Here is a 72,089-nt window from a genome sequence, read left to right as displayed (position 1 = left end):
AGTCCTTAAAGAAGGGTGCAAACCAAAGGTGCAGAAGCTAAGGAGGTTAGGGGAGATTCAAAAGGAGACTATGTGGCAAGAGATGAACCAATTGTTAGATGCAAATAATATATACCCGTGAAGGAGTTGGAGTGGGTTTCTTCGACGGTTATCACCCCTAAGAAGAATGGGAAATGGCGGGTGTGCGTTGACTACAAGCCATTAAATGCGGCGACCAAGAGAAACCACTACCCACTACCGGTCCAAGATGAAATCTTCAATCAGGTGGCAGGTCATGAGAGGTACTCTATTATGGATTGATTTCAGGATACTTTCAGATAGGGATTTCTCTTGGAGACCAACTGAAGATGATGTTTATCTCTCCATGGGGATGCTTTGCCTATCGCAAAATTTTGTTTGGTTTGGTGAATGCCTATGACACCTTCCAAGACTCGATGAATATGGTGTTTGGTCCCTACTTGGGCAAGTTCATTAGTGTTTTCATGGATGACATTGGATGTTATATCTCAAGGGCGGATCATTTGTCAAAGCTGTGGCCATGTTTTCAAAGACTTGACGAAGAACGAGGTCAATTGCCCAAGAAGTGCAAGTTAGCCAACGGTGTGCCCTCCAAGCCAAGAGGACAATTTCTACATGGCGATGATGGTAGGTACCATGGCTATTGGGGTGGTGTTATTGCAAAAGGTAGGAAGGAGCTATAAGCCTATCTACTTTGAAATCAGGGTGATAAGTTTTGGAGAGGTGACTTACACTAAAGCGGAGCAGTGGGTCATGGCATTGGTTTTTGCTTGCAGGAAGTTCAAAGTGCACCTCATTGTGCGTAAGTTTTATGTGTTGACGGCTAATACTTTGTTGCCTGAAGTGGTGTTACACTTGAATCTAGGGAAGCAAATCATGAAGTGGGTGATAGAGAGTTCGAGTTTGAATTCAAAATTGACTATACAATTCAATCCCATTTGGCAGATATTTTGGTCAGCAAGGCCATAGATTTGCCAATTTATCCAAGAGTGGTACGAGTTGAAGCTAGAGAGGAGCCAGACCTGATGGGAGCTTTTACCATGTGGTTTGATGGTGCATATAGGAGGGTGATAAAGAAAGCACGTGGAAGTGTGGTGATACACAATCCACGTGCAAGGTAACCTTCTCAAAAGCCTATGATTTGGAGGATGTCCATACCAACAATGAAGTGGAATATCTCCTCCTCCATCTAGGTTTGAAACAATGCATCGAGTTTGAAATTTCTAGGTTGGTGGTCAAAGGTGATGCGTTATTGGTCATCAAGAAATTGTTGGGCCCAATGGCAGGTAAAGTGTGATTCCAAAGCATTGGTTCTTTTCCATCAAAAAGCTAAAAATTTTCTTTAGGGAGATCCAGTTCAAGCATGTGTAGAGAGAGCGGAACCAAGAGGCAGACCAGCTAGATAGACTAGGATCCAGCCATTTCAATAAATGCGCAAGGAAACCGAACCGCTACGCTAATCCCAAGTCAAACTGCTACAAGCAAGAGGCAAAACAGCAGTTGCCTTACTTATTTTTTATTGTAAGTATAGTATATAAAGACTAAGAAGTATGTCTTAACTCAGTACATATACAGAATCGCCCTACGTGGGGCAAGGGGTAATAAATTCTTATGAAAAAACCTTACCTCACATCAAGGAACAAGCTTCAATCTAAGCTTCAAAAGAGAAAGGCAGACAAGCCATCTAATCTCCTAAAGATTTGTGCCTCCCACAAATCAATGGATGCAAACAAATGGTGCATCCTTCTATTAAGATGGGCTGAAACAAAAGCCTGTATACTCAACCTATGCGAAGTAGGTACAATATGGGATGATTTTGCATAACTTTGAACTTTCCATACCATATGATAGGGTCTCTCTTTCGTATTATGCTTTTAGCATCTCTACAATTACAAGCTATTACAGTGTCATTTAGTCAAGTTACCTTTTGCTTAGTTCAATTGACATTTATCAATCCACATTTATGTAATAAAAGAAATGAACCTACGATAATAATAAAACGACCATTGCAACCGACCCTTTTAATTCAAAATCATATGTCCCTTCTTGCTTGCCCTAAGAAAATGACTTATAGAGCCTGGAATGTTATTATTATCTCTCATAATGCTTATACCACTATCAATAAAAGCATCTATAGCTTCTTAAATAATGATTCCAACATTAATTAACTTTTAATTTTCTTGTTTCCATGCCATGTAGAGGTCATTACTTTTACGTGTACATTTTCCTAACCCACCAGATATAGATACACCTTTATGCCATGAGCTTTCACAATATTATTGATCGATTCCATGATAAGATCCATCTTCTTAACTCCAAATAAACCAATTTTTCTAGCTTGACGATACGACGAGTTAACGACTAATCGACACTCCCAGGGAAGCCAACTGGTTACTTCACAAACGTAGGGCTGGCAAAATAATTCAACTAATTCATTACGTTATTCATACTAATGCCACTTTTGCTTTCACTATTACTAGATTCACTACTGTTGTTATCTACATCTTTTACTTTACTTATTAGGAAATATTGTTAATGGAAACAAGCTACATGCTCTACTTGGAGGGCAAAGGTAATCACGCTTCCTTTCCATCAATATCATCAACTCTGACTTTAAAAAAAACCTAGCTAATATAATGCTAACAGGGAAAACTTTGAACCCTAATAGAAAAAAAGAGCCAATACTTGAATGTTCATAGCGTGCCACGCCACCCCTATTTATTCTTGGATATGACGCTTTCTTGATAGTGGTTAGATAGTCTTTCTTAACTTGCATATGATGCTTTCTTTGTGATTGTGACATGTCCCTTTGTTTTTGTTCACTCTGTCTTGTATTTTCTTTGGAATTGTAAGTTTTATTGGGTTTACTCATGGGTTGGTAATATTCCCATTATATACTTGCTAGATCATCATGTCCTAGATTTTAGGATCTTGTAGTGAACTTGCTAAGCATTGTGTCATAGTAATCGTAGATACTGAGAAGTGCTTGCAAACCCGATACACCTTACATACAAGAGCCTTTAAGAAAGTTCACAAGGCCCTAATACAGCTTGATGTATCAACCTCGAGGTAGTACGAGCATGTTGCAACTTGATAGATGTATTGTCAAAAGCTTATGAATTTGAGGAGGCCCAACATTCACCATAGGACGTGTAAGAGCTTCATGAAACAAAGTGTCACTATAATCCCAGCGTGCTATATGGTCTGCATAAAAAATGCAAGGCACAACCATTAAAGCGCCTTTGCAAGATCGCAAGCATACAGGTTATGGCTGGTGAGTTGTGAGAGGAAGGGCTCTTGTAGCCAATGCCGCTAACTGTGGACTAATTATCAAGAATGGTTATGAGATAGATTCATTTCTATTCATTTCAGTCATTGGCATGACTATCTACATGTTTTTTTAATACTTGTGATTCAAGGGAGGAAACCCTTGCTTGCTGGGAGTAGATGCACTCAAAGGGACTGCTGGCAATGAGCACTTGCTTTTTGTATGAGAATGCGTAGGGGTTGAATCGAGAGGTAGCTGATTACATGTTGAGGATCTCTTTCTCTCTCTCTCTCTCTCTCTCTCTCTCTCTCTCTCTCTCTCTCTCTCTCTCTCTCTCTCTCTCTCTCTCTCAATGAATCTGTGTCGACAGTCTTGAAGGAACTTCACGAAGTAACCCATGGTATCACGAAGAAAATTGACATCGAGCTACAGGCGGCTCTTCAAGAACACCAGCTACAAGAATCCCTTGGTCTCAAAGTTAGAATTGGGGGGCTCCCATCACCAGGGTGTATTGTCGAGGATACTCTTGAAGAAGCGATCTTCAAGCTCAATGATTTACTTCAACTAGTCACTATCGAACCCAGCACAGTCTCTTGGATCAACGACACAAACAGACACTGACCACCCGTGCAATGCATCCTTACTTTCAAGGGCAAAGACGAGCGGTTGAGGTTGGTACGTCAATCTCGTCTCCTCAAGGGAAAGAAGCTTTGGATTGCCGAGGAATTGATGACAAACCAACTCAAACTCAAAGCAAGCGAACTCAAAAAGATGCACGACGCTCACAAACAAGGCAAATGGGCAGTCTATCGAAATGGACGGGCTATCATCTAGGATTTTCGAACTCCGAAGAAGACCTCACCGCAATTGGCTGAAGATATCTCTTAGGTTTATCTTTTAAATTTCTTTCTAGTCCCCCCTTATTCTCGTCTTATGTCAACCGGCTAGTGCATCCCTAAATATTATTTCCCAAAAGCTAGAATTCCCCATCCAATCTATGTCCTACCCAAACAAGTTGTATCAATCATATGAGGGACCCACTTTGTAATGTTTTATTTGGTCCTATAGGTCATATTTGACCTCAAAGGAAAATAATCAAATCTCTCTCTCTCTCTCTCTCTCTCTCTCTCTCTCTCTCTCTCTCTCTCTCTCTCTCTCTCTCTCTCTCTCTCTCTCTCTATCTATCTATCTATCTATCTTAGGTAGTGTCACCGTTGGCATCTTAGTGCAAGCCTTGTTCAAGGGTATATACCAAAGTACCGCCAAGCACGACGCCTAAATAGCAACCGCCTCATAAGTCCTCTTATCAATGTCAACATCTTGGGTAACAACACATCTTCAAAGTGAGCATTCTAGAGAAAGGCCTTCTTTTGGCAGACAAAAAGAGAGATATGTGGTGCATCAATTAGGTGGCCATGGTGATGCCTACCCATGGCACTTGCCCGATGGTACACGGCCCTTATCCGACCATGTTTCATGGCTAATATTTGGGAGGGATAAGCACCTCCCCTCGTGTGGCCTCTGGTGTGTTGAAAATAGAGTAAAGTAGGGCTAAAAATGCAAATCTCAATGATGGTGATGATGGGTATCTATGTGAGCACTTGATGCCAACGAGGGAATGGCCGAGGGAAAGCTCGATGGGTTGTTGTAGTAATGGACCGCAACAAGAAGCACGCAAAGGCAGTTCCAAGACGTGTTTCAACGATGGAGCACATTGAAGACTGAAAATGTTGAACTGATCTACATAGATGGGCAATGCAAGGGTTGGTCTGGCAATGGAATCGTAGTGCTATAACATCTGTCAAAACCTGTGTACAACCGAATGGCCACAAAGGGGTAGATCTCGGGCTAAATTGCAACAATGCAGATCTAAGGCGTAAAACACACATCTAAGGCATAAAACACAACCAAAGTACCGAATCACAAAGGGAAGCACGCGAAGGCAATTTCAAGCTATGTTTCGGTGATGGAACGAACTGAAGACTGAAAACATTGAACTGATCTACAGGGATGGGCAATGCAAGGGCTGATCTAGCGAGGAAACCTTAGTGCTATAACATCTATCAAAATGCTCATACAATCAGATGGTCACCAAGGGGTAGATCTAGGGCTGAATTGCGCTCCCAATGCGAGAGGAAGGAAGGGTTGAAAGTTGGCTCTGCAAAAACGTAGATCTAAGGCGTAAGACATGGCAAATCTCTTACATAAAGCAAGACTAAAAACGTAGATCTCGATGATGGTGATGATGGGTAGCAATGTGAGCACTCGATGTCGGTGAGGGAATGGTCGGGGGGAAGCTCGATGGGTTGCCGAAGTACCGGACCGCAATGAGAAGCACACGAAGGGAGTTCCAAGCCATGTTTCGGTGATGGAACGGACTGAAGACTAAAATCGCTAAAGTGATTTGTACGTATGGGCAACGCAAGGGCTGATCTGGTGATGACATCATAGTGTTATAACATCTGTCAAAATGCATGTACAACCAGATGGTTACGAAGGGATAGATCTAGGGCTGAATTGCACTCTTGATGTGAGAGGACTCAAGGGCTAAAATCTGGCTACAAAAACACATATCTAAGGTGTAAAACATAGCAGATCTCTTGCGCAAAGCAAGGCTGAAAATGAAAATCTCGATGATGGTGATGATGGGTAGCTATGTGAGCACTCGATGCCGACGAGGGAATGGTCGAGGGGAAGTTCAATGGGTTGTTGAAGTATTGGACCGCAACGAGAAGCATGCAATGGTAGTTCCAAGTCGTGTTTCGGCGATGGAGCACACTGAAGAGAAAAATTTGGGGTTTGACTTGGTTCTTGAAACAATTGAGGACTACAAGGTGCTCTCTAAGTTCTTCATCAAGTGCAAGCTTGATGGCAAATGGATCCCCTTGTTTCCAAAGACATGATCTCTCAAGTAGTGTATGATCGAACATGTCAAATCAAAGAGCCACATCCAAGCGTTTGGTTCAACTTTTGAAGGAGTGTGCAAAAAAGGCGGTTGTCCAAGCAAGTCAGCTATGCCTGAAGAGAGACAAAGGAGCCTAACTAGTTTTTTCAAACCAAGTCCATGTAATTTTAACACACATCTCTGTTCTATGTTTTTAGATCTCTTTAAGGGCTAAATTATGGCTTCATTGGCATTCAAGTCTTGATAAATCAAGCAACACATCATCAATGCAAAATAATGAAGGTATCTATTTTGCTCCTTTTTTTGTACTCTCTTTGATATTGTACATCTATATAAGGTGAGTTGAACATTGTCTTTTTTAACACTTGTAATGCTATTTACACAGAGAAAAACTCTCTACTATCTCTATGTTGGGGGTTTTGGCAAGAAACATATACATTTAGACAAAAACATGTTGACTTGAAGCCATTTTTAGATGATAGTTGAGGTAGTGCTTTGTGGTTTTGCGAGCCGGCCACTAGAGTGACATTTATGATGGGTTCAGTCTTGGTGGATATTAGTGGTACATTTCATAAAAATTGCCAAAGATTGAATCCATTGGGGGATTCATTTGAAGCATTGATGTGTAAGGAGTGTGCCTCTATTCCGAAGGAGCGAGATTTTTTCATGCGTGTGTATCAAGAGTCTCAAGCATCAACCTCTAGAGGTTGGAGAGACACTGGTGCTGGCCGACGTTTGGATTACATGACCAATATAGTGAGGATGATGAGGTAATTGTTTCCGAGTGTGAGTTATGTCATGTCTTGGACTTTGTTGTTGATGAAGAGGAAAAGGTCCATAGCTCAATATCACCTTTTGTAGAGGTTGATGGAAAAATGATATGCAAGGTACTCTTGTGAGTCAATTGTATGGAAATCCCACTTATCCAAGAATAGACTCACAAGGGTAAAAAGTGGGGTGTATTATTCATTTGATACAAAGGTCAAGTTTCAAACAAGAACTTGTCTTGTTATAGGCTCTGATTGTGCTGTTCTATTTGAAAGCTCATCTTTCAAGGAGAACTCAAGGTGTAAGAGGAAAGGAAAGTTGGGCAGCACTAACAAAGGTGTGGCTAAAGGTACTTGGTACTTAGGAAGAGTTACTTGTATGAGAATAGTTGGGGTCCGCAAGGAAAGAGACGAGAGGACCTATTGATCTTCTTGATCGTCCTCCTAATGTAGAGATACATCTAGCATGGTACCAAAAGGCAAAGGGAACACGTTGCTACACATACGATCTTGGGGAAAACCAATGTGTACCCTTGGAATCCATAATCTCCCTTGCAAATTTAACATACAATTTGGAGATAAAAAATTATCAACTTGATGCTGACGATTACAAAGTCTTTAATGTGTATGTGAAAAGTAACCTAATTATATCATACATCTGTTTCGTCAATTTGAACGTTCAATTATAATGGTTGTATCTTTATTACGTAAGAATGAAGTAATTATGAGTCAAAATAATAGTCAAAGATAGATCAAACTATTCTATTTAGAGATGAGTTTTTTGCTAATTTTGACTTAAACTGTTGCATCTTGCAGGTTGACAAACTTTCTAAATTTGGAGCTTTTTATGAATATGTATTTTGCAAGCATGGGAGGATGTTGCAGATGTTTAACATTAGAAAGATTGATCACGTTTGGTTTGTGTGATCTAAATTGATTTTTGAAAATTGTACTATGAAGTTCAGAACTCATTTTAGTATGTAACTTTCACATGTATGGTTTACTTATGGTTGTTGTTTAGTTGAAACTTGAAATTTAAAGTGGTTATATGTTATGTTTGTTTATTTCTTCATTTTAAATCAAAGAGCTTTCAATCTTGTAAAGTATTTCAGTCCAAAGATATTGGGTATACTCTTTGATTACAAAGCTTTAAATCGAGTGTGGGAATCCTACAAAGTATGTGGCACACGTAAATTTAAAATTTTGGTTTTTATACAAAGGAAACTCTTGCAAAAAAAAATTATGGAGTTCTTCGTTGTTTATACATATAAAGTAGGGGGGAGCGTGTTAATACTACAAAGATCGTATTTTGGGGTCTATATTAGCGCTTCAATCTCCGTAGATAGGGGACTAGGCTACTATGTAAGGGATCGTATATAGGATGGGATGCACGCAGGTGCCATCGCCTTCCCAATATTAGTGAATCCCCCTTGGAGGAGACATTTAGGTACCCACCTTTGCATTCTATCATGTTGAGGATAGTTGTGGGCCTTGGAAGGAACTCTAGTCAAGACTTTTGTTGCTTCCACTTAGGTTTGTGCGATATATGTTAAAGGTTAGACCTTTGTCGGCGCCTTGCTTTGTCATTTCTTGGATGTACTTTGTCATTTTTTCTTACGAAAGTGGTAGCCACAATTCTCTTTGTCCATTGTAGAAGCCTTGTGATGTGTCCCTAGAAGGAACTTGTGTTGTGCTCTTCCTTGCTGTTGTAGAGATGCCGCTTAGATTCTTTGATGTGGAAGCATACCATGTCTCTAAATTGGACTTGTTGTTGCTTGATCTACTTTAGCCTTGCCTCAATTTAGCTTGGCTTGGTACTAGAAGATGTTGGCATTGTGTATTATATTGGAGATTTCTCCGAGGGAAAGACATGGTCTACTAAGAGTATTTGTACAAGTTTCTCACTATTATTTGGAATGGATAGTAAGAATACAATACACCCTTTGTAGCCTTGGAGGTGTGCTTTTTCCATCACCTCAAAATGGACCCACTTTTAAATAATTATTTAAACCAATGGTGAGGTCAATGACTCCTTTGCTTGTGCCATAATACTTTGTTGTAATTTTGAGTATCTTGGCTATTGTTGGCGGTTGACCAAGTAGATGCCAAATGCTTTTGGACACCATGTTGCATTTTGCATCTTTGTCAAATAGTGCAATACACTTAAACTAAATCCATTTTCACAATAAAGCACTATTCCAATCTTCATTGAAGGTTTTGCTTGGGCATTGGGTGCATCCTTTGTAGAAGCCTTTGTGGAAGAAAATGAATTTCCTTTAAGAATGTGCATCCCTCAAACTTGTTGGGTACATTGGCTTCATTCATTCTCAATTGCCTTGAGCTTACAAGTTGTGGATTGTTACGTTGATTTGCTTGTGCCTCATGGGATGTACTTCCTTCACCTATCAAGTCGGTCTTAGCCAACTGCAAGCAAGCTACAAACTTATTTTCAATGAACTCAAGTTTGGATTGCTCCTCCTCTTATTTTTCAACAACTTATGTGGAAATAACTTAAAAAGCCTTCTTACACTTGATAGTACTAGATGGAACGTTTTAGCTCAAAAAATTGTCGTCTAGAGTAAATTGGCTCTTTGAATTCTCTTGAGCCTCTTGAGATGTACTTGTCTCATGCTTCTCTTTATTAGTGGTAGTTTGAGAGGCTAAATGCACACATATGTGCTCCACCTTTGGTATTTATTATGAGCGAGCTGCACATTTTAACACATCAGCATTAGGTATGGGTACTTTTTAGCTTGTCATTATTCTCCTTTTACTCCGGGACTTGGGTTAGTAGCTTGAGGCAATATTTTCTTCTTTATCCGTAATTTGGGAGATGACCTAAGAGGTGATGACTTAGGCAAAGCTCTAGGCTTTGGCACGGGCTCATTGGTTTGGTTGGAGCTTGATTGCTCATATTATTTAAGGTCATGACCGAGGACGTGTATTGTCTTAGGACCACTCCCCGATATAGAAGATGGGCCCCTACTGTTAACCACATTAGGCTCTACTTTCAAGGCACATAGCAGATGGTAAAGCTCATATGCATTACCCTGGGCATCCTTGTACTTGTAACTTGTGATTGTGTCACATGCAAATACTTGAACGCATTAGGACCATTGGGGATGGTGTCTTCGCTCATCGACCTGAACCACTATCGACACAGATAAGCTTGAAGTATTGTACCTTCTCATATTTATATAGACACAAAACATTATGTGAAAAAGGAAGCGGCTTCAATTGGAATTGGTCTACCAACTTGTGCTCATGTATTTGTGGTCGAGCAGTATTTAGACCTAATTTTGAGGCACTATGCTTTGGCTTTGTTGGTATTTGGTCAGAGGCTTGAACAATGGGGGGGGCTCTGACCTGGATAGTACAATGTCAGTTTAGGAGGAGACCTTCTTGGAGAAGTCTGCGACAAAACTCCCCCCTTCTTATTTTGCCCCACATCTGAATCAAATGTTGATGTCAACCTAGGGATTAAGACCTTAGCTAGAGTTTGCTTCCACAATGAGGTATTGTGCGGAATGACACCGCCCTTCTTAGTTTTATCCATAGCTAGCTCAATTTGTGAAGTCTTTATCCTCAATCAGAGGTTCCTCCCAGGGAGGGATAATTTGCTGAATGACATTCCCCTTCCCAACTCTCTAAAGAATTACACTAAATTTTGGCTCTTGGTGAAATTCAACAGAAGATTATAGTCGACATGTGTATCAACACAAAAGATATTTCAACTAGCAAGCACAACATGTGGATTTGGCCCTTGGCAATCTTGGGAGATACATCTGTATAAAACACGGAAAAATTCAGATGCATTCAATGGCCACTTTAAAAAGCCTTTATTAAATATGATGAGTTAATAATCTTGACAAAATTATGGACTCGTTTTCCAATATGGGTTACAATTCCTGCCTTGTGAATGTATTTCTATACTTTCTACTTTTCCAATATGGAATTAAGTTCCTCTCTTGTGAATGTATTTCTATATTTTCTACTTTATTTTATTCAATTTTAAAAGCCGTTTAAAAATACATAATTATTTGATGGCCCCCTGCTGCTGGTCTTGCATTGAAAACTCTCTTCAAGGGTGAAAAGTACTCCAAGTGATGAGAAGCTGTGTGTGTTGGGTTTGAGGGCTATGCACATCTTAGACAATTTTACCAAGGCAATACGCAGCTTGTGGCTTCCTTCCAAAAATGAAGACACTAGTATTTTGGTTGCTACAATAGAACAATGTCACAATTTATCTTCAACGCATCTATGGGATTCATGTTATGTTGGGACTGTGTTTTATATCAAGCTTGCATTTGCTTATGCACCTAAGGCATTAACCTTTGTGAGGTCATTCTCTTTTTGTGTTTGGGCCTCGAAGAAGCATCAAAAACTGAATTAATAGAGCACCGAGATAAATGTTAAAATAATCTCAACCATGTTTAATTCATCTTTTCATGGCGCACCTGATGCAATTTTCACATTGGAAAAATAATTAAATTTGCAAAATTATTTTCAAGGTTACTGGTATTTCAATTAAAATGTAATGTATATGGCTCCTTTTACCCCTATGGGCTAGGGAAAGCTCTTGAGCTGACCATTCCCCATAATATGTGCGACCCATGGCGACCGGCCGGAGCTGAGAGCCATGTTGGGCATATTATGGGGTAGGGAATGGTCAGTGACCATTCCCTGTAATTTGTGCGACCCCTTGGCGACCAGCGGAGTCTGGGAGCCAATGGGGGGAGCTCTGGGAACCATTGGAGGGAGCACAAATTACGAAGGGAATGGTCACTGACGGACCATTCCCGACCATTAAGTGTCGGGGGGAGGGGGGCCTGCAGTCAAACCAAGTCCACTGAGAGCAGGCGACTCACAGACGAGGCCAGTGCACTAGAGAAGGGGACTACAGTGGCTCAGCTGATCACTGCACTGCACTATGACTGCAGGCTACGTGGAGGTTCTCTGCTCATCCAAAGGTCACCATCAACCATTCCGAGGGCTGATGTGGAGACTTGTCATTCATGCAAAGGTTGCTATCAACCATTCCATGCGCTGACTTGTCAGCACACAGAGTTGCGCTCAGCTTATTCCATGTGCTGACCTGTCAGAAGCAGCATGATTTGCAGGCTGTTGTGATTGGAAAATCGAAGCTGAATTCTGACTGCTGATCTGGCATGCATCCAACAGTGATCCTCATGATTACGGCAAGGAATGGAGTGGGGATGGACAGCTGAGATATTCAGCCTCCGATTCCCGACCTTGACGGTTAGGGAATTTAATCAGGGTGACCGACAAGTCCTGATTTAAACAGGGCATGGTCACTGTAAAACCATTCCCAGTCGTCAAATGTCTAGGGCGAGGGGGGCCAGATAGCGATGTGCCATGGAATCTGTGTATCGAAAGTGATGTCTTGGCGATTACACACAAAGACAGCGACATGTCCTTATTACGCGCGATGATGTGCTTGCGAATGGTTGGCTTGAGAGCTAATCATTATGCATGCTGATCTGTCGCTTATCGAGCGGCTGCAATGCTGAATTCCGCAGTAGAATGCAGAGCAGATGAGCGGCCCAGATTGGCTGCCCCCCTCCCCTGGACTTTGATCGGAATGGTCAGCTCAGGACCATTCCCTCCCATCACACTTGGGGGGAGAGGGGCCAAGAGAGGTGACAGTCTGCACAGTCTACAATTCTTCTGCTTGCTGATGTGTCACTCTCTGGCGTGCTACAGTTTTTCCTGGATAGTCAGAACAGTCAGGCAATTACAGCCGCAGAAATTACAGCACTGATGTGGCTGGCAAGGAGCGCATCAACCTGCAGGAGATTCTGGCAGCTGATGTGTCGAGCGCTGGAAGCATTCTGCCTGCTGATATGTTGCCATCTGCGTTCAAGCCTGTTTCATTCCCTGCCGTTAGCTAAGCTGGCAACCATCTGGCAGCTGCAGTGCCTCATTCCACATAGGAAGGGCCAGGGGATGGAGGGCTGAGATCCACTGCCACCCGACCCCTGACTATGACGGTGGTTGTTCACTATCCTATCCTTGTGGTCCTTCGAAATTGTGGCTAGGTCATGGTACAGATAAATCCAAAATGCTGCACGGAGTGCAAAGGTGTCATGGTACTATCAAAAACCATGGCTACGTTTCGGCCTACCATGCTTGGCCTATGCAATGCATCTTAAAGGCAAGAATAGAGCCATCTAACTCTTGTAGGATTAAAAAATCTTCATTCCAAAGGCACTCCAAATATCACAGTCATATGCAAATGACAGTATGTAAGAAGGCAACATTGTTTCTCCATTAGGAAAGCTTAGGAACAGAACCATCCCTGAATAAACTCCCAAAACAAATGTCAGCCAGTCAAAAAACAAGAAAGACCCCATCTGGCACAAGGACTAAAAATCACGAAGGAGCAGATTGAGTTGCCCATTCAGCACTAAATCAATCTCCTTTGGAAAACAATTGTGGTGCAGCACCTAAAGACTCTTAAACTGAATCAATCACCAAAATGCAAAGGCCCATATAGTGTCAAGGGTTCAAAACACTGGCATTCCCATGGACAATGCACAAGAGACGACCCCTCCCTCTCTTCCAAACAAGAAGGGTCTAAAAACACGTACATAATCTATGACTTACAATCCCAAACAATGAGGAGGTTTCTGCTCCACATAACGTAACAAATTTCTGTACATCCACTACAAGCAACCGGTGCTCTTCGAAGCACTCAAATTTCCTGCTTGCAAGTTTATAAATGTGGTCGCACCTCTCTTGGTGAATATTTGATTGTCATAAGGCAATGCTATGTACAAGAAATCCAATAGCTAAGAGCTTTACAATACCAACCATTTGGCAATGTGCAGGTTTTGATGTAATTCGCAAGTATCAAAGTTGTTGAGTCTTCAGCTCATCTTCTGTGTCGAGTTTCAAAGTCCGCAGCAACTTAGGCCACGTTTGAGGTATGCCACCACCCACATCAAAATCTAGCAGCTTATTCTGCTGCTTGTAATAATCCTCAACTGGTTTGCTCTACAATAACACCAATATCCCATCAATACATCAAGCTTGCGACTACTTTATGTCACAAAGCACGGACAGAAAAACCTTAGAAAATACCTCTTGGGCATATATGCGAAGCCTCTCTCTTATGACATCCTCTGTGTCATCTTCACGGATGGTTAGCTTAGAAGCGCAGGTAGGGGGAGGAAGCATAGCTGGCATGAGAATCCTAGGATGCCCGTTCTCTGCTTGTACATCTATATCCGCAAGATTGAAATTGTTTCCACATCCACTGCAAATCCTCCTTCCTAAGCATTTTAAGATCAATACATCCTCTCTTAATTTCAAGTTTACCACTAAGTCAATCTCTGTGAGCTGATCCAAGATTTCCTGCAGAAGAAAAAAAAACATTATCAAGTTACTAATCCAGTAACAATACATGAAAAGACATTAATATGCATCAATGAATTAATATCCGTACAAGTAAATTGATTTATATAAGTAAATTGATTTATATACATACTAAGTCTTACTTCGATATATAACTACCGAAGTACAAATACACGCATATGATGTGTACATCCGATTACAAGAACGCTTTTATAAACCTCAACATCACTGCAGAACTTTCCAGGCCAAAATATATCACCTTTAAAACATGTTCTCTCACTATGAAATTTTGTGAGATCAGAGGGAGGGCAATACCTCCATGCCCTCAGCTCTCAAGTCACAGGTGGATCTGCACACTAAAGCCCCACCCAGCCAAACTCCTTATACAGCCAGGCCCTGCCCCCTACATATAGGACCCCTAACCATTTGTGCATCCCTCGAGATAGCAATCATTATCCTCCTAGGATAGGCCCTAGCCTAGCTCAAGCTTTAGCCATCGTAGGTGACACTCTAGGACCCGTGTCCTGACAAAACTTTTCAATCTAATGATAGAGCTCAATGAAATGAAGGACCAGAACATTCATAGATGGATTTTGGAAAGCCTTGAAATTGGTGAAAGAACAGAATGGATAGTGAATAGAATAGCATTGAAGCATTTCACCCTAAAAACTTCCCATCGTCCCAAAATGTGTGGTTGAGACAGATTCATAAGAGGAAATAGGAGATTGACCCTTCCATGGCTTCTCTCTTTGAGTTTCCATCCAGGTGGATGTCTACGACTCTCACAAGATTAGCTTCTCCGAGGATGCTCCAATGTGCAAGCAATTCACACCAACTACTTTATGTTCTTTAGTGCCTACCGTGAACCCCCAGTGGTTGCTTTTATAGCTTCTAGGGGCTGCCCCAAATAGGGGAGACCTTGTGATCAAAGGAACACCCACACATGCACAAACGCCCAAATACAGATATATGTGCAGAAATCAGTCTGAGGCAACAAAACAGTTTCCCCCCTTTTATTTGTGTTTGAGACTGTTAGGAGGTAAGGTGGGGGACTTTTGCTTTTCTTTTGTGGATGTGTGTATGCGCGTGCGCGCGCCAGAGAGAGAGAGAGAGAGAGAGAGAGAGAGAGAGAGAGAGAGAGAGAGAGAGAGAGAGAGAGAGAGAGTTGTGACGAAGCCCATCTATGCTGAAACCCTACCAGTGTCGCGACCCAGAACTGCGCAGCCCGCTAACGCTACCTCAGCTTGAGCCTAAGCGAAACCCTACTCGTGCTGCCTGCTCAGTTCCAGTCAGATCTGCTGCCTGGGATCAGAATGTTCGCGACCTGCTGGAGCGTCGCAATGCCTGCTTGCTGGCTTGCTTGCGCGCTCCCACCTGCCCACCCCAGCCCACCTGAACGCTACTTACCCGCCCCTGCCCGACCCCCTGCCCGCCTGCCAGTCACCTGCCCTCTTGCCACCCCTACCCGACCCTAGCCACCGGCCCACCACCTGCCAGACCCCCTGCCCGCCTCCCAGCCCCTGCACTCCAGCCCACCCGTGCCCGTCTGCCTACCCCTTGCCCCCCAGCCCACCCACTACCCGCGGGCCACCATCCTGCCCTCCCCTGCCCGTAATCTCATTCCATCATCTCCCACCGCACAGCCTTCCTCCTTTGGGCTCAAGATGGGTAATATTCATTGGGAGAGGACCTTGGGACACAAACTCCATCTATGGATACAACCACACCCCCAGGACCACGTCCATCGAGGCCTAGAGGAGTCCGTCTTGATCAGGCCACTGCACGGGGTCGTACTCGCCGTCCTCGACCACCCGGGCCTCGACCCAGACCCCGCCATTTGCACCAAATCAGAGGCATCAACGCTCGACATCGGAGACGAGTGCCACCTTTCAGCGGCCTCTCTATACTGGATCTACCCATCTGGGATATCCTGGGATAGAGGACAGGGAGATAGAAGTTGATGGTCAGATTTGGATGGGATCAGTCATGTATTTGTACATATTCTCAGATTTAGCTTAGTTTTAGCTTTGTAGACTCAAACATCACTATGATGTTGAGTAGATCTTTTTTTTTTTGTTTCAGTAGACGAGAGATGTATTACCACATGTATAGTTTCTTGTCTCATGGGCCATTTTGGCTCTTTCGAGACGTTAATATATCTCTCTCTCTCTCTCTCTCTCTCTCTCTCTCTCTCTCTCTCTCTCTCTCTCTCTCTTATTATGGCACCTCCCATGGTTATTTCAAAAGATCTACGTCGCAAGATTGGGTACCGTATTGAGGTTCTCTCAAAAGAGGATCTGTTGTCTGCGTGGTGGGATGTTCCTATGCTCGTGTCAACATCCGGCAGTGGCTCTCATGCACTCTAACTGGTTTGGATGAAGGCAACGTAGAGAAAATCATCTTGCTCGGCAGAGGTACTTTCATTGCTATGTTTTCATCTAAGGAACTGGCCTCAAGGGTCATCAGCCGCATTCCTCTCGGCGTCGGGGACACATTGGTCTTTCTGCATCCATGGTACGAGGATTTTTCATTAGCTGCTTTTGAGGACAGATGTCAAGTTCCGAAGTATCAAGAACTACCAACAAAGTTTTGGTTGCCAGACATGATGAGGAAAATGGGTTCTATCTTTGGCACACCAATCATGCCCTCAATGCAGACCCAAACATTTATGCCATGATGATCCATCTATAAAGGTGGCCACTATCCCTTCCACAGTCTTTCCAGATACCATCACTTTCGAAGTTTCAAGTGGAAAGGGGTGTTGTACTCGCAGAAGATTGTGGTTACTGGCAAACCGAACTACAGACTAGATGTCATGAGATGGGGTACTTGGTGAGGGATTGTCCTAGAGGGCGACAGCAAAGACAGACTGGTCGGAGGAGGAGCCAACCCTCACAACCACAGCAGCGTTCTGTACAGCAGCAGGACTCCACCCAAAGTCAGCAGCAACAAAGTGTTGAGCAACAGCACAGTGTAGAGCAGACACAGAGACAGAGTCAAGTAGGTAGACAGGGACAGGCAAAACCTATCCTTGTTTACGAAAGGGTAGTGAGACAGAGGTTAGTAGAGATAGAGCAACCCACAAGCAGAACTCTGAAGGAGAGATTACTAGACCAGAATCAAGAGCAGGTACCAGAGCGGTCGGACAAAGAGATAGAGGAGGACAAGCAATCGATGGCAGTTCAGGAGCAGCCTCAGCTGCCCACGATAGACTAGTTCAGCAGGCTTTGAATCTCTTCGAGATGCAGTCACAAGTGCCTCTCACACTAGGCTTTGTTCAAGGGGGACAGGAGAGTGAGTCTTCGTAGTTTGCAGAGCATTTTGACTATTCAGCGGGCTTTGTGAAACCGGCCCGTAGAGCGGTAAACTTTAGCTTTCACCCGATTCTTTACTCTGTTTAACTTTACGACACGAAGGAACTTCACGAATAAGCCTATGATCGGAATTCAACACTTCAAAACAAAACACGGCTTGGCAGCTACAGTGCTTCCAAGCAAACAGCGACACCCTGTTGGCCCCAAAGACTAGTGCCTCTTTCGGTATTTCTTTAATATTATTACACTTGAGAAAATCTTGTAAATTTCTACAAGCTGTCCCACTTTTATCGGGCTGCAATTCCCCTACTCTTGACCCAATTTCGGCAATATAACCACAGTAGAAGTCTCTACGGATACAATCCCAAGTAAACAATGACTTTCCACGCATTTTAGAGCACTTTAAAAAACCTGGTGAGAAATTACAGCATGCTGAATTCTCTGTTTTTGGCTTCCCAAATGCACCAAAACACCTTTTCGATGATTCCCTAGGTTCCCCGAGGCTCCTAGGACATGTAAGCATCAAACCTGACCAAAACCCTAAACTTGCAAAAAAATTACAGCAAACTGTAATTCTCTGTTTTGCGCTCCAATTCGTGTGCCGATCACTCCTGTGGATAGCCCTCCAGCTCCAGTATCTGTAGGGTCACTTGTCCTTTGAATTAAACGAGATTTTTCATGGGGAATCTCTCTAAATTGTCATGTACAAGCACCCAAGGCTTTCTCGAGGCTCCCCTGGCGTTACCTTGCAGTTTAGGTGCGAAACCCTAAACCTGCAGAAAAACACAGCAAGGTGTTATTTTCTGTTTCGCATCATTTTGAGCAAAGCAAACATGTCTACGCATGTCTCAAAATCTCCTGCACGCAATGGGATAGTTCCCCTATAAATCGGACGAGTTTTTAGAAAAGTCTTATTTGCATCAGCATACAAACCTCTCTCTCTTAAAGCTTGAACGACTACACACAAATGTGGTTCATGTTCTTGCAATTTTCCTACAATAAACAAAGACACCATCTATGAAATCAACAACAAAACGACCCATAAATGGCATCAACACATCATTCATTAGCATCATGAAGTTGCAAAAGGCATCATTAGCACCAAAAGGTATCACTAAATACTCATAATGACCAAATCTGGTCCTAAAAGTTGTCTTACATACATCTTCTTCTATTACCCTAATCTGATGGTAGCCACTCTTTAAATCTATTTTACTAAAGATAATGGCTCCATGTAGGGATCTAAGAGATCGTCTATCCTGGGCTAGGATATCTCTGCTTTATCTTATTTAATGCATTCTAAATAGATACACATTCTGAATGATCAATCTTTCTTTTTTTCAAGTAAAACTGGTGAAGCAAATGGAGAAAAACTAGATAGGATGAAGCCCTTCTCCAAATACTCATCAATCACTTTCCGGACTGCTATACCTGTCACAAACGAGAGCACACACGAATAATCAATAAGCTGAAAATAAATAGAATTTTTGACCAAAAGAGACGAGGGAGAAGATCGACCGCTATTGGCGACCAGAAGATGGACTGATTTCTCCCCCTTAAAGTGAATCTTTTTTGAGAGAGAATCTTTTTACAAGCACAAGAACCGAAGAAACCCCTCCATTCTAAATCTCAGACTCAATGGTTGTTTTCTTCCTGTTAAAGAAATTCTAGAGGCGAGCTCTTAATTCTTTTCCTGTCTGATCTTGAAGCAAAAAGTTCCGCAATGTCAAGTGCAGTGGAAGTGTTTAAGGATTTAGCTCGAATCTAGTACTCCGCACAAACACAAGGTTACTTTACTTCACTTCAAAAGAGAAATTGAACTGAACACAATGAAGGGGAGAAAGGCAGAGAGAGAGAGAGAGAGAGAGAGAGAGAGAGAGAGAGAGAGAGACAGCACATCGGGTCGCAACCATCCTCAAGGGTCCCTTGCTCTCTTTCCAGAGCAAGTACTTGCTTTATTGACTTGCACAATGCTGTTACAATGATCCTAGATGCTGAGATGCTGATGGGTACTTGCTAGAGATGCTTGGTACTACTGAGATGCTAATGGGTACTTGGTGTAGATGCTTGGTATTGCTGATATATTGATGGGTTCTTGCTATCGATGCTTGGTACTGCGAGGCTAAGTCTGAATGCTAAAAACGCTGATGATTCCGAGTCCAACTTCTGCAACTTAGTAGCGATACGAAGCGGGAATCTTCATGCTGAAAACACTGATTTGCTGGCTGAATTTGCTGATGTTTCATGCTGAAATGCTAATGCTTCATGCTGAAAAAACATTGGCTGATGCTGATGCTTCATGCTGAAAAAACGCTGGCTGAATGGTCTTGATGCTGGTGCAGAAAACGCTAGGTTGCGAGGTTGAAATGCTTGTGATCTGGACTGAATATGGAAACGCTGGACTGGATGCTGAGGTTTACAATGCTGAAGTGTTGCTGATACTTATGTTGCGGTGCTGAAGGTGCTGGAACAATCAGTTCACTCTTTGATGAGCCAGGACAAAGGTATCACTTGGACTACGTTTACTCTCGTTTACCTTGTTCAAAGGATTTTAAGGTACTGGATTTTGATTGTACTGCTGAAAACGCCAATGGTTGAGAATGTTGGAAACGTACTTGCAATCTGCCTGAAATGTTGGCGCTGGTTCTTCTTATATATGCTAGGAAAACTCGTTTGAGCAGTATAAATTCAGAGCCTCCACGATTTTACCCAATAGTGCTAAAAGTCACTTATTATTAAGTTGAGAGTCTACTAATAAGAGGTGATTCACACGCCTATATGCTGAATGATTGTACTGTGCAAGAGAGGGTATGCAACTATGACTGCTTGAACATGCACCTCTTGCTATAGAGGCTCAAAAAGTGTCAGGCTAGATCCTATGCTAAACTAAGATTGACACAAAATTGTAGCAGAAGCTTGTCCACGTGGTGCAACTGCAGTGCGCACGTGACACGCAGACCGTTCTGGTTTCAATTTCCAAAATCCCCAAGCGTAGACCAAAGCCTCTTCGCTCCTTCTCCGCGATGGAGTACCTGCAAAAAGCACCAGCACGAAAGCAACAACTCGTAGAGCTTATTCACAAGTTTTACTTGTTGCTCCAAGTGCGAAAAAGCCGCCCCCATACTCCAACTTCTCGTGATCACTTGTGTTTTCTTGGCGGCCGAACCTCCTTGTGCTAGCACTGGAAAACTGTGTCTCAAGAGAGGGAGCGCTAGCTGTTTTTATAGGCTCCAAAGGGCGACAAGAATAGCCAGCGACTCTCCCGCAACAATAGCAAGGGAGAGGGACGTTGGAATAGCAGGGGGAAGAGAGAGAAGGTTGTTGGCTGTTTTAGAGAGAGGAGAAAGAAAGCTTGCGTTGTTTTCAATCGTAAGGGAGGGCGCTTCCTTTTTGCCTTAACTATTTAAGTGGGCAGCCGGCCACTTCTAAAAATAATGTAAACCCGTTCAAAAACTCAATAAAAAAATCAATGAGCTGAAAACCGATGCTACACAGCACTTCCCAAGCATCCCTAGATGCAACCTCTTGCATAGATGCAATGCAAACATAGATCTCCTCGCAGGAAGCATCTGCTTTCCCAGAAAGCACTTGAAAATTTCTTGCTTTTTTGGAAAAGCTTCTCAAAACCCATCTTTATTCTTGTGCTTGTGTCTTTACGCGTAATCCTTTATCCAGTTCGGATTTTCTCCAAGACCAAAGGAATATTCCCAATCCGATGCTCCCATCACCCATCATGTGACGCATCGGGAATACCCATATCCCGATCTCTCCCACCGAGCTTGTGGAACGACTCCTTCACAATGCTTAATGTCACCCATCATATAACACATTAGAGTTGTCGGTTCCTGACAGTTTTTATCAATTCCAGTAGATCTACAATTCCCAACTTTTACAGTTCAAGTGTACACATTTAAATATCCTAATTTCAATATACAGATATTACTCTTAAAAATAAGAAACTAATCCATTTAGCAACATCCCTCTGGCTTCTAAACAGTTGTCCTTCATGGCTTTTTCCCTTTGCTACGAGGTCAGCACCAAACGAGCTCTCTCTACCATACCACGCAGTAAATGCCTATATGCTGAAATGTTGTCCTGTGCAAGAGAGGGTTATGCAAGTGTGACCGGCCTGAGCATGCACGTCCTGCAGGAGGCTCACAAAGGTGCCAAGCTCAGTCCTAAGCTAATGACTCATGCTAGACTGTAGCAGAAGCATGTCCACATAGCGCAAGTAAAGCGCGCACGTGACAGACTAGCTCCTTTTCCATCCTCTAATGCAGGAGCAAGTTCAATGGCCTCATTCAAAATACTACATTTTCCTTTACGCACAAGAGACCTCAAAGTCTCCAATTCTAGCGCGAATTTGTGCACTTATAAGAATATGCCCTGGCACTTTCAGAATAACTTCACGATAGTTGTCTACATACACCTGTATAGTCATGTTCTTCTGGGACAAAAAGAACCATGCATCAAGTGTACAACGACACTCCTCAACAAGCACAAAATTTCCAGTGAACATCACTTTGAAATCCGCCAAAGTCTTCAGCACTAACTTATCTTGCTCTATCTTATGCCACCATTCATATGCAACATCCAAGAAATTATAAGTAGCATGTTGTATCTAGGCCTCGTCATCGTAAATGTGGCATAGTCTAAAGCATTTCTCCCATTCAAAGAGCCAATGTGGAGCATCTTCCATATGGTTATGTAGTGTGTAGAGACCCATTAAACTTATAAAGCTTAAGATCTTGAGCTGCCATCTCCGTCCGTGGGCTCACTTGCCACAAGGACATGCCTCGCGTTCCCGGCTTGAGTGGTAACATCTCTTGGGTTCCATTTGTTTGCTCATGTCTTGCATCTCAAGTAGAGCAGTTATCCACCCCAAACGTGCATATAAAGTATCCTCAAGAGTGCATATCCGTTGATCCACATCACCCTCATCTACATTTTCTGGAGCCATGTCCTCGTGGACGATGCCATCATCGTTTATATAGCTCATTAGAATCCATGTTTTTTTATTAAAAAAAATAAATCAACAAAAAATAGTACATATTAACTAAAAGACACTGCGAAAACCAATATTTACACTAATTAACCTCTTGCACTTTGTACATTCATCATCTATAGCACGCACAAAGAGTGAAATCCACCAAGTTTTGCTACATGTGTACCCACAAGCTAAACTATGCATAAGCACCAAGTTGCAGGAGCCGTTCAAGCACATTCACACATTCCACGTGTAATTTGCAAAGCATAAGTTCTTTCTCAAGTGCAAACTGCAAGCATATGGAAGCATCAATTAGCATACGGTAATAGCTTGCATTCACAAATTTGCATGTTAAATGAATCAAAAAGGCAGATCTAACACCCCAAAACGAGCTCGTAGACGATTTTCAGATTTTTGCCCATCCTCACCATGCCTGAAACTTCATCAATTTGATCTCGCTCACTACGAGTAACCCACAGGCACTTAGAGCTCATCGATTAACACTTTTTCGGCTTGAAAGGGCTCGGTTTTTGGCTCCGCTTCCTTTTTATCGTCGATGCCCTCAATTTTTATGATAGGCTTATCATGAGATCTAGTTACTTACTGAACACGATGAGAGAGAGAGAGAGAGAGAGAGAGAGAGAGAGAGAGAGAGAGAGAGAGAGAGAGAGAGAGAGAGAGATGACACCACATGTCGGGTCCCAACCACCCTCAAGGCCCCCCTTGCTCTGTTGTCAGAGCAACTACTTGCTTTAGATCACTTGCACAAATTCTGAATACTAAATGCTTCATGTTGATGCTCATGTCCTGCAAAACCGCTATGGTTGATCTGATGCAAAAATGCTAAGTTGAATCTGATGTTGACATTGGGCTGAATCTGATGTTGTGTGTACTGTGGCTGGAAAACGTTGGAGATGGTGTTGGTGCTCGGGCACTAGCTGCCCTCTACTTACTAGGTTCTGATGGTGTCACAAACGGGAGCGCATAACAATATAAAATATACTCGGATAAATAGAATTTATCACTTAATACTGAAGCCAAAGGATATAGAGAGAAATATTAGAGAGAGAGAGAGAGAGTGAGAAGATCGACACAGTATTGGGGACCAGAAAATGGGCTGGTCCCCCCCCTTAAAGAGAATCTTTTATTAGGGAGAACCTTTTTACAAGCACAAGAACCGGAGAAAACCCCTCCGTTCTAAATCTCTGACTCGATGGTCGTTCCTTCCCGTAAGGGAAATCCGAGAGACGAGCTCTCAATCCTTTTTCCGTCTGTACTCGGAGTCGAGACTCCACAGACAATTTCTGAATTCCGTTCCTGGAATTCCCAAACGTAGGCCGAAGCCTTCTCGCTTCTCCTTCACGATGAAGTACCTGCAAACACACACGCAAACACGCGACAACAATTCGTATGGCAAATCCACAATAGATACCTGTCGCTCTTGCGCGGGAAAAGCGACTTCCGTGCTTCCGTGCTTCGTAGTCTCGCGATCTCTTGCATTATCTGGCGGCAGAGTCTTCTCTTGCTGACGTTAGTAACTCCTTTTCAGTGAGGGCATGTGGTGCTTTTATAGCTCCTTGACCACGGCACGAATAGCTGCTCGCGTAGAGATTTCCGCCGTTTTTTTTTTTTCTGTTCTACCCGAAATAGGGAGAGAGAATTCGCTGGCTGATTTTGTTGCTTTATTTTCTAAGTGGCTGCCCACTTATTAAGTGGACGGCCGGCATATTTTAAAATTGGTCTGAACCTGCCCAAAAACTCAATAAAACCTTATAAGTTTAAAACAATTCTTTTCACAACACTTCCCAGGCGTCCTTGGATGCAACCACATGCACGAATGCAATGCAAACATAGCTTCCTCGCGGGACAGCGTCTGCTCTTCCCGGAAAACTCGTTCAAATTTTCCGCTTTTTAAGAAAAGCTTCTCAGAACCCATCTTTATTCTTGTGCTTGCGTCTTTACGCGTATTCCTCTTTTCCAGTTCGGATTTCCTCTCGACTATGGATATCCCCTTTCCGATGCACCCGTCACCCACCTTGTGGCGCATCAGAATACCCATCACCTATTCCTTTCCTACCGAGCTTACGGTACAATCCCCTTCACGATGCTCTATGTCACCCATCCTATGACGCATCAGAGATGTCCATTCCTGGATGGTCGGATACTTCTTCCCGATGCTCCCTGTCACCCATCCGACGTGACGCATCAGAAGTACCCGTTCCTGGTGGCCTTACAGATATTCCCGTTCACAATGCTCCCGTCATTACTTTGAATGACGCACTAGGAATACTCTGTACTCGAATGCCTCCAGCGAGAAAAACCCTCTCACTTAAAATTCCAATAATTCATTTAGAATTATTTTTCCTTGGTGTCCCAAGTGAGAAAACCCTCTCACTTATAAATCCAATAATTCATTTAGAATTATTTTTCTGTCAGATAAAGCCAATTTAGCAACAGATGGCGATAGGAGGGAGAGCCTCGGGTTCTCATATATAGGGAAAATAGGAGGGGATCCAGCAATATCTAGCAACCCACGACCCTGCCTAAAAGAGGGCTTATTTATTTATAAAATGGCCTAAAAGAATCTAGGGACTATTCACATACCTATAAGACTTTATGAACGCTTGACAGGTAGCAATAGCTTGTCCACGTGGCTCAAGTGCAATGCGCACATGACATCGCCCCCCCCCCCCCCCCCCCCCCCCCCCCCCCCCCCCCCCCCCCCTCCCCCCAAAACCCCCGTAACGGAACAGGGACCACGAGCCAACAGGAAAGAACAGACTGAACAACTTTAAGCACTTCAAATGACAATCAGACTGAAAGAGATGGACGACACACGAGACGGAGAGTGACAGAGTTCCACCCCAAGAGAGCAGTGGCCCCAAACGTTGGCGCCCCTTTCAGTATTTGTTTATATTGCATCAGCAAGGTACAACTCCCATGGCTCTGCTCTGCATCTCCTGCGGGTAGACTGCCAGAGTGAGAGCCCATATGTCATATTTAAAGGCCCTTGGCCTCTAAAAGCAGTTTACATGAAAATCTTCAAGTTCTAAACGCATCTCATCCCAAAAGCTAACACCCAAAGCTGCCAGCGCCTTTCACAGAAATCCATACAGCTGCCACATTATCAACGATTTACGCAAGAGAATTTGTGTGCGTGAAGTTCCTATTTTAATGTCTTTAGGTCACTTGGGGGGCACCATCGGACGGGATCCCATAAGTTGGTGGGAACTCCTCTTTAAGAATGGGCCACTCGGCAAGACTTTGCAAGTTGGTAAACCTTCTACGGCTACTTCTAGGGTTTAGGCCCCTCGGCCGGGATCTGGAAGTTGGCTCCGTTCTTCAGTTGCTTGACGCGTCAACAATTTGTGACATCCCCCCTAGAAGAGTAATCGTCCACGATTACTGTATATCTGCAAAACAACTCAAGTTAGCTCAAACATTTATGAGGGTCATTCCGAGGGACAATCAGTTTTTTCATTCCACATCGGAGCTCTTGATATCTTGGGTCGTTGACTTCCAAGAAAATCTCATCCAATAAAGAGTATATTCTCATTCCAAATTGGAGCTCTTGACATTCTCACGTAGCAAAATTAGTCATCACACCCAGACTGCTCTGATCTCTAACAAGTGTGTCTCATCTCTAACAAGTGCCTTGATGCACTAAAATTACATACCTAGGCAATCTCACCGAATTAGGAATATTCAGTGGTTGGCACATCACAATGCAACACGAATGCGCACAAATGCATATTACAAGACATAGAAACATGTAGTTGCGGATGAACACTCCCCCGACAAATAACCATCCCGGTCCGGGCCATGAGCTGTTCAACGACTCTCTCATCACTCCTCCCATAAATAACCTAAAAAGGTCCAGGCCATGGGATATAGAGGCCTTTTACAACCAAACGCCCCCCAAACTGCAGTCTGTGTCGGTTGGAGGTGCTGAGAGTAACCACTACTCAGACTTCTTAATACTCCCTCCGTAAATAACCATCCACGTCCGGGCCATGAGTAACAACAACAATACCCCCCCCATAAATAACCACAAGGGTCCTGGCTCTGAGTAAAAACAACACTTTTCAAACATCAATTCTTCTTGAGTTTCTTCGGTACTCCAGCCGGGAGTAAATCACCAATCACTAAAACTAGTATTAAAACCAAAGTCAAACAAATCAAATCAGCAACAAGACAGGATCAAAACAAATACGATCCGTTTCAAACAAATTCTAAAGAGGATCACCAAACAAGTTCTCAAGCAAAATTCAAAAAACTGCTAAATCAAACTGAAAGAGCATTCTCAACATCAGTCGAGCTCGAAAGTCAGCAGGCCTTCACCAAAACCAATGTTAGATTTCTTCCATAACGTTGTAGCCGACCGGCAACTGGTCCATAAGCTCTAGGACAGACAATGTTCGTATAGCGATGATGGTAGTCCCAAGACATAGCAATCACACTAGACCTCCAATGTTATTAGTTCGAGAAGAGACCCCTGCTGAGAGATGTCGAGAAATTGCAAGTTGTAATCTGCTAAGGTTTTTGTAGCAAGCATTTCAAGATACCCCCCTCTGCCAAAAGTTGCACTTTGGAGAAGATGTTTGAAGGCATGTAACTTAAGGCAAAAATTTTCTTGAAAGCTTGCCAAGTCCGTGGTGTGTGCGGCTTGGTAGCTATAAACATCCACCATTGCACGGCATTGCTTCTGAGAAAAGTGGTGGCCCAAAAAATCCGCTCGCATCGACGCATAGGGTTCCGCAGGAGGAATTCCTTCCCTTGCAAGTGGTCTTGGGTTCTTTAAAGTTTATGGCTTATGCCCCTTGAGTCAGAGCGATGAAGACAGGAGCACGCCCAATGCGCGATGGACTAAGGGTGGGAGTGGCTGAGAGTCCGGGGTCAGGACACAAAGATTCTTTCATAAAATTTCCTATAAAAACTTGGAAGCGCCATCTTGCTCTATTTGCTCTTTGATGGGACCGGTATGCTTTTAAAAAAGCACACGCCTGAAGCTTTGATACCACTGTAACAGGAGGGGGACCCCGTGCCAACGGAAAAGAACAGATTGAACAACTTTAAGCACTTCAAATAATTGAATTGAAAGAGATACATGACACATGAGATGGGAAGTGGCGGAGTTTCACCCCAAGAGAACACTAGCCCCAAACACTACCGCCCCTTACAATATTTCTTTATATTGCATCAACAAGGTACAACTCCAATGGCTCTGCTCTGCATCTCCCACGGGTAGACTGCCAAAGTGAGAGCACATGGGTCATATTTAAAGGCCCTTGGCCTTTGAAAGCACTTAACATGAAAAGCTTAAGTTCTAAAAGCATCTTGTCACGTAACACATCCCAACCCTATGTGTCCGTGGACAAGCTACACCAAAACAGGGTTCAGTCAGTCCGATCAAGTCTAGATTAGCAGTGATCTCGCACTTTTGTGAGTCTATTCGTAGACCGTGCATGCCCAGTCACTTAGCATAGATGCATATCCTCTGGTTGCACACAGCATGATCATCGGAATTCCCATCAGAATCCATTAGCATCAGTTAGGGGAATTTTCCAGTGCATTTAGCCTATTTTCCTATTTATTGGTAATTTCACTTATTATTTTTAAGTGACTTTCCAACAAAAGTAGGTAGGGCAATTTTGCTAAGTTTCTATATAAGCAAACCCAAGTTAGCACTAAATGGCAGAAGAGGCAGCAGGAGCACCTTGCTCAACAGGCAACTTCTCAGCAAGACTAACCCCCGCGACTACTCTGGCGTTTTCTCCACAGAAGACCTAGCGTTTTTGCATCAGATCAGCCTTGGCGATTTGTGCACAGCAGATCAGCCCCGGCGTCATCACGACACAGCAGATCAGCCTAGCGTTTTTGCATTCGCAGAACCCCGACGACAGAAGGACCAATTTCAGCCCTTGGCGTTTTTGGATTTCAGCAGCAAATTAAGACCGGCATTATTCACCTGAAGTGTAGCAAATTCAGCCCGTAAAGACCATCAGTTTTCAGCCCTAAGAAACCTCGTTTGTCAGCCAAGAAAACACAGCCAAAACAGTCATTTTCAGCCTTGAAACAGTCCAAGAAATTCAGCATCTAGAAGATCTCAGATTTCAGCCCAAGTCGCCGTCGTCATCACCTTGTCGTCATCGGCATAGTCCCATTGCATCTGTCCATTGCATTCGCATTGTACACCGTTGTGCAATCAAGTAGACCACTCTCGCCGACGAGAGTGGGGCCTTCGGAGGAGGGTTTTACAACCTCTCGGGTGTCGTATCTCTTCTCTCTCCTTCTCTCAGTCTCATTCACTTGCACGCACAATCCACTCACTTTATTCGTGATCATAGCACTCTCCATAAGACGGAAAGCTCTCTCTTTCCCTAAGAACTAAAAAGAACCTTGAGCAATAAAGATCGCTAATCTTGAGAAAATACAACATTCATTCCGTTGCACATTACATTGGTATCAGAGCTTTGGAAGTGTTCTGCATTACTCAAGGAAAGAACCACAAGAATTTTTTTTGCTTGTTGTGATCGCACGAACCCAAGTTTACTTGGGCGTGGCGATTCCTAATCGTGTTTTGTTGAAGAGTGACAAGAATCCCAAGAAAGAAGGGCTTGTCCAGCCTCCCCTTGTGTCTCTTTTCACTCATTGAGAGCGGACCGTGCACTTAGTGGCCGGCCAATCGACGTGAGGTGGGAAAAAGCAACCTTGGTGTGAGCGCAAGGCCGCCAAGGGGTGCCCCTGCAGAAAAGAGTAGAACTCGGGTGAAGAGAAGATCCTTCTCAACGCGATTTGCAAGCGAAAGAAAACCTCAAGAACCTCAAGAACCCCAAGACCCTCAAGACTCAAGAACCTCAAGACCCTCAAGAACCCTAGATTCTCAGGAATCAAGGACCTCAAGAACCTCAAAACCCTCAAGAACCCAAGTTCCTCGCAAACTTCAGAACCCAAGATTATACTGCATGGTCGTCACCCGAAGCGGAATGGATCCTTCGCATACAGGTGATGAGCATGAGAGAGGCGGCGAAGATTTTTCCCCACCAGGAGACTTTTTCGACCCTCCCCCTTCTCCATCTACGCCACGAGTTGTCCTCACTCCTATGGAGATGATGGTCAAGTCGATGTTGGACATGATGGCACAACAACAAGAAACGAATCGAGTTGCCTTAGCACAACTCGCAAGCAAAGCAGAAGAACAAGCAGCAAAGGACCGTGCACAAGAAGCCAAGGACCGCGAGCGCGATGAAAGAAACGACAAACTTGCTGCAAAACAAGAAGAAAATCGACTTGCTCAGGAACGTGAGCGCATTGCGCTTGCCGCAAAACAAGAAGAACAGCGACTTGCTCTCGAACGCAAGCGCGTTGAACAAAAAGAACGCAAAGCAGAAAAGGAGGCCGAGCGTGAAGCTCAAAGAGAGCTTCGCAATCAAGAATTTATAGCCCAAATCCTAGCCTCGAAGACCGAACCACCCAAAGATCGTGGGAGTTCATCAAGTGGCACAAGCCACGATGCGGATTCACACAATCCAGTCACAGAGAAGTTGACTTTCAGTAAGTACGACGGTAAGATGGATGCTACTGTTATTCATTCTTGGTTGCATCAATTTAATGCTTATTTTGCGACAACTAAGAAAACAAGCAATAGCAAAGTTTTGACGGCAGCTATGTACCTTGCCGGTGATGCCATAAATTGGTACCAGGCATGGCAAGAGGCACAGCTAGCCGCGCACCTAGAGGCAGCCGACGATTTCACGCCCCTCTCTTTTAGTTGGGCTGATTTCCAAGACAAGCTCAAGGCGCGGTTTATGCCACCTCAGTACCTTGCACGATTGAAGGACGATTGGCGAGCTCTCAAGCAAAACGGTATGCCGGTTATGTCTTTCTCTAATCGTGTTTTGCAGCTTAGCACTCAATTACGCAAATCGGATGCGAAGCGCAAGGAGGCATTTCTTTACGGATTGGACGAGTATATCAAGTATGATGGCGAGGTACTCAATCCAATCGATCTCAACAAAGCGGTAGCAATTGCTCTCGCCCACGAGATGAAGCACAACAAAGGAAAGCCTATGGAGAACAAGACTTCCACAAGTACCTCGCAGACTTCTCAGAACCCGCAGAACGGTAAGGACGGTAAGAATGATAACTCTTCTAACCAATCTTCCAATAGTCTCTCATCAAAGAATTCTTCCAATGAATTTAAGGGTAAAGCTAACACAATTGCTAAACCTAAGCTTACTCCAGATGAAAAGGTAGCACGAGGAATTGTAGGAGGATACATCAGTTCGGAAGAACAAAGCACTTATTCTAAGGAAGGTCGTCGTTTTCATTGTTACATTAAGGGTCACATAAAAGGAACATGTCCTAAGCTTGAATCGATTGACTCTAAAGAACCCACAGCACCCACTACATCTGTCAATGCAATGAATGATAACACGGGTGTGCCCAAAGTTTCTCACGACCCTCCCATTGATGATTCTCTTATTAAATGTTATGGTCGTACGACGGGGCACCGTTTTGTTATATTGTTTGACCCAGGTAGTATGCATGATGTGATCAGCTCCTCTCTTGTTGAGAGAGCCCACCTCGAAGTTAGTCCGAGATCTCCTATCGAGGTCTCTGGCTTTCATCCTGGCATGGACGCTCTCGTCACGAAGGAGTGCCTTGATGTGTTGTTTGCAATTCAACAGACTGCCTTCACTAGAAGATTTGTGTTTCTCCTCTCTCAGGATGTGATATGATTTTAGGCATGAAATGGTTTCGTGAAATCAACCCTCTCGTTGATTGGGAGGCTAGCACTTTAACTCTGAATGCCAAAAGTGATTCTGCTATTGTCTTTCATGGAGTCGATACTTCTCCTTCTCCATCTCTCATTGCTAATATGCAGGATAAGATTGAAAGGATTCGGGATAAGGAGATTCTCTCAGTCTCTCTTTCTCCAAAGCATGACACACAGGATTTGCATGATTGCGTGAAGCATGATGATTTGCATGATGATTTGGATGGAAAAGACAAGCATGATGAATTGCATGAAGAAGATGTGATTAATCACAAGGATGAGGTGTTAGTAGATGCTTTTTCTAGCCAAGCTAACCTCGTTGCAGATTCGATCAATCGCACAGATCCGATCTTGGCTTTCGAGTCGAGGTCCAAAGAACCCTCACAAGACGATTCGATCATTCCAGACGAACCGATCTTGGCTCTCGAGCCTTGGTCCAAAGAACCCTCACAGGAAGTATTATGTGTTCGCATGATTGATACGCACGCATTGTTCGAGTGTTTCATTCGTGAAGGTTTCCTGTATTTTAATCAGCATCGTTATGTGATCCCTTTTACTAGGCATGACATATTGTATGTTGAGCACGTTTCTCTCATGGATGAGCATGAATGTATGCGGATTGTTCATGAAAAGCTGCAAAGTTTGTATGTTAGGAAGGCGCATTCCATGTCTCTTCCTTGTCATGACACAGTTTCTGAACGAGCACATGATTGTATGAGCACCAAGCATGGGCATTTCGATTGTGATTTGCCACCGTTGATTGATTTCGATCAAACAGAAAAGATTCGATCGCATTGTTTGTATGTGTTTGATGAACGGTTGGTCACTCCGTCTATTTGTTCATCTACATTGCATACACAATCTTTAAAGAAGACAAGATTTGTTTGCTTCACTTTACATGGAATGGGTATGTTCATGGTTTTGTGTTGGAGATGGTTTCAGGAATTTTCAGCCATGGAGATTCTTGAAGACGACAGAAGCAGGGCTCTATACGAAGTTGAAGCATCGAAGGAGCCACAGAAGACTTTGAGTCGCTTTCGGCGCGGCCCAAAGAAGCAAGCGTTGCAGACCTTGATGAAGTTCAAATACCGCACGACCCACACATCAAAGTGGGCCGGCGAAGACTCCCTTCCAGGATTCCGGATGCTGTTAACGATCCCCCTCGATGCCATACAGTTCGGTACCATTACCTCACTTTGATAAGAAAGGGATGTCACGTGACACATCCCAACCCTATGTGTCCGTGGACAAGCTACACCACAGCAGGGTTCAATCGGTCCGATCAAGTCTAGATTAGCAGTGATCTCGCACTTTTGTGCGTCTATTCGTAGACCGTGCATGCCCAGTCACTTAGCATAGATGCATATCCTCCGGTTGCACACAGAATGATCATCGGAATTCCCATCAGAATCCATTAGCATCAGTTAGGGGAATTTTCCAGTGCATTTAGCCTATTTTCCTATTTATTGGTATTTTCACTTATTATTTTTAAGTGACTTTCCAACAAAAGTAGGTAGGGCAATTTTGCTAAGTTTCTATATAAGCAAACCCAAGTTAGCACTAAATGGCAGAAGAGGCAGCAGGAGCACCTTGCTCAACAGGCAACTTCTCAGCAAGACCAACCCCCGCGACTACGCTGGCGTTTTCTCCACAGAAGACCTAGCGTTTTTGCATCAGATCAGCCTTGGCGATTTGTGCACAGCAGATCAGCCCCGGCGTCATCACGACACAGCAGATCAGCCTAGCGTTTTTGCATTCGCAGAACCCCGGCGACAGAAGGACCAATTTCAGCCCTTGGCGTTTTTGGATTTCAGCAGCAAATTAAGACCGGCATTATTCACCTGAAGTGTAGCAAATTCAGCCCGTAAAGACCATCAGTTTTTAGCCCTAAGAAACCTCGTTTTTCAACCAAGAAAACGCATCCAAAACAGTCATTTTCAGCCTTGAAACAGTCCAAGAAATTCAGCATCTAGAAGATCTCAGATTTCAGCCCAAGTCGCCGTCGTCATCACCTTGTCGTCATCGGCATAGTCCCATTGCATCTGTCCATTGCATTCGCATTGTACACCGTTGTGCAATCAAGTAGACCACTCTCGCCGACGAGAGTGGGGCCTTCGGAGGAGGGTTTTACAACCTCTCGGGTGTCGTATCTCTTCTCTCTCCTTTTCTCAATCTCATTCACTTGCACGCACAATCCACTCACTTTGTTCGTGATCATAGCACTCTCCATAAGACGGAAAGCTCTCTTTTCCTAAGAATTAAAAAGAACCTTGAGCAATAAAGATCACTAATCTTGAGAAAATACAACATTCATTCCGCTGCACCTAACACATCTGGTCCCAAAAGCTAACACCCAAAGCTGCCAACGCCTTTTACGGAAATCCGTACACCTGCTATGTCATCAACGTAAAACGCGGACATCCGTACAACTGCCTTGTGTCTGTGAAGTTCTTGCTTTTTTTGATGTCTTTAGGTCACTTGGGCCCCATCGAACAATGTCCCATAAGTTAGTGGGAACTCCTCTTTAAAAATAGGCCGCTCGGCAAGACTTTGCAAGTTGATAAAACTTCTTCTGCTCCTTGTGTTTCTTTTGCTTGTTCTAAGGTTTAGCCCCTCGGTCAGGATCTGCAAGTTGGCTTTGTTCTTCAATGGCTTGACACATCAACAGTTTGTGAAACCTCCCCGCGTCCCCCTCCCCCCCATTAAAGGTGAGACACAACTACCGAACTTCTTCCTATGGATGTGTCACCTGCACATCTAACCCTATGTGCATGTGGACAAGTTGTAACTCCTATTTCTAGGGTTTATGACAACCTAGGAAATGTTATGGCACCCTTGTGATCCTATACGTAGGACATGCATGTCCATGCACTTTAGAGTAGCAACATACCCTCTCATTGCCCATGAGCACAACCAGCGTCACCAATCACCGGTAGTATTCCTCATCACCGTTTCCAAGCCTCTCGTCGCCAGATCCATCAACACCCCAACACATTGGCCAACATTTTGGAGCAAATCAATAAATTGCAGATTTCAGCCCTCAGATCAACAACGTTTTTCAGTTTTCAGTCCATCCTCGACATCAGCCATGCAGATCCCATTCAACATCCCTAGCGTTTTGCATTTCCAACCCTTAGCCTCTTAGATCCAAGCATCTACCGCAAGATCCCATTAGCATCTCAACATTTAGGACCATTGTATCATCATTTGCGCAATCTAAAGCAAATACCTCTCTAGCCATAGAGGGGAGGCCCTTGGTGTTTTGTATATACGTCGAGTTGGTTCCTTGCCAGATGCATGTGCCTTGAACTCCGACCCACAGGTTCAAACACCGATGACTTGAACTCCAACGCATGGGTAAAAATCAAGTGTAGGTGTAGGGAGCCCCTCTCTCTTGCTCACAAGCCTCTCTTTGGCTAAAGCTAGTTGCGGCAACGGCCACCTGATTAGAAATCTGGCATCGTCGCCACTGTGGTGGCCGCCACCTGTGCCTTGCCTATCTCCCAAGTTGAACCTTTATCACCGCTATCCCTGTCAAGGTTGCCTTGGCCTTTGTCCTCTTGCGAGCTCTTACATTTGCCTTTGGCTTCACATTCCTGAGCAAAACAAATTGAGGGTTGCCTTGAGAACTCCAGGCGTGCATAGGCCACTAACTGGGTGCAGCCCTTTCCATAGCCTGAAATTGAATTTGGTTTATTGGAGTCGCTTGAGGCCGCCACACAAACCACCTTCTGTCTCTGCCTTTGCTAAGCCTCTCAAAACACAAGGCCTTCCACGGCATAGAATGTTGCTCTTGATGCTCCTTCACTTGTCGCCTAGTTCTCTTCTTCTATTCCTCTTCTTCATGGCCATGCCATCTCCCACGATCAATGAGCACCAATCTCAGATACCATGTCAAAGTCGACGATGCAGAAGCCTAGAGCAATGGGGAGAATACACACACACACACACACACAGGGAGAGAGAGTTGAACCAACCAATTGGGCAATGAAATAGATAATTATACAATGGGGCCTAAGTGTGCTTATAAACTCCCCTCAACAAATTGCTCTACTACCCAAGAATTTGACAAATAAGGAAAAGAGATACCTAAAGCCAAAACAAATATTTAATTCACACTGGACCATTCACTTGAGATGCTATAATTGGGCCCTTGGAGGGGGGTTTAGGACCTCATCTTGTTTTAGTCTCTCTCTCTCTCTCTCTCTCTCTCTCTCTCTCTCTCTCTCTCTCTCTCTCTCTCTCTCTCACACACACACACACACATAGAGAACCTTCACTCACAATACCATTCTCTCTTCTATCTCTCGTCTTTGCACATCTCTCATGAAGTAGAAGAAAATCTCTCATTCAGTAAAAGGAACCTTGAGCATGCACTGAGCATTCACCATCAATTACTTCCGCTGCACATTACAAGATGCTTTCTGCGCTTCTGATGCTGAATGCTTCTGATGCTTGTGGATGCATAAATCAATGAAAACTCCCCCAAACTTACGGGACTATAGATGTAGGTATTGTTGCGATGTAAATACCAACCATACTAGTTAATAGGTAGCCTTACTACTATCACAGAAAACTAGCCTTGAGCAAGTGCTACCACCTAAACAGTCCTGTGGTGAAAACATTGCAGCCGAAAATGAAAGGTAAGGATGCTCATAGGTATTTCCAATGGTTCCATGTCAACGGAAATGGATGCACGCTGCATGCAAATGCAAAAGAGGGTTGGGAATCCCGACTCCAACTCCTTCCATATCCACATACGAGGCAAACAGATCTCAGTACTCTCAATCTCTTTCCTTCGGTGCTTGATCCTTCACTTCCCTTGAGTTCCCAAAGCCAAAGTATATCCAAAGCTCTAATACCAATGTCAAGTGCAGCGGAAGGGTATAAGGAATTTAGCTCAGATCTCGTACTTCGCACAAACACAAGGTTACAGGCACTTCAAAACAACTAAACTAAAAGAGAGAGAGAGAGAGAGAGAGAGAGAGAGAGAGAGTCACAAACGGGAGCGCATAACAGTATAAAATACATTCGGATAAATAGGATTTATCCCTTATTACTGAAGCTAGAGGATATAGAGAGAAATAGATAGAGAGTGAGAAGATCGACACAGTACTGGGGACCAGAAGATGGGTTGGTCCCCCCCCGTAATAGTATCTTTATTACTGAGGAGAAGTCTATACAAGCACTGAACCGAACGTATTACCATGTTCATTCTAGAATAAGACTTGATGGTTCCCGGAAGCCTCAACTTCCGATTCCTAGGGCAAAACCCTATTCCAAGGAACTTCCGTTCCTTATTCCTAATCCTTGAGAACCAAGGTTCTCGCCTCTGGATCTCAACTTCCAGACTCAAGGCATGACAACCCTGCAACTCTCTTTTCCAACTCTGTTTCCAGAGTCCTCTTCCCGCAAAACAACTCTGCTTTCCCGGACACAAAGTCCTTACTTGGGAATCCCAACTTCCGGATCACAACTTGAGAGACTACCTCTCTCCGATCCGTGGATCTACTTCCCAAACTCGGGTACGAAACCCTTGGGCTGATATGGCTCTAGTTCCTCAGAGCGCTCTTCTCCTGCAGAGGCTCGTGCCTTCCTCTGCTCCTACTCCCTCACGAAGAGGAAGTACACCTGCAATCAAATACTTAGAGATCATAACATAAAAATCGTTACCTTCAAAGTTTCGACGCTCGAAACGCAACTTGGTTCTCGAAAAGCAATTCCCCGGAAGAGATCTCTACATAGAAAATCCTCTCTTCCAATCCTACACACATAAGAGGTGTGTTCTCGGGTTCCTTCTCGTGAATCAGCCCCGTCTACGACGTTTATGGGCTGAAAACAGAGAAAAAACAGTAGCTTGTCGCGATGGAAACACGCTCCGTAGGCACTTCTTCGCGAGGGAACTCGCGCACTGGGTCTTGGCGACATCGGGTACACTTTGGGACAGTCATGGGCATCACCGGAAAACGTCTTCTTTGCGGGTGAACTCTGCAGCAGCATCTCCTTCTTGCAAAAACTGATCCTCTCCTGAGGGAGGGCATGTGATGCCTTTATAGCTCCTGGCCACGGGCACGAATAGCTGCTCACATAGAGATCACGGCCGTTTTTTTTTTTTTTTTTTTTTTGGTTTAGGGCTGTTCTGCCAGAAAAAAAGAGAGAGAGAACGCTGGCTGAATCTCTTGCCTTATTTATCAGATGGCTGCCCACTTATTAAGTGGGCGGGCGACGTATTTTAAAAATAGTCTGAATTTGCCCAAAAACTCAAAACAATGCTTTCACAGCACTTCCCAGGCGTCCCTCGATGCAATCACATACACAGCTGCAATGCAAACATAGACTTCCTCGCAAGAAAGCATCTGCTTTCCAGAAAAGCAATCCCGCTTTCTCAAAAAGCATCTGTTTTTCCTCAAAGTCTCCTCTGAACCCATCTTCATTCAAGTGCTTGCTTTTCCTTGTGCACAATACCAACACAGTTCGGAATTTCCTCTTGACTATGGATATTCCGTTTCCGATGCACTCATCACCCACCTTGTGACGCATCAGGAATACCCATCACCTTTCCTACCGAACTTACAGTACAATCTCCTTCGCGATGCTCTATGTCACCAATCCTATGACGCATCAGAGATGTCGATTCCCGGATGGTCAAATACTTCTTCCCGATGCTCCCTATCACCCATCCGATGTGACGCATCAGAAGTACCCGTCCCTGGTGGCCTTACAAATATTCCCGTTCTCAGTGCTCCCGTCATTACTTTGAATGACGCACTAGGAATACTCTCTACTCGAATGTCTCCAGTGAGAAAAACCCTCTCACTTAAAATTTTAATAATCCTGGTGTTCCAAGCGAGAAAACCCTCTCACTTATAAATCCAATAATTCATTTAGAATTATTTTTATATCAGATAAAGCCAATTTAGCAACATCTCTCTCACTTATAAACAATTGTCTTCAACTGTAGAGGTCCAACTGAACTACCGAGGAGAAACCGGAAAAAATTCCAAATCTTGCTCAATGGTGAGTTGAGCTGGTCCTTTCTCGGTAGAGAACTTAAAAAGTAAATTAAACAAAAAGTTCATAATTCAGTACTTACCTTACCAGTTCATGTCCTTCCTCTAGTACCTCGAGGATATCCTTCACCATTCATCAAACTTATGAGCCATGTAAGAACTCATCATTCGCGTCTTTCCGAGAATCTGTTAACTCGATTCCACCTTCTCAATCCTGAGAAGAAAAATCCTCCTAGAAATCAATCTAGGTCTTTGCCCTTGCGCATAACCTTGCGCTATTAGTCGTAAGGATATTAAACCTCTTGTGTCCTCTCGCATAGAGCATGTCGAGAGCATTAGGCTCATGTGAATCTTCCTGTGGTAGACAAAGTGTGCCATCTTACCAAAGTAAGTTCTTATTCTGGAGCCTTTGCTTTGGGTGGGCCAGTTGTTCTAATCCAAAGTTTCCTTATCCGAGACTCTGCTTAGGAAGTGTTCTGGCACTTTTGTGAGTCTGTTCGCAGACCGTGCATGTCCAAGGACTTAGAATAGATGCATATCTTCTCGTTGCACACAGCATGATCATTAGATTACCATCATAACCCATCAGGAGCATTTTTACAGTGCACAAACCTATTTTCCCTATTTTAGCCATTTCTCGCTTATTTTTAATAAGTGACTTTGTTGGGAAACTGGGTAGGGCAAATTGACTCAATCAGTATATAAGAAAAGCTAGCGCTAGCATTGTCTGGCAAAAGAGGCAGCAAACCATAGTGGAAGTGCACCTTCTCAGCAACACCAGCATGAAGACCTAGCGTTTTCAAGCTACCAAGATAGCCAGCGTTTTTCCCAAGTGCAGATCAGCCCCAGCGTTTTGCCACTTGCAGATCAGCCTCGCGTTTGCAATTCTCCTTGCGTTTTCTGCAGCAGAGACAGATTCAGCCCTAGCGTTTTTGGACCAGCATTTCAGCCTAGTGTTTTGTAGATTCCCGACGACACACCCAGTTTTTGGATCAGAGTTTTCAACAAGTAGACTCCGCACCGCAAGTCCCAAACCTCGCAGATCTCCACAACAGATCCTCGCCGCACGGTCAGATCAGCCAGTGTTTGCAGATTCAGCCCGGAAAACGCAGATTTCAGCATCTGCGTTTTCAGTGCGTCGTCGTCGCATCATCATCATCGCCGTCGTCACCGACATAGAGTCAAAATTCAGCAGATACAAGATTTGCAGATTTCAGCCCTTGGCGTTTCAGATTTCAATCCGTCTCGTCGTCGTCCTCATCGTCGTCAACATCGTCAGCAAGTCCATAGCATTGTAGAGATTTGTGCAATCAATAGTAGACCGCTCTCGCCATAGAGAGTGGGGCCTTCGGAGGAGGGTTTGACAACATTCTGGTGTCGTATTCTTCTCTCTCTATCTCTCAGTCTCAGCACCTTCATGCACAGTGTTTGCCACTTTGTTTGTGATCATTTGCACTCTCTCACTAAAGGAACGGAAGGCTCTCCCTTCCGTAAGTAAAAGGAACCTTGAGCGCAGTTCGGAGCACTCATCATGAGCAAAGTTCAATATTCACATCCGTTGCACCTTACACACACACACACACACACACACACAGAGTGCATTTCTTCATATCGCTTCAGCAAGGTACAACTCTGTAGCTCTGCTCTGCTTCTTCCGAAGGTAGAATGCCAGAGCGAATGTCCAATACACATATTTAAAGGCCCTTGGCCTCTCCAAAAGCAACTTACACGAAAAGCAATTGTTCTAAAAGCAACCACACTTGTTTAGATAATTCAAGGTGCGGATCTCTTAGAAATTTTCTGAGACTCCCTCTTCTCTCCTTTTTTAGGTGGCCAAGGCACTTTTTACTCGCTTTGGGATAAGTTTTTTCCTTCGTCCTTTTCTACTTATAGCCATATGGCTTAGTGTTAGCTATGTTCACTGTTACACCACTCTGCTGCTTCACAGGTCTAAGGCATACTTGTACGGCTAGTATATCACCGGGCTGGCCACCCATAGTCTAGGTTGTACCTGGTCCAGCCGCCCGAGTTTGGGGCGGCCGCCCACTTTTGTCCAGGCTCCCACATATATTTCCATATATCATTTTTCTGTTTGGTCCTGGGGATTTTCATCAAGCCTTGCCCTACCTCCCCTTGGGCACCTATTTATAGGGCCAGGGGGTACCCACTTCCACATCTCATCTCGCATAGATCACACATCTGATTGTATCGGGTCTTCTTGTCACGTGACACATCCCAACCCTATGTATCCGTGGACAAGCTACACCACAGCAGCGTTCAGTCAGTCCAATCAGTCTAGATTAGCAGTGATCTGGCACTTTTATGAGTCTATTCGTAGACCGTGCATGCCCAGTCACTTAGCATAGATGCATATCCTCCGCTTGCACACAGCATGATCATCGGAATTCCCATCAGAATCCATTAGCATCAGTTAGGGGAATTTTCTAGTGCATTTAGCCTATTTTCCTATTTATTGGTTATTTTCACTTATTATTTTTAAGTGACTTTCCAACAAAAGTAGGTAGGGCAATTTTGCTAAGTTAATATATAAGCAAACCCAAGTTAGCACTTTCTGGTAGAAGAGGCAGCAGGAGCTTCCCGCTCAAAAGGCAACTTCTCAGCAGTACCCCCCCTCAGCAGTAGACCCTCGCCATCCACTCTTTCCCTTTGGCGTTTCCTCCCAGGAAGCCATCGCCTACAAGTCCTCTTGCCTAGAGTTTTCCAACCTCAGCAGATACATCCCAACCAGCGTTTTTCAGCCTTGAAAAAAACGCCAGCATCACTTGCAGATTCAGTGTTTTTCAGCCAAAAACGCCAGCCAACTTTAGCAGATCATCAATGTTTCCAATCTCAGCGGAGCCCTAGCAACATCAGCCAAAAACGCCAGCAGATCTCAGCTTTTGGTAGCGTTTTTGCAGCAGAATTTCAGCCTTTGAAAGACGTAGTTTTTCAGCAGATGAACAATAGCAGATCAGCCCCACATTGGTTGCAAAAGTTCCCCCATCTTTAGCCCAAGAAAACACAGCAAAGACAGTCATTTTCAGCCACCAAGATAACCTCGAATTCAGACAATAGAAGAACTTAGATTTCAGCCATAAAGTCGCCGTCGTCATCACCGTCGTCGTCATCGGCATAGTCCCATTGCATCAGTCCATTGCATTCGCATTGTACACCTTTGTGCAATCAAAGTAGACCACTCTCGTCGACGAGAGTGGGGCCTTCGGAGGAGGGTGTTGCTAAATTGCCTTTATCTTACAGAAAAATAATTCTAAATGAATTATTGGATTTATAAGTGAGAGGGTTTTCTCGCTTGGAACACCAAGGAAAAATAATTCTAAATGAATTATTGGAATTTTAAGTGAGAGGGCTTTTCTCACTGGAGACATCCGAGTACAGAGTATTCCTAGTGCGTCATTTAAAGTAATGACGGGAACACTGAGAACGGGAATATCTGTAAGGCCACCAGGAACGGGTACTTCTAATGCGTCACATTGGATGGGTGACAGGGAGCATCGGAAAGAAGTATCCGACCATCCGGGAACGGACATCTCTGATGCGTCATAGGATGGGTGACATAGAGCATCGTGAAGAAGATTGTACCGTAAGTTCGGTAGGAAAGGACTCGGTGATGGGTATTCCTGATGCGTCACAAGGTGGGTGACGGGTGCATCGGAAAGGGAATATCCATAGTCGGGAGGAAATTCCGAACTGTGTTAGAATTGTGCACAAGGAAAAAGCAAGCACTTGAATGAAGATGGGTTCATAGGAAACTTTGAGGAAAAACGAATGCTTTTTTAGAAAGCGGAATTGCTTTTCGAGAAAGCAAATGCTTTCCCGCGAGGAAGTCTATGTCTGCATTGCAACTGTGCATGTGATTGCATCCAGGGACGCATGGGAAGTGCTGTGAAAGCATTGTTTTTAACTTATAAGGTTTTATTGAGTTTTTGGGCAGGTTCAGACTATTTTTTAAAATACGCCGGCCTTCCACTGAATAAGTGGACAGCCATCTAATAAATAAGGCAACAGATCAGCCAGCGTTTTCTCTCTCTCTTTTTTTGGCAGAACAGAAAAAAAAATGATTAAAAAATTTTGAAAAAAAAAAAAAAGGCCGCGATCTCTACAGAGCAGCTATTCGAGCCAGTGGCTAGGAGCTATAAAAGCATCACATGTCCTCACTCAGAGGGGAGGACCAATCTTTGCAAGGAGAAGATGCTACTGTAGATTTCAGCCGTAAAGAAGACGTTGCCGGTAATGCCCATGGCTGCCCCAAGTGTACCAGATGTCGCCAAGACCCAATGAGCAAGTTCCGTCGCAAAGAAGTGCCTACGAAGCGTGTTTCCATCGCGACAAGTTGCTGTTTTTCTCTGTTTTCAGCCCATAAACATCGTAGACGGGGCTGATTTACGAGAAGGAACCCGAGAACACACCTCTTTTGTGTGTAGGATTGGAAGAGAGGATTTTCTATGGAGAGATCTCTTCCGGAGAATTGCTTTTCGAGAACCAAGTTGCGTTTCGAGCGTCGAGACTTTGAAGGTAACGATTTTCATGTTATGAACTCTGAGTATTTGTTTGCAGGTGTACTTCCTCTTAGTAAGGGAGTAGGAGCAGAGGAAGGTATGAGCCTCTGCAGGAGAAAAGCGCTGAGGAACTAGAGCCAGATCAGCCCAAGGGTTTCGTACCCGAGTTTGGGAAGTAGATCCACGGATCGGAGAGAGGTAGTCTCTCAAGTTGTGATCCGGAAGTTGGGATTCCCAAGTAAGGACTTCGTGTCCGGGAAAGCAAAGTTGTTCTGCGGGAAGAGGACTCTGGAAAGAGAGTTGGAAAAGAGTTGCAGGGATGCCATGCCCTTAGTCTGGAAGGTGAGATCCAGAGGCGATGTAACCGGCCTGTTCAATCCAAAAAGGGCGGTAGACTTTACTTCAAACCTTGATTTAGCTTTCACCCATTATTAGTCGTCTATTTTACCTGCGCTATAGTGACACAAGAGAGGGGAATGGGATACAGATGCTAGAATGCACCTATATGAGAAGACCGACACCAGATTGGCCCCTAACTTAGGCGCCCCTTTCGGTATTTCTTTATTGTTTAAAAGAGGGAATAAACGTTGTGGATCCCTACAAGCTGCCCCGCACAAACATGGCTGAATTTCAACTGTTCCGGCCTGATTTCGGCAGCATAACTGTACTAGGACCCTTCACAGTCAGTATTCCCACACATTGACTGACTTTCCCGACGCATACGGGCACTTTGCAAAACCTGGCGAGAATCTGCAGCACGCTGAATTCTCTGTTTTCAGCCCTGAAAATGCGCCAGATCACCTGTACAGCGGTCCCCTTGCGTCCCCGAACCTCCTGGGGGTATTAGGGTCCGTTTAGGGCCAAAACCCTAAACCTGCAAAAATACACAGCAGGCTGTAATTTACTGTTTTGGGCTCTGTTTCACGTGCCGGTCGCATCCGTAGCAAGTCCTCGAGCTCCCACACGTGTAGGGCTACTTGCCCTTTGAATCGGACGAGATTTCGAGCGTGAAACCTCTCCGAATCACCTGTACCTGCGGGGGGATTAGCCGCTAGCTAATCCAGTACCTGTGCAAGAGGCTCTTGCCTCGGCAATCGCGCATGAACCCACACAACTGTGCATTGGTCAAATGAAGAGCCCACTAGAGGGGCATAACATACTGCCAAAGGGGAGAGAGAGGGCAGTGCGTAGCGTGCAGGGCATCACTCCTGGCACCGCACTGTACATAGGAGGGAAAGCAAGCACTCCATAGCTCTTAACCTGTGACAGAGACTTGCAAAATGAGCCTCCCATATAAATCACGTTTTTCCCTTCTCTATAAGTAGTAAACTGGCCTCAGAGTGCCAAGTGTCACTCATTTGTGCATTTTCCCGCTTTAGACCCTCGGGTCTAAAAATATCTCACCTGCAGCCTCTGTTAACTTGGCCACAGAGTAACAAAATGATCCCCATGTCAAACTGCACGTAATGACGCGAAGACATTTTCAGGTCCCAAAATAGCAGTTCCCTAAATTTTAGGAGATGCTGCCATTGTATCTTTCTAGGTCATCCGACCCTCTTTGTACACTGCGGCCACATCCAGAACTGAAATGTAGCCTCTGTAGCAAAGGATTCCACTTTGGCTAGTCAATGACCCCACTTTGGCTAACCATAGTCCTTGTCCAACCTTAGTGCTCTCTTGCCCACAGGCCTGGACTCCCTCTGGACAGTTCCACACTAGCTATGCAATGCAGGGCAGTTAGATTTCCCGAGGGGTGTTTCCAAAAAGTGAAACTAAATAGATAATAAGAAAGAAATCAACAAAAAGGATAGATAGTAGTCACACGCTAGTGACATACCCCCCTCTTGAAATCTCAAACGTCCTCGTTTGCATCTATGTCGTACATGCTCCTAGTCAACACTGATGTATTCAACACCTGTCGACACATATACGACACATACATGCTCATTGTCAACCCTGGTGTATTCAACACCTCGTCGACTCATGTATTGCCTGCGTGTGAACGCTGTCCCAATGACATAGTGGTAGTTGCGCACTCTGCCATTGCTTTGAGTCACTAACTTTCCAATGACAAAATGGTAGCTGCACATTTTGCCACTGTCTTATAGTATACGTTGGATCCCGTAACACTTTCGAGCATACCCAAACCGACAGTTTAAGAATGCAGTTACACATGTACTCTTTAATAGAAGCAACTACTGTATCCTTGACAAACTAACAAGAAATACTCACTTCTATAGCACTAACCAAACTTTTGGACATTCCATAAGAGCAATTGCCAAACTGACAATCTGTACAGCTCTAACATTCATGTAACAGGTATTTCATTTGAGCTCACTTTAAATACCATGTACATCATTTGTTTCAGAAGCCATTGTCACACTGACAATCCATGTAGCTTTGAAACTCAAGGGGTCAAGGTAGGTTGCAAATCGAAGGCTTCCAAGTAAAGTGATAACACAGTTGGTGACTCTGCAAGTTCACCTTCTTCCATCCACTTAGCATCCATTGGTGGATAGTTTCTGAACTTTACTAAGTAACGCCTAGCAACCTTGCCTTTCACTTTCCTTTCTTTTTGTGCCAAAATCTGTTCAGGGACCAAGATCTCGTCAAGTTCCTCGACTTCCGGCTGATCTTCAGCTGGCATATCTTCTGGCACATCACCCACATAGGGTCTGAGAAGACTCACATGAAACGCATTGTGAATCTTCCAACTGTCAGGCAATTTCGGCCTATATGCAACATCACTGATTATGTCGCACACTTGAAAAGTGTCCATAGTAACGCATGCTGAGCTTTGGAAACAGTCTTTCCTTGCCCTTCATCTTCTTCAACCTTGCCTTTTCAAAGCGTAAAAGCACCCAATCACCAAGTGAATATACCACTTCACGACGGTGACGATCAGCTGCTTTCTATTGCTTTGCCTGAGTCCTTTCTAAGGCCACTTTGACCTTCTTGTACATTTCATCCATGTCCTGAACATACTTATCTGCTTCAAATATCTTGTCCTTTGTATGCAGTATGGGAGAAACTTTCTTGCCACCTTCAACTATCTCAAAGGGTGCCTTGCCAGTTGATGAATGCACTGTATTATTGTATGTATACTCCACCAATGGCAAATACTGCTCCCACTTTCCTTTATGCTCTGACACATAGCACTTCAGCAGTTCTAGGACAGTAGAATTTGCCTCTTCTGACTGCCCATCTGTTTGAGGATGAAATGATGAAGAGAATTTGAGCGTGGTGCCCATATTTTCAAACAAGCCTCTCCAGAACAAACTTGTCATGCGTGGATCATGGTCGCTAACAATCAACTGTGGCATGCCATGATACTTGAAAATATTGCTCATAAACAAGTGTGCCATCTGATCTGGCTTTATCTTCTTCCTGACAGGAATAAAATGAGCCTGTTTGCTGAATCTGCAAATAATGGTCCAAATACCATCGTTTCCTGTCTGCGTTCTCGGAAGATCAAAGATAAAATCCATAGCAATACTTTCCCATGGTTTATCTGGAATAGGTAGTGGTTGCAATAACCCTGGTGCCTTTTGCCTGTCAAACTTGACCTTTTGGCATATTAGGCATTCTCACACAAAGGCATCCACATCCCTTCTCAATGTAGGCCAATAGAAGAATGTCTCAACCGCTTTAACTGTAGCATCGATACCACGATGCCCTACATACGGTGGGACATGACTCTTCCATAACTTTGCGTCGCAATGGCTTTGTGACACACAATCTGCCATGCATCATCATGAACCCATCTTTAAGAAGATAGTGTTCATGACGTTGTCCATCCATTAGTTGCTCGAAGACCCTTGCAAAGTCTTCATCATTTGCATACTGTTCTCTCATATCATCAAGTTCATGATGATAAGGAATCGACACAGCTGAAATTTGTGGCTTCCTTGACAAGGCATCAGCCACAACGTTCTTCTTGCCTTCCACATGCACAATCTGAAAATGGAACATGGACAAGATATTTGCCCATCGCATATGCTTCTCAGATAACTTTGTCTGTGTCAAGAAGTATCGCAAGGTCTGATGGTCCGTTTGGACAACGAAATCTGCACCTAGCAGGTAGTGTTTCCAACTTAAGAGCGCATGAATCACAGCCAGTAACTCTTTTTCATAGACCTGCATGGTCATCTCTGGCCCTTGCAAAATTCTGCTCTCATAGGCTACTACCCTGCCATCTTGCATTAGCACTGCACCAATGCTACTACCGCAGGCATCACACTGGACCACAAATGACTTCCTAAGATCTGGCAACACAATGACTGGATCTGAAGTCATCTTTTCCTTTAAGAGATTAACAGCTGAAATCTCTTTGTGTGTCCATCTAAAGGTGACTGCCTTCTTTTGAAGAGCATGTAAAGGTGAAGCAATCTCAGCGAATTTTCGGATAAACCTTCTGTAATAGGAGCATAGTCCCAAAAAGCTTCGGACATCAGGCACCGTCTTCAAATCTGGCCATGACTTGATCGCTTCAACTTTTGCAGGATCCATTCTGACACCATCCTTTGAGACAATGTGTCCCAGAAAGTGAATCTCTTCCAGAAAAAACTCACTTTTCTTTGCATTGATGAGCAACCTATGACTGCGTAGCTCTTTGAACACAATGGCCAAGTGATGCCTATGCTCCTCTTCATTCTTTGAGTAGACTATCATGTCATCAAAGAATGTACCAACAAACTGCTGGTGTGGACAGAAAATTCTGTCCATCATCCTATTGAATGTAGCAGGAGCATTTGTGAGACCAAAGGGCATCACTAAAAATTCGTAAAGGCCAAACGTTGTTCTAAAAGCAGTCTTGTGCACATCCTCTGATCTAATGCGGATCTGATGGTACCCACTCTTTAGATCTATCCTGCTAAACATAGCTGCTCCTTCTAATTTGTCCATAATATCATCAATTCTAGGTATAGGGAACCTATTCTTGATGGTATTCTTGTTCAGTGCACGGTAGTCGATGCACATACGCCATGAGCCATCCTTTTTCTGCACCAACAACACTGGAGAACAGAATGGAGATGAACTGGGCTGAATCAGCCCCTTTTCTAACAGCTCTTGTACTTGGCCCATTATCTCTTTCTGCTGAGCCGCACTGACCCTGTACGGAGGCTTATTTGGTGGGCTACTGCCTGGCACCAAATCTATCGCATGGTCCTCGGGTCTCTCTGGCGGTAATTGAGACGGTAATGAATCGGAAAAACAGTCACTATACTGTTGTAAAAACATTGACCTTTCTTTATCTAGCACAGATAAATTTGATTCATCACAATCTAACACTTCACGTGCAAAGACCAAGTACGCAGAAAGATGCTTTTTCATTACAGAATGTGAGTCTTTCCCCTGCTCTGTACAGTGATCTATTTGTTGTAGGCATCCATGATTCCCTGTACACGAAACAACCAAGGAATACTTAACAACACATCACATCCGTCCAGTGGCATGATGTAAAATTCTTCAGCATCTACATAGGACTGGATATGTAGACGCAACTTTCCAATGATGGGTGTCACAGCCTCTGTATGGCCAGGACATGCCAAACCTGCCTCTGTTGTATACCCCATCTCTTCAGGTCTGATTCCCAACTTTGAAGCCAATTCTGGGGAAATGAAGTTGGCTTTGGCACCTGGATCAAAGAAGATAAGCACTGTTTGATCCCTGACCTTTCCCCATGCTCTGCAAAGCTCACTTGCATCTGAATTTGGCTTGTCGCCCACCATATCTGGCACTAGACCAGCCATGGGCTTCTTTCCTTTCTTGTCTTCCTTGTCATCAGAATCAGCTGGCCTTTTCTTTGTAGGACAGTTGTAAGCAATGTGGCCAGGCTGCTCACATATAAAGCATTTGTTCTCTGTCCTCAGGACCTTCTTTTGCTCTTCTGACTTGCGACGAAAACGTCTTTTCCATTTCTTTGCTGGTCCTTTTTCTGATTCAGCCGTAGCTTTGTCTTTCCCTGCGTTGGCTGACTCCTGAGTCCCTTTAGGAGCCTCATTGGGAACGTGCTTCTTGGCTGAATTTTTCTTGCCTGATCCTGCCTTGACGCCAGTGTTAAATTCACAATCTTCTCCCTTGAGCAAACCATTGCCAGTGTTTGCTACCTTGATGAGCTGCGTCAAAGTAGTGACTTTTGTCTTCGTACAGTACTTTCTCGATCCTTTAGGTAGGCCACAACAGTATTTTTCAATCTGTTCTGTCAATGGCACAAACCTATAGGAAGTTACTGGAAGTAGAGCTTTCCAAAACTTCCGATTGTAATCATCCAGATTTCTGCAAGTGGCAGCATTAAGCTGGTGCCATTCTGTCATGACATCTGCTTCGAAATCTTCAGATAACCATGCTGCTGCAAAAATCTGCTTGAAGTAAATCCATGTGGACGGAGCTTGCCCTTGAAGCAATAAAGTTGTCCACCATTGTCCCGCATTCCCTGTCAAGAAAGTGGCTGCCTTGCGGACCTTTGAAGCCTCTGTAAAGTTTCCCCCTGCGTAGGCCTTGTCAAACTGCTGGAGGAATGAGAGCCTTCTTCCTGTCATCAAACCCTGTAAAGGTCGTGAATGACACACCTTTGCCACCTTCTTTGTACGGAGTTGGCCTCTCCAGCGGCGTTAAATTGTCATATGGAAGTGACTGAAACATGGGAACACTATTAGGGTTCATCTGTGTTCCTTGGCCGCTATTAACTTGACCTGGAAACGCCATATTTGGCTGCTGATTTGTAATTCCAGCCATACCAAAATTTGCCTGTGGCATCCCAAATTGGCCCTGAGTGCTCTGAAACCCTGGTTGCATACCCATGACACTGTACATGAGGTTAGGTATCATCGTTTGAGCACCCCCAAACACTGTTTCTGGCGTGTAAAACTGATTTCCAGGTGCATGACCAGCCATGCTCTGGAATACGGATCCACCTCCAAAATAGCCAGGGTGTACTGAAGGTGGTGGGAAGACCTGTTGCATAGCCTGTAGGTTGCTTCCCTGCCCATTAGAACCAGCTATAGGCTGCTGAAAGGTGGCGGGCTGAACTGGTACAGCTTGAAAAACTGGCATCTCAGCCACCTGTTCTTGCACCTTAGGCATAGGTTGTGGAGACTGCATGTTCTCCGTCAAGTATACAGGTGTTTCCATTGACTGTGCGGTATGAATCACCTGTGCTCGAGCCTTAACAACCTTTTCAATATGATCCAGTGACCCAACTTGCTGAGACGGAACAGGAGGTTGCAGAAAGGCTAAAAACCTCGGGTTCTGCATTACTTGTGTGAACATAGCCACAGCAGTAGCCAACTGGGTCCTGAATATATCATCATCTGTCTGTGGTGGTCTTGACGACTCACCCTCTTCATGTGTCTGTTGACCCTGTGAAGAGGAAACCTCTTCAGTCACATCATCTGGTCTGTCAACCATAATTGCAATTCCTTGTGTCTGGTCTATGATCCCTTGTGTCTTCAAGCCCAAAACTGACCAAGGCTCACTTCTATGGGAAAAAGTGATTTAATCCCGTCGATGGAACCATGTAACCGGCCTGTTCAATCCAAAAAGGGCGGTAGACTTTACTTCAAACCTTGATTTAGCTTTCACCCATTATTAGTCGTCTATTTTACCTGCGCTATAGTGACACGAGAGAGGGGAATGGGATACAGATGCTAGAATGCACCCTGTATGAGAAGACCGACACCAGATTGGCCCCTAACTTAGGCGCCCCTTTCGGTATTTCTTTATTGTTTAAAAGAGGGAATAAACGTTGTGGATCCCTACAAGCTGCCCCGCACAAACTTCGCTGAATTTCAACTGTTCCGGCCTGATTTCGGTAGCATAACTGTACTAGGACCCTTCACAGTCAGTATTCCCACGCATTGACTGACTTTCCCGACGCATACGGGCACTTTGCAAAACCTGGCGAGAATCTGCAGCACGCTGAATTCTCTGTTTTCAGCCCTGAAAATGTGCCAGATCACCTGTACAGCGGTCCCCTTGCGTCCCCGAACCTCCTGGGGGTATTAGGGTCCGTTTAGGGCCAAAACCCTAAACCTGCAAAAATACACAGCAGGCTGTAATTTACTGTTTTGGGCTCCGTTTCGCGTGCCGGTCGCATCCGTAGCAAGTCCTCGAGCTCCCGCACCAGTAGGGCTACTTGCCCTTTGAATCGGACGAGATTTCGAGCGTGAAACCTCTCCGAATCACCTGTACCTGCGGGGGGATTAGCCGCTAGCTAATCCAGTACCTGTGCAAGAGGCTCTTGCCTCGGCAATCGCGCATGAACCCACACAACTGTGCATTGGTCAAATGAAGAGCCCACTAGAGGGGCATAACATACTGCCAAAGGGGAGAGAGAGGGCAGTGCGTAGCGTGCAGGGCATCACTCCTGGCACCGCACTGTACATAGGAGGGAAAGCAAGCACTCCATAGCTCTTAACCTATGACAGAGACTTGCAAAATGAGCCTCCCAGCTATAAATCACGTTTTTCCCTTCTCTATAAGTAGTAAACTGGCCTCAGAGTGCCAAGTGTCACTCATTTGTGCATTTTTCCGCTTTAGACCCTCGGGTCTAAGAATATCTCACTTGCAGCCTCTGTTGACTTGGCCACAGAGTAACAAAATGATCCCCATGTCAAACTGCACGTAATGACGCGAAGACATTTTCAGGTCCCAAAATAGCAGTTCCCTAAATTTTAGGAGATGCTGCCATTGTATCTTTCTAGGTCATCCGACCCTCTTTGTACACTGCGGCCACATCCAGAACTGAAATGTAGCCTCTGTAGCAAAGGATTCCACTTTGGCTAGTCAATGACCCCACTTTGGCTAACCATAGTCCTTGTCCAACCTTAGTGCTCTCTTGCCCACAGGCCTGGACTCCCTCTGGACAGTTCCACACTAGCTATGCAATGCAGGGCAGTTAGATTTCCCGAGGGGTGTTTCCAAAAAGTGAAACTAAATAGATAATAAGAAAGAAATCAACAAAAAGGATAGATAGTAGTCACACGTTGGTGACAGGCGAGAACCTTGATTCTCGAGGAATTGGAATAAGGAACGGAAGTTCCTTGGAATAGGGTTTTGCCCTAGGAATCGGAAGCTGAGGCTTCCGGGAACCATCAAGTCTTATTCTAGAACGAACGTGGTAATACGTTCGGTTCAAGTGCTTGTATAGACTTCTCCTCAGTAATAAAGATACTATTACGGGGGGGGGACCAGCCCATCTTCTGGTCCCCAGTACAGTGTCGATCTTCTCACTCTCTATCTCTCTCTCTATTTATTTCTCTCTATATTCTCTCGCTTCAATAATAAGTGATAAATCCTATTTATCCGAATGTATTTTATATTGTTATGCGCTCCCGTTTGTGACAGAGGGTTTTACAACCTCTCGGGTGTCGTATCTCTTCTCTCTCCTTCTCTCAGTCTCATTCACTTGCACGCACAATATCCACTCACTTTGTTCGTGATCATAGCACTCTCCATAAGGCGGAAATCTCTCTTTCCCTAAGAACTAAAAGGAACCTTTAGCAAATAAAGATCACTAATCTTGAGAAAATACAACATTCATTCCGCTGCACCTTACATTGGTATCAGAGCTTTGGAAGTGTTCTGCATTACTCAAGGAAAGAACCACAAGAATTTTTTTTGCTTGTTGCGATCGCACCAACCCAAGTTTACTTGGGCGTGGCGATTCCTAATCGTGTTTTGTTGAAGAGTGACAGGAATCCCAAGAAAGAAGGGCTTGTCCAGCCTCCCCTTGTGTCTCTTTTCACTCATTGAGAGCGGACCGCGCACTTAGCGGCCGGCCAATCGACGTGAGGTGGGAAAAAGCAACCTTGGTGTGAACGCAATGCCGCCAAGGGGTGCCGCCCGCAGAAAAGGGTAGAACTCGGGTGAAGAGAAGATCCTTCTCCAACGCGATTGGCAAGCGAAAGAAAACCTCAAGAACCCCAAGAACCCAAGACCCTCAAGACTCAAGAATCCAAGATTCTCACGAATCAAGAACCTCAAGACCCTCAAGAACCCAAGTTCCTCACGAGCTTAAGAACCCAAGATCATAGTGCATGGTCGTGACCTGAAGCGGAATGGATACTTCGCATACAGGTGATGAGCATGAGAGAGGCGACGAAGACTCGTCCCCACCCGGAGATGATTTTTTCAACCTTCCCCCTTCGCCATCTACGCCACACCCTATGGAGGCAGTGGTCAAGCAGATGATGGCCATGATGGATAGACAAGAAGCAAGTCGCCTTGCTCAGGACCGTGAGCGCCTTGCTCAGGAACGTGAGCGCCTTGCTCTTGCCGCAAAACAAGAAGAAAATCGACTTGCTTTCGAACGCGAGCACGATGAACGAGAAACTCAAAGGGAGATTCGTCATCAAGAATTTATTTTCCACATCCTAGCCTCGAAGACCAAACCACCCAAAGATCGTGGGAGTTCGTCAAGTGACGCAAGCCACGACGCGGATCCTAATCATCCAGTTACAGAAAAGTTGACTTTCAGTAAGTATGACGGTAAGATGGATGCTACAGTTATTCATTCTTGATTGCATCAATTTAATGCTTATTTTGCGACAACTAAGAAAACAAGCAATAGCAAAGTTTTGACAGCAGCTATGTACCTTGCCGGTGATGCCATAAATTGGTACCAGGCATGGCAAGAGGCACAGCTAGCCGCGCACCTAGAGGCAACCGACGATTTCACGCCCCTCTCTTTTAGTTGGGCTGATTTCCAAGACAAGCTCAAGGCGCGGTTTATGCCACCTCAGTACCTTGCACGATTGAAGGACGATTGGCGAGCTCTCAAGCAAAATGGTATGCCGGTTATGTCTTTTTCTAATCGTGTTTTACAGCTAGGTACCCAATTACGCATGTCGGATGATGAGCGCAAAGAAGCTTATCTCTTTGGATTGGACGAGTATATCAAGTACGATGTCGAGGTATTCGATCCAATCGATCTCAGCAAGGCGGTAGCGATTACTCTCGCCCAAGAGATGAAGCACAACAAGGGAAAGCCTAAGGAGAACAAGACTTCCACAAGTACCTCGCAGACTTCTCAGAACCCGCAGAACGATAAGAACGGTAAGAATGGTAAGAATGATAACTCTTTTAACCAATCTTCCAATAGTCTCTCATCAAAGAATGATAACTCTTTTAACCAATCTTCCAATAGTCTCTCATCAAAGAATTCTTTCAATGAATCTAAGAGTAAGGCTAACACAACTGCTAAACCTAAGCTTATTCCATATGAAAAGGTAGCACAAGGAATTGTAGGAGGATACATCACTTCGGAAGAACAAAGCACGTATTCTAAGGAAGGTCGTTGTTTTCATTGTCACATTAAGAGTCACATAAAAAGAACATGTCCTAAGCTTGAATCGAATGAATCTAAAGAACCCACAGCACCCACTACATCTGTCAATGCAATGAATGATAACACGATTGTGCCCAAAGTTTCTCAGGACCCTCCCATTGATGATTCTCTCATTAAATGTTATGGTTGTACGTCAGGGCACCGTTTTGTCATATTGTTTGACCCAGGTAGTATGCATGATGTGATCAGTTCCTCTCTTGTTGAGAGAGCCCGCCTCGAAGTTAGTCCGAGATCTCCTATCAAGGTCTCTGGCTTTCGTCCCGGTATGGACGCTCTCATCACAGAGGAATGCCTTGATGTGTTGTTTGCAATCCAACAGACTGCCTTCACTAGAAGATTTGTTGTTCTCCTCTCTCAGGATGTGATATTATTTTGGGCATTCGATGGTTTCGTGAAACTGATGCTTCCATAAATTTTTCGGCTAACACTAACTCTCAATGCCGACAGTGATTCTCCTACTGTCTTTCATGGAGTGGATACTTCTCCTTCTCCATCTCTCATTGCTAATATGCAGGACAAGATTGAAAGGATTCGAGATAAGGAGACTCTCTCAGTCTTTTTTTCTCCACAGCATGTCACACAGGATTTGCATGATTATGAGAAGCATGATGATCATGATGCTTTTCCTAGCAAAGCTAACCTCGTTGTAGATTCGATCAATCACGAAGATCCAATCTTGGCTTTTGAGTCGAAGTCCAAAGAACCCCCACAGGACGATTCGATCATTCAGGCCAAACCGATCTTGGCTCTCGAGCCTTGGTCCAAAGAACCTTCACACGAAGTATTGTGTGTTCGCATGATTGATACGCACGCATTGTTCGAGTGTTTCATTCATGATAGTTTCCTGTATTTTAGTCAGCATCGTTATGTGATCCCTTTTCCTAGGCATGACATATTGTATGTTGAGCACGTTTCTCTCATGGATGAGCACGCATGTATGCGGATTGTTCAGGAAAAGTTGAAAAGTTTGTATGTAAGGAAGTCACATTCCATGTCTCTTCCTTGGCATGACACTGTTTCCGACAAAGAACATGATAGTATGAGCACCAAGCATGGGCATTTCCATTGTGATTTGCCACAGTTGATTGATTTCGATCAAACATAAAAGATTCGATCTCATTGTTTGCAAGGTGTTTGATGAACGGGTTGTCACTCCGTCTCTAGGTTCAACTACATTGCATACACAGTCTTTAGAGACGACACGATTTTTTCCCTTCACTTTACATGGAATAGGTATGTTCATGGTTTTGTGTTGGAGATGGTTTCAGGAATTTTCAGCCCTGGAGATTCTTGAAGACAACAGAAGCAGGACTCTAGACGAAGTTGAAGCATCAAAGGAGCCACTGAAGACTTTGTGTCGCTTTCGGCGCGGCCCAAAGAAGCAAGCGTTGCAGACCTTTATAAAGTTCAAGTACCGCTCGACCCACACAGCAGAGTGGGCCGGCGAAGAGTCCCTTCCAGGATTCCGGATGCTGTTGACGATCTCCCTCGACGCCATACAGTTCGGTACCAGTACCTCACTTTTGAAAAGAAGGGGATGTCACGTGACACATCCCAACCCTATGTATCCGTGGACAAACTACACCACAGCAAGGTTCAGTCAATCCAGTCAGTCTAGATTAGCAGTGATCTGGCACTTTTATGAGTCTATTCGTAGACCGTGCATGCCCAGTCACTTAGCATAGATGCATATTCTCAGCTTGCACACAGCATGATCATCGGAATTCCCATCAGAATCCATTAGCATCAGTTAGGGGAATTTTCCAGTGCATTTAGCCTATTTTCCTATTTATTGGTTATTTTCACTTATTATTTTTAAGTGACTTTCCAACAAAAGTAGGTAGGGCAATTTTGCTAAGTTAATATATAAGCAAACCCAAGTTAGCACTTTCTGGTAGAAGAGGCAGCAGGAGCTTCCCACTCAAAAGGCAACTTCTCAGCAGTACCCCCCCTCAGCAGTAGACCCTCACCATCCACTCTTTCCCTTTGGCGTTTCCTCCCAGCAAGCCATCGCCTACAAGTCCTCTTGCCTAGAGTTTTCCAACCTCAGCAGATACATCCCAGCCAGCGTTTTTCAGCCTTGAAAAAAACGCCAGCATCACTTGCAGATTCAGCGTTTTTCAGCCAAAAACGCCAGCCAACTTTAGCAGATCATCAATGTTTCCAATCTCAGCGGAGCCCTAGCAACATCAGCCAAAAACGCCAGCAGATCTCAGCTTTTGGTAGCGTTTTTGCAGCAGAATTTCAGCCTTTGAAAGACGCAGTTTTTCAGCAGATGAACAATAGCAGATCAGCCCCAGATTGGTTGCAAAAGTTTCCCCATCTTTAGCCCAAGAAAACGCAGCCAAAACAGTCATTTTCAGCCACCAAGATAACCTCGAATTCAGCCAATAGAAGAACTCAGATTTCAACCATCAAGTCACCGTCGTCATCACCGTCGTTGTCATCAGCATAGTCCCATTGCATCAGTCCATTGCATTCGCATTGTACACCTTTGTGCAATCAAAGTAGACCACTCTCGCCGACGAGAGTGGGGCCTTCGGAGGAGGGTTTTACAACCTCTCGGGTGTCGTATCTCTTCTCTCTCCTTCTCAGTCTCATTCACTTGCACGCACAATATCCACTCACTTTGTTCGTGATCATAGCACTCTCCATAAGACGGAAATCTCTCTCTTTCCCTAAGAAGTAAAAGGAACCTTGAGCAAATAAAGATCACTAATCTTGAGAAAATACAACATTCATTCCGCTGCACCTTACACTTCTGCTCTGGTAGTTAGTGGGGGGCTGATTGCCCCCCCTTCACCATCTCTCTCTCTCTCTCTCTCTCTCTCTCTCTCTCTCTCTCTCTCTCTCTCTCTCTCTCTCTCTCATTCATGGTATCAGAGCCCGAGCTCATGGTATCAACAGCTTAGGCTTTCCATGCACTGAGACAGCGCATCTCTGCATCAAGTTCTCCTCCCAAGATCAGCATAACCAACGTTTTCATGAAAAATCTGCCGGCGTTTTGCAAACAACCAGGCGCGCGATGAGATCTGTGTTTTTTGTCGCAAAGGATCCCTCTCCACCTGCGTTTTTGCAGATCGGGTCAGTGTTTTTCCATCAGGCTGCTAGCGCTTCACTTCTGGGATCATTTCATCGCCGGGAACCTCCTCTGCTCCATCTGCGTTTTTCAGCCAGATCTGCGTTTTTGGGTTTTCAGCCCATTCTCGGCGGTTTTATTGGTCACTTTGTGTCATTGACACCTTCCACAAGTTACTGGGCACCTAGGGTACCCATCAAGCCTTTGTTTTTTCAACAACTAGAAGGTTTTTGGTGCCAAAAAGTGCAGCAAAAGTGGGCTGCAAATTGACCTGCGTTTTTGCAACAGGAGGGCAGCGCTCAGCTTCTGGACCCCGGATCTCGCCACCACCGACCCAGCTTTGCATCTGGTGCATTGCCGGCGAGTATCCTCTCTGTCTTCATCAGATTTCAGCCATTACCCTTGCTGTTTTCTCTGCTTTAAGCCCATCAGGGCAGTGATAGTGATTCACCCCCCTTCCCATACTCCTCTGCACCGCTCTGGACCATGCCGGGAGCATACAAGCACGCTGAAAATCGCTGGACAGCAGTGTTTTCATCACCTCGCAGTTGCGTTTTTGGGTGGACAGCGTTTTCATAGAGGATGAAGTTACCTCTTGCCAGGACACCATCCGGTGGTGGTCCATGAGGTCTCTCAGTGACTGCTATAGTACACATATCTTCGACATTGGCTTGATCATCTATGGGTGTACGATCCTTGGGAGATCCATTCATTCCAGCCATCATTCGACAGTTGCACACTCCAGAGAGGGTGGTGACTTGTGGTTTGCTATGGACACACCTATGCACTCATCAGAGGAGTTCACACGAGATATGGCCATGCTCATGGCATATGGGATTCCTACATTCCCAAAGAAGACACCATCATCTTGGGTGGACAGACACTTACCATTTGACCTCGACACGTCATATCACTTGCTTACAAAGGAGCATCTACATGGACTTAAGGAGAGGATCTTGGATCTCTCCTTGGACAGGTTCATTGCTTGGATCTACAGACTGGAGTGTGACTTCAGTGCTTTGGACTCTCTTGGAGAATTTACCCGTGAGATGAAGGAGATCAAACATCCCACGACTACATCCGGAGTCACCCGGAGCTTGGCTTGGATAGTAGTGCAGTTGCTCTTCAACACTCCTAATCATTAGGATTGCTACCTACAGAGTTACTTACACTCACCCTCGTAACCTTACAGCAGAATTATCCCCCGACCTGGGCAGTAGGCCACTCCCAGCTCATTCACATGAGAGCCACACCGAGATGCGGTTTGGTGGCGTTGGCGCAGATTCTGTTTTGGTTGACACCAGAGGATTGGAGGCAGGAGAGACACGCAAGACGGCGCAGATAGATTGGTCTCCTAGCCTTTCCTCTTCTCAGAGTATCTTCACAGCGTAGACTTCTCAGTCTGGCTTCCCTTCTTCATACAAGATGATCACGGTGCAGACAACTTGGTCTAACCACACCTCTTCTCAGAGGCCCTTCACAGCGCAGACTGTTGAGTCTGGCTTTCCCCTCATCTTGGATTACCGGAGTTTATTGGAGTAATCCACCTACACTCGCGGAGTTCGCCGGAGTATTGTCCTTTAGTGGGCATTGCAGTAGACATCTTCATCATTTGCCTCACATCTTCGGCTTCAAGCGGTTTGTTCAGCATCCGGTGCTGAAAGGGGGTGTTAGACTTACACCACTCTGCTGCTTCACAAGTCTAGGGCATACTTGTACGGCTAGTATGTCTTCGGGCTGGCCACCCATAGTCTAGGTTGTACCTGGTCCGACCGTCCGAGTTTGGGGCCGGCCGCCCACTTTTGTCCAGGCACCCAAATATATTTCCATATATCATTTTTCTGTTGGGTCGTGGGGATTTTCATCAAGCCTTGCCGTACCTCCCCTTGGGCACCTATTTATAGGGCCAGGCCAGGGGGTACCCACTTCCACATCTCATCTCACATAGATCACACATCTGATTGTATTGGGTCTTCTGCTCTGGTAGTCAGTGGGGGGCTGATCACCCCCTCTTCACCATCTCTCTCTCTCTCTCTCTCTCTCTCTCTCTCTCTCTCTCTCTCTCTCTCTCTCTCTCTCTCTCTCTCTCTCTCTCTCTCTCTCTCTCTCTCTCTCTCTCTCTCTCTCTCTGTGTGTGTGTGTGTGTGTGTGTGTGTCTGTGTGTGTGTGTGTGTAAGGAAAAAATTGTGGAGAATCCTTGGAGACGTTGAAAGGAGCCTGTCTTCAAGGCAGGACAATGTTGTAGTTCAGCTGGGCGATGAGCATGCTGAAGGCCTAAAGCTAAAAAACTATACCGACAGCTTGTGAGAGTGTGCGTGTGCGGAAGCGCTCTCTCTCTCTCTCTCTTGCACAAGAGAGAGAGAGAGCGCTTCCGCACACGCACACTCTCACAAGCTGTCGGTATAGTTTTTTAGCTTTAGGCCTTCAGCATGCTCATCGCCCAGCTGAACTACAGCATTGTCCTGCCTTGCAGACAGGCTCCTTTCAACGTCTCCAAGGATTCTCCACAATTTTTTCCTTACAGAGAGAGAGAGAGAGAGAGAGAGAGAGAGAGAGTGGGTGGGTGGGGGGAAGGGGAACGCTAAACTATTGACAAGAGGTAATCTCTTTGTCGATGTACTTGACACGTCAAGCTGGAAATGGTCAACTGGTGACCATTCCCTGCAATGCCTGCTCCCCCATGGCTCCCGGCCTCCACCGGTCACCACAGGTCACAGGCATTACAAGAATGGTCACCTGGTGACCCTTCCATAACCAATAAAAAGAACTATAATTGAGAAGCGACTGCATATGCAATTCATTCTTTCTGCAAGTTTTAGTTTAAGATAAGAAAATTTCTTGACCTCATAATACTTCTCGTATGTGAACCTTGAATAAATATTCTACATGAAATATAGGTTGTCATCAATATGCGAAAAAACTTACGGCTTGGCTCCGTGTCCGAGGAAAACCATCTAAAATGAAACCATCTTCTCCATTCTCCGATGCTCTTAGAAGCCGGCTAGACAGAAGATTAAGCACAATGTCATCTGACAGCAGTTTCCCTTGGTTCACCAAATCCTTAAGCTGCAAAAGAGCATCACCGTCATTGTTTTTAAAATCCATCGACAAGTCCACATCATCATTATGCACAAAAACATCGTCAACTGCTAAATCAAGTATGATCATTTCAATCAGAAAACTACAAAAAAGTCTTGTGCACGGTACAAAAAATCATGCGGTTGTTGTCGCAGGTCAATGGAAGAATTCCAATCCTTCACACTGCTCAACCTTCTAGATGACAAGGGTAGCATGGTTGCAATCAAGACAGTAAGAAGAGAACGCCATCATAATAAGCTGAATTGAGCCATTCTCTGTAAAATGGTACCATCAAAGGGAAATAAATGCCCATCATAATGCATACAGAAGAATAGAAGAGCACCTTCTGAGCATTTGGGGTTGATTTGAGGAGCTCTTCCCTGACAAGATCACCCATGGCTATATGTGGAATTCCGAGGCGATCAGACAGCATGCTTGCATATGTGCCCTTGCCCACACCAGGACAGCCGAGGAAGACTAATTTAGCAGGCTGCTGGGCGAGTTTGGCGGGGGGAAGTGCCGCTGCAGCCATGCCAGACATGAAAGCGGCCCATAGCTGCTTGAAGGCCTTGTGAGTGTTGGCGGCCCCTGCGCCCACCCTCATCACAGCCAGCTCTTCAGACCTCTTCGCAAGAGATGTCGTCCTCTTGGTACTTGCAGGTACCAGAGACCCAGGGGCCGGATGAGAGGGGGGCGAGAGCTCAGAGACAGAGAGAGCCGAAAGCCAGCTTCGCAGTCAATCAATTGCCAGCATTACGCTCTTTAAATCATTGTGGGCACATCATTTGTGGACGCTAGCCACAATCATTTAAAGCAAGTTGCACCTGCACTTTGGTTGGATTCGAACTCGATATCATAGCCACCGAGTTAAAGGATGGCCACTATAACTTTTGATAATTGATGATTTTCATCCTTGTAATGGAAATTTGTACGGCCGGCCCTCTCTCTCTCTGTGTGTGTGTGTGTGTGTGTGTGGGGGGGGGGGGGGGGGGGGGGGGGGGGGGGCAGGGGGCTACAAGGAGCACATGTTGGATGAAGGAGCTCTTGCCGGGGGGGGGGGAGCCTCAAGACTAAGTGGCACGGGCATGGGAGGGTGGGATCTACGGTGGGGGCATTGTGGGTCGTAGATCCCAGTGGCGGCGCTGAAAGTAATCTAGGGTACCCTACATTTCGGCGATCGCCCTTGTGCATACATGTTTGAAGTAAATTAGGGCCCCCACGTATAAGAACGCGCGCATGGCGTAGTGATTAGGGTATACGCCTCTCATGGGTGAGGTCACGGGTTCAAAACCCACGCCCCTTAAAAGGGGTATCCTAGATTACTTTCAAAACATGGGTACCCTCAATTACTTTTTACAAAAATAATCTAGGGTATCCGCATTCCAGATCTACAACCCACAATCCCCCAGCCGTAGACCCCACTCTCTCATGCCCGTCTCACTTAGTCCGGGGAAGGGGGGGGGGGGGATTCGTCCCCCTTTTATAATAGTATGGATAGATGTGGCACATGTTAGACATGATGGTTACTTGCTTGTTTATGGCTTGCCTATTGCAAAAGCTTTAGTATTTGGTTGTGTTTTTGGCCTGCTGAGGAAAGGCCTTAGTGTTGGGTTGGCTTAGGCGTACTTTGACTGATGGCGTCCACGTGGACGGCCATTAGGTTTTTAGGGCTTTGGGTGAAGGCGGGGGTTGCAGGACGACGTGATTCGATCATCAATGCGATAGAGGAGGAAACACCTGCTCTGAGGAGTGCATTAATGCTGTGGAGAAGGCGTACGAGTTTGTTACTACCTCTTGACGCTATCCGCCAGCTCGCATGTGGTTGCAGCGCTTGTAGTTCCATCCGACTGATTCCGACAGTTTTAGGAGTGTTTCGCATGAAGCGCGGAGCGTTTGTTGACCTTGAAATATTAGCAGGACAAAGTCAAAACATTTGCTGGTCACGACGCTCTCTCTCTCTCTCTCTCTCTCTCTCTCTCTCTCTCTCTCTCTCTCTCTCTCTCTCTCCCCCATGATAACGTCCCTGACACGCGCACTAGTCATCCGGGTTCAGCCAACTTCCGGCAAAGTGTACACAAACTCTCATACACGCAGACGCAACGACCTCCTTAAAGATGGACTGCGTCCCACTGCAGCACACTTCCTCGCGAGTTTCATGGCATCACGCTTCATTGCAACCTGCAACCTTTCCTTTCAAACTTCGATTTTGTCGAGAGGAAATATTTACAAATTAGGCTATCTTCTCGACTATTCACACAATTTCTGGGCAGAATTTCTCCTTTCCCTCATGCCCTCAACCGGCACTTTTGAAATTGAAACCGGCATGATATTAAGCTGAGAAGCAATTTCCCTCGAACACCAAACACCGGTTTGCAAGTGTTCGCGCCGAATCATTAAAGCACTTAGAGCTCATTTACCCGTACATAGACAATGTTTGCGCTTCCCTGGCACTCCTTTCGTTTCAATGCTCGAGAAAAACTGTTTTTGCAAGCATGCAAATTTCTTTTCCTTGAGGTTGCCAAGAGGAAATTCTAGAAAATTAGTGGTGTTTTGCAGGTTCTTGCCTTGCTTTCCTCTACTTTGGGTCAAAAATTCTCCTTTTCCCCTTGCACTCAAGCGACATTTTCACAAATCCTTTCATTGGCAGGCCTTCGTGATACCTCACCTTGTTTTTTTTTAGCTTTGCAGATAAGACAATGACGGTTTTAAGTGGTGATCTTTTAAATCATTATTCCTTTTTTTAATGCGAAACCTTGAGGTTTTGAACTTAGTAAGGCTATGGTCACACTAGGCTTAGTTATCATTTATTTGAACTTATGACTAAGTCTCATTCTTGGTCACATGCAAAAAAGAGCATCAAATGAATAATTATGCCTACCCTTTGTAAGTATGCCAATTTTGGCACAGTTGTGAAGTTCAAGGCATAGTTGGGAGGTTGAATGACCATGCAAGAGACTTAGTTATTCATTTAATGCTCTGCATGGGCATAGTTGGCATAGTTATCTATATCACATAACTAAGCCTCATGTGACCATAGCCTAAAACCAAAACAAGTCATTTATCCTTCACTCATTTTCGCAACACCTCTCTAAGCCTACCCGCCCGCCTCCGCCCCCCTTCTCTCTCTCTCTCTATGTGACACATGTCACGCACTCCTTAGTTGAAAAATTAGAAATATTTTCTGTTGCTCCTTCAAACTTGTGCTCATCTACAAAACCTCTTTTCAAAAGGAAGACCATTTACATGATTTAACATTTCTTATGCTTGTTGTATTTCCATATGCATGGAAAATATTCTTTAGCCTTGCAAGAAGGTAAAGCGTGAAAAGGGGGAAAATAGATGCAAGTATTTCATGATTAGAGAGATATTTTGCTTTTTTTCTACATAAAGGGATGCAAAAAGTGTGTGTGTGTGTGTGTGTGTGTTTTTTTTTGGGGGGGGGGGGGGGGGGGGGAGCGAACATAAGAAAGATGGATTTTTGGACTACATAAGTAGTCCTTAGTAAAGGGTTGGAACTTTGGTGCATCTCTCGACCATTGGATAAAGCTTGCAGATTAGTGCCACATGGCAAGCTAATGATGACAAACTTCCTTTTTAACTTTTTTGTAGGTCCTTTTATGAGAGGGCCTTGCCATTTGCTTACCTCCCTCTTTAAACAAGTGAAAGGGTCACGGTGCCTTTCTAAAATAACAAGAAAATGATAAAATCATTAGCTTGAGTTTAACTAGAATTATATAAGGTAAAGCATTGTTCAAGAATATCTCTTTTATTAAGGGACCGGGTTTCCTCCTTGCAAAGAAACAAACCGGAAATAATAGTCAAATTTTTGAATTTGCAAGATCTTTGAACTAAATTCTCACATATTTCACCATTTTTTCTTCCCTTTACCATGGTTTGCTAATTTAGTATAAATATGGTAAAATTACCAAAATACCCCTCAAGTCTCAAAAATTCCTAAAATACCCCCATAGTTTCCCAAAATACCCCCACATTTTGTCAAAACTTCCCAAAATGCCCTTCAAAATTTGCAAACCCAAAATACCCCCGATTTCTAAGATTGAACATCTCCAAAGACAATTTTTTTGGGAGCTCTTCATAAGAAGATTGATTGTCTATCATTCTAAGACGCTAAAACTAGAATTTGAATTGGTTTTGTAAGCTTTAGAGATGAATTGCTTCATTATTTTTAGACATAATTGCTCTTTTTTGACAACTAATTCATCAGAAATTATGTGTTAAGCAGTCAAAATGGATCTCTATTGTCTAAAGGAACAAACTTTGAAAAATCTAGAGCTATCCATCCAAAACGAACACAAAGGTATTTTGGGAATTTTTGAAATTTGAGGAATATTTTAAGAATTTCCACAAATTACAGGGGTATTTTGGTAATTTTCCCTATAAATATACGTGTGTGTTCCAATAACATTATACATAGACACCAACGAATTTGAACAATTTCAAAAGACAGCTAGAGACTATGTCAGGGAAGGGGGTGTATAATTCCATTTCATTGTCTAGAATGGTCTTATACAACAGTGGAGAGGTCTAAGAGCCTCCCAGTAAGATTGAAGAGATACAAGTCATGCAAATCTTCAAACCAGCATACTTTGATGCTAGAGTTGAGAAGGTAATCCTCACCTGCATCCATAGAAACAATACAACACTCAGGCACTGTATGCAGGTGATGCATGGGTATCCCACTTGTTCTCGATGTCACCCAACTTTGGATTGCTGTCAAAAAAAATGTTTAAAAAAAAGTTTGAAACCATTATCATCGTAATAGATAACCAATGCTGATAGTACCATGTATATCCCTTTTATGTGTCAATGATTAATATGCATGTACCTTCATTTAACAAATTACCATGACAGTATCAACCATATCAAGTTACAACCTTGCTATAGGGGGAGCCCACTAATTATAGATGTCATTTAATTAGTTTGTAGTTAAAGAATGGACAATATAGACGATGCTTTTAAAAAGGATTCATGTATTTCAAAGGCTAACAAGGACAATGTGTAGAACCCTTTTTAGCTTTACATGACCTCAATAGAAAGGGTCGAAGACGAGATTTGGAGGCCAACTTTGCCCCGAAGTGATCCATGTACGCCTCTCTCTTCACCTTGCAGAGCTTGGCATTAATGGCATCAATTTTTGCCGGTTTAGTGATGGTGCTCATGCGTGCAGTCGGTGTATACTTCGGTGTTTCCTGTACACATACAAGTATTAAGTGTGCTTTTAAACAGTCCAAATAAGTGTGCTTCCAAAACAGTCCAAGTACTACGGGGTCAATATAAGGCAAGGAAAAGCTTAGTTTCCTACCTCATAGTCAGATGGGTTCAACACTAAGAAGGTCATGTGTAATTTAATACTAAGTCGGTTTGTCCTTACTAAGAGTGCATTCAGCTATTTCAGGGTTAAGTTGAGGCAAAGAGGAGCCTTATATCCTATTGTATGCAAAGTAAGAGGCCAAAGGGTCAACTATAATAGAATCAAGGTGCACCCTAGTGTAAGGTATGACATGTAGAACTTCAGAACATGATTAACAGGCATCGCTCGGAATTAAGCTACTTGATGCCCACATCGTTAGGCTCATAGTATGTGAGTCTACCATCATACTTATGTAAATGCCAGGTCCTTCAAAACCACTATTTCTTCAAGGATAATATGATGCAAAGGAGAGATTTATTTCCTACTATATGCCCAATACAAAGGTAAAAAAAACAGCATAAGAAAACACACTTCATTCCTTATGTAACTTCTGTCATGCTTTGAGTAACACCGCAGCGACCTCTCCACAAGAAGCCAAAAGACTTTTCAGCCTAGCAACAGTACAAATGGGACCTCACTCACCATTAGTCCTCTTTAGCCAGCACAGTAATATAGCCTAATTTTACACAGACATCAAACAGAGGCAGTTCAGCCCCAAACTGAGAAGCAACATTGCTCCCATCATAGCTCCAAATATTAGAAATGCTCATATCCATAGCTAAACCAAGTGGAGTTCCACCATGTCCAGCTCAAACCAAACCATAGGTCATATCAATCAAGCCAGAGATGCTCCAGCAGGCCATATCTTACCAAAACAACAGGCCATAGTAATGCATGTCAGAATGTTTCAATAAGATGCCATAAAAATATATATTTATATGAACCAAGTTCTCAACCATGCTTTGCCTTAACGGAATGGAGAAGATTTGCCATGAAACCATGTAAAACTGAACAGTAATGAAGCTCAGTTCTGATGCAGGCATACGACAGTTAATTAATCGAGTTCTATATGCATCATCAAGTTAGGTTTAGTAACCAAACCAAAAGACTAAACACCCAACACTCATTATGGCCCTAGTGCATACAGTGCCTAGCCAAGCATAAGAATGCTTTTGAAGCAGTGAATATTAGTTAGAAAACTCAAAGGTCAAGGCTGAGATGCCTCATTACCATCAGAAACTAAACACATTCCCAGCATGTACAAGTGACTACATGCCAGAAAAACAATAAATTACTTCCGATACTCAGACCGAATCATGTATGGTTTACCACCCTATCATGGCAATAGTCAGATACCCTTATTCAATCCAAGTAGCCAAGAAGTCAAAAAGGCCAGGAGTTAGTTGCCTTGTCAATTTGTCATGGTATGTCGATGAGAAATTTTAACCAGCAGTAAGTGTTAGTAAGAAAACTCAGACGTCCAGGCCGAGGTGCCTCATTACCATCAGAAACTTATCATATTCCCAGCATGTACATGTGAATGCAAGCGAGAAATTCAGTGTATTACGTCCAATACTCAGATGGAACCTTGTACTGTTTACCACCTTATCATTGCAGTAGTCAGATACTTTTATCCAAGTAATCAAAGAAGTCAGAAAAGCCAGGAGTCATTTGCCATTTAGATTAGAAAAATTAAAAAGCAGTATGCAAACTTGCAGGGATCAGCTCATAGTTTTTTTTTATAAAAAACTTTAATGGCGTGGGTCAAGGTGCCCACTAGCAACAATCCTTCCAATATGTGAATGTGAAACAGAACAATGTATTTCTTAAGATAATCAGACAGAACCATGTATACTTTATAACCATTTATTGGAGCAGTCAAATGCCATTACTGGAATCAATTAGCTAAGAAGTCAGAGTGGTAAAGTGGCCCAACATCAAGTAATCATAAGCGCTTGCCGGTCCAAGACTTGTGCATGTAAAGAAAAGATTACCTGAGCTTGCATTGGAGCAGCCAGCTCCACTATGGCTAGTTTCTCTTTGCCTTTAGCCATATCCCCCTCTCTTGAATTGCAAACACTCACCACAGAGAAGGGCCATTACAAATACTAAGTGAGCTATAGAGTAGCTCACCTATTTATATACACAAGAGAGCAGCCAGCACCCGGATGGCTTGTGGATGTCATGGCGGGCCCTGCACAGTAAAGGGTATTCGGCGCCATCCCATACAGAAGGAGAGGCAGAGAGAGCACGCGCACACACGAGAGAGAGCGAGCGAGAGAGACAGAGTATGCAGCCGAACCAGAACGCCAGTAGTAAAAGCCAAGACAGTGCCCGATTTAGGGAAAATGTCCATGTACTCACCTACCCTTGGTCCCAGTTCACATTGTGTTGAATTAAAGGCCTTTTGTCAAGGGGTCCCATAAGTAGTGTGTAGTTAAAGGTAGTGTGTAGTGGGTTAGAGTAGTGGGCCATGGCAATGGAAGGTAATAGGTTTTAAATCCCAGTAGATAGTGTGTGTGTGTGTGTGTGTGTGTGTGTGTGTGTGTGTGTAAGATAAATAAATATATGTATGTGTAGTATGTATATGTATAGAATTTACTAGAATTATGCAATGTGAAGCTTCACTTTAGTATTCTAAAAGAATAGAATGCAAGTGAAGTTAAGCCGTGTAAGGATGTGAAAAATGAAGATTCATTTAATATTTTAAAATGGAAATACAAGTCTTCATCATGGCACTGAAAACAATGAAACTCTCCTAACCCAACACAACACTAAGGCTTCTTTTAAAAAGCCAAAAAAGACATTGGGTATTGAGTCACACAGAATCTTTCCCATCCAATTTCACTTTGTTTTTCTCTCAATCTCTTTTAATGGCTCGAAGTTTTTTTTTTCCATCCATCATTTTTTTCATCTTTTGAAATATATTGTAATCTAAATAGTTCGCTGTTACATTTATTTTCTATAATCTAATACTTTATTGAGACGACAAATGTCTTAAAATGCTAATGCCATTTTCTCTCTCCGAGAGATCTCTCTTATAATTGTTAAAGCCCTCTCAATAGTATTATGTAGGCCATAGTGAACTTTCACCTTGTTCACTTAAGTGCATCATATAACTGGCAAGCCTCGTGATTTTATAACTTGTTTGTTTTGTAAACAAGACTCTATATTTTGTATTGCACATTAGACGGCCTTGTGATATTTTCACTTGTATAAATCATTGGGGACACTACCACAATCATTAGAACTTGAGATTTTGCTCGTATCTCTTATAGTTCATTTTGGTTAGATTCAAACTCGAGATCATATGGCCACAAATCCATAGCTATTTTCAGTGAAGCTCGTGGGATTTGAACTTAAACTCATGTGACCACAAAGCTATATCCATTTTCATCAAATTTTGTATTATCAATTAACAAGAGGGATAAAACAGTTTGGTGGAAGTTAAGTCCATAAAATGCACTTTAGTCCATAGAATGAACATGTAGGGAAATATATGTGTGTCACGGAGGAGAAAGAGGAATAGATAATTGTTATCATCTTAACGATTTGATCAAGTGCATAGGAAGATACCTTTCCAACAAAGATGTAGAGATGCATCCCACAAAGGAATTTATTGGCATGATTGTTTGGTTGATGCTTCTCCACTTTGACTAAAACTATGGGATGTAAACGATCTTTGGTTGTTTGCTCAAAATTTCTTATTATCCCTCCTTACAATCTATATTCCCCTAGTTTGGAGGTTCTACTAGAAAGCTTCCGTTGTTATTTGGTCACTTGATTAGTAAAAAATCCTTAATGTTGATTGTTTTTCTTAAACAGTCTTCTCCCCATAGTCTAAGATAGGCTATGTGTGTGATCTTGTTTGGCTTTGAAGGGATAGACACACTTTTTGGCCTTCTAAAAGTGGCCTTGGAGGAGAAGCACTAAAGGTGTACATGTTATAATAAGTTTTTTTTAAAGCCTGCTAAAGGCCTTAGTGCACTATGGATGAAGGTTGTTCAATTTTCATTGCTTGACAAGTGTCCCCAAAGGAGGCTTAAAAGTCTTGTGAATGAAAAGAAATCGTGGTCTTTTTAATGCTCTTTTCTAAAGTTGCATTCACCTTTTTGGATTAAAAAATGTATACATAGGAGTTTGATCCGCCAATGATGTAAAGTTTTGATAAAGGATCTTTTGATTTAAAGACTTCATAAAGATTTATTTCACTAATTTGTTTTATTATTTTTTATGTTTATAAAATTTATCTTTTTAATGAAAAAACATTGAAATAATTTTTTTGTTTTAATTTTTAATTATATTGTTTTATTTTATTTCCTTCTCATTTTATTTTGCTTCAAAATGTAGATGTGCAATGTGCACCTTTCACATTATTTAAGTAGGGCCCTTCATAATACACAAACCATTTGTGATTATATATATATATAATAGGTAGTATAATATTTTTATAGATAATACAAATTTATATTAAAACAAAATACAAATTTCATGTGATTGTAGGCACGTATTTAAACTTACTCTCCCTCATCTCCCCTTAACTTAGTAGGCCTTTGTGCCTCCTCACCTTGTTCATATATTATTGGCTTCATCTAAAGCTATTCAAAAGTTTTATACTTTGACCCACAAAGTTTAGACTCACCATCTTAACATCATAATGCCCATTTTGTGTACGCTTGTATTAATTTGGGATCACTTCAAGAATTTTGGTGTCTTCTAAGTATCCGCCTCTCACAACCTTTTAAGAGGTGGTGTGAAAGACCTCCTGAGATATGGTACCTTCCTTTGGTTGATGGATACCCTTGCTCTTTTGATTTTGTTTTCTCTACCTTGATAGAGACATATTCTCTTTCGAAGCTTTTGGAATACTTTAAAGCAAATTTTCATATATGTTGCCCGACTTTGACACCACTCGAAGGTCTCATATGCACATAGTTATACATACACAAATGTGTGTGTGTGTGTGTGTACATTGCTGATCAAAGATTTTTAAAAATATTTTCAAATCAAATAGCCTGCATTTTGAATTCACATGGTATACTTACATTTATGGAGGTGAACACCCCCCCCCCCCCCCCCCGGCTCCCCAAATGTCTGCAAGAGAAACGTAGTCCAATGATGAAGTCCTCCAAATGCCAAGTCTCCTGGTGCACAACCATTACTTCCATGAAGCATTGTAGAGGTGGGTCTCTAGTGAAGTGGGCATGTGAAACAAGAGTAGTGGGGAGATGGGGGGACAAGAAGAGAGTGGTCCACTTTCATAGATAAGTGGGGTGTTAAAATCTTCATACATGTAATCCATCACTTCTTTGTGGGAGGGTGGAAGCATGTGAAAGTGGAATGTACATTAAGAGGAAGGTACACCCATATGCACAAGATTCGAGAGATTTGTCCAAACCATGGAGTGTCATTTGCCAATACATACAGAGTTCCGCATGCTCCTCTTGCAAGTAGTGGTGTGTGTGTGACCCTCCATCCAAACATGCACTGGGTTTCTAGGGAATCGACTAATGGGGTATTAAGCCCCATCATGGACTTAATTCCCGCCGTCAAGGAAGGCAAGGACTTCTTTGGATTTTGAATAAGAGTTTTTGGTCCATACTCTCTGAGAGTACTTTTAATGAGTATCGACATTCATATGCGCTCAAAACCATTTGTACAAAAAAATTTAACTTGTGCTTTGATACCCCTTCTTCAGGTCAATCTTCCCACTTGACTATGGCTTGTCGACCTACATGACGGCGAGTTCGCAGATCATGGTAGTCTAAGATGTGTTTAGGTTCATGTTGTTGGATTGGAGGCTCAACAATTCGAACTGCATTCCAATTTGCTTGAGCTTCATCTGCCATGAAGCCAAAGGAATTAGCTTTGTCACACCCACATGATATCGTTACATCATTGAGGCACTCCCAAAACAAACATTGCATTTCCATGTCTTCCTGTTTCATTTCACAAGTTGAAATAGTCAAAAGGTCCTGCATTCTGAAAACAAATTGTTTTAGAGAGAGTCAAAGGCAACCCACAAAGCTGTTAAGGTGTACCATGTACCTTGGATCATAGACATGACAGGCCATAGTCACCCATTTGTTAACACGTCTAGTGTGATCAAACTCGATCCATGCACGTCGAAGATCGCCATCCCGATCTTATCTCATTCAGTTCACCAGGTCCACACCGGATGCTGGACCAATTGTGGACATTTTGAAGACATAACATTTCTCCCCCTCCATACCTTGACCAGGAAACCGACTTCCATGGAAAAAGTCATATTTTCAGTCTCGCTTCAGCTTTAGGAGTGCATCAATGCCGAAAGATTCTTTGTCAAACCCTCTTCGTAAACTAGATACTGACCTTTGAAACCTAACAATGTTCAAAGTGTTTAGAGAAAAAATAATTTAGCATAGAGTTTTGCATCGAACTAAGAATCT

At 43.9% G+C, this 72,089-nt stretch overlaps 1 protein-coding gene across 1 annotated transcript; it reads right to left on the bottom strand.

Annotated features, from left to right (window-relative positions):
• Positions 1 to 13,472: 13,472 nt before the first annotated feature.
• Positions 13,473 to 61,205, bottom strand: LOC147426243 (putative adenylate kinase 1, chloroplastic). The gene is made up of 4 exons (XM_086499179.1): positions 60,793 to 61,205; positions 60,297 to 60,437; positions 14,063 to 14,335; positions 13,473 to 13,975 (listed from the first exon to the last, which is right to left on the bottom strand). Exons 1-4 carry the CDS (start codon positions 61,051 to 61,053, stop codon positions 13,832 to 13,834), a joined length of 819 nt encoding a protein of 272 aa, XP_086355305.1. The 5' UTR covers positions 61,054 to 61,205; the 3' UTR covers positions 13,473 to 13,831.
• Positions 61,206 to 72,089: the final 10,884 nt, after the last annotated feature.

The sequence above is a fragment of the Adiantum capillus-veneris genome, chromosome 24, assembly GCF_014529385.1.
Source record: "Adiantum capillus-veneris isolate H3 chromosome 24, ASM1452938v2, whole genome shotgun sequence".
In the NCBI taxonomy this organism is placed as follows: Eukaryota; Viridiplantae; Streptophyta; class Polypodiopsida; order Polypodiales; family Pteridaceae; genus Adiantum; species Adiantum capillus-veneris.
This window is presented reverse-complemented; position numbering and strand designations above follow the sequence as displayed.

Coding starts and splice junctions, on each gene's coding strand:
- LOC147426243 (XM_086499179.1), bottom strand. CDS start 61,053: ATGAGGGTGGGCGCAGGGGCCGCCAACACTCACAAGGCCTTCAAGCAG. Junction 14,336..60,296: donor CTCGGACACGGAGCCAAGCC/GTAAGTTTTTTC, acceptor TTTCTTCTGCAG/GAAATCTTGGATCAGCTCAC. Junction 13,976..14,062: donor TTCGCATATATGCCCAAGAG/GTATTTTCTAAG, acceptor GTGTTATTGTAG/AGCAAACCAGTTGAGGATTA.